At 46.3% G+C, this 72089-nt stretch overlaps 2 protein-coding genes across 2 annotated transcripts; one reads left to right on the top strand and one right to left on the bottom strand.

Moving 5' to 3' along the window:
* Positions 1-21237: 21237 nt before the first annotated feature.
* LOC123128077 (uncharacterized) lies at positions 21238-23116 on the top strand. Its single transcript, XM_044547990.1, has 3 exons — positions 21238-21494; positions 22237-22419; positions 22700-23116. The coding sequence occupies exons 1-3, from the start codon at positions 21432-21434 to the stop codon at positions 22925-22927; spliced, it is 474 nt and encodes a 157-aa protein (XP_044403925.1). The 5' UTR covers positions 21238-21431; the 3' UTR covers positions 22928-23116.
* Positions 23117-23565: 449 nt separating this feature from the next.
* Positions 23566-28597, bottom strand: LOC123128076 (ATPase family AAA domain-containing protein 3-B). Its single transcript, XM_044547989.1, has 7 exons — positions 28265-28597; positions 28094-28189; positions 27031-27451; positions 26058-26148; positions 24863-25199; positions 24629-24777; positions 23566-24333 (listed from the first exon to the last, which is right to left on the bottom strand). The coding sequence occupies exons 1-7, from the start codon at positions 28580-28582 to the stop codon at positions 23835-23837; spliced, it is 1911 nt and encodes a 636-aa protein (XP_044403924.1). The 5' UTR covers positions 28583-28597; the 3' UTR covers positions 23566-23834.
* Between the last annotated feature and the right edge of the window lie 43492 nt (positions 28598-72089).

The following is a 72089-nucleotide window of genomic DNA, read 5'->3' as shown; positions in this document are numbered from 1 at the left end:
GGCGTCCCCCTCATCGACGCAAGAGCGGCCTCACGCGCCTCGACCTACTGCTCAAGGGACGCGCTCCAGGCCTGGAGCTCCCACGCGCACTCCTCCGCGGCCTCGCGGTGGTGATCGGCCTCGTGAGCTTCTTCCAAAGCTCGCGAGCGGGCCTCATTGGCAATCTTGAGGGATGCCTCGGCCTTTGCATTCTCGAGGTCGCAATGATAACGACCAAGGTTGATGGCCACTCGCAGCTTGCACCGCTCCTCCACCAACCAAAGGCCTTCAGCCTCAAGACGTGAGTCGACACCAGCAAGCTCTTCACCAAGGCGGTTCATCGCGCCCATCGCCTCCTGGAAGAGCTTGTGGCGAACCACGCTGTGCCCACGCTCGAGCTCGAATGCTCGGCCCACCTTGTCCTCCACCTCGGGGGCTGTGGTGGAGCATCAAGTGGCGCACCACCTCCCGGTTGGGGGCTGGGGGCTGGCACGGCCCCAGGCGCCAGCTGACCCTCGTGAGGGGCCCGAACCGAACAAGGCCCGCTGCTTGAAGGAGACTCCAGGATCGAGGCTAGCCATCTACCAACCATGACGAAGGGAGGAGCCATTGGCACGCCTGCTGCGCTCTGAGCAAGGCCGCGAAGAAAGGACGGCGAATGCGCAAGCTCAGGGCGCCTTGATGACGGACCAACTCCCCTGGCTGACCCCACGTCGTGGGTAGCATCTGAGCCTGTAGCGCTGGAGCTTGGCGGGCGCGATGGGACGAGAGGGAGCTGCTTCTCTGGAGATTTCGCGGCCTTAGCAAAAGGGGACCTGAGGGGACAATCGTCAGGAAAGGAAGGCGGCACATAGAAGATCACCAAGATAAGGTACTTACGCGTCGATAGCGATGTACTTCCGTCGCTTCAACGGCCCGAAGATGTTGGTGCCGCCGGGGGATCCCTTCCTCTTGCGGAGCTCCTCGAAGTCCACACAAAGGCAACCGAAGCGCTGGACGTGACGGCCGGCGCGCGGCGGAGCCGAAGAAGAACCAAGAGGGATAGCCTCAGGGGAGCCCGGCTGTGGCGAACAGCCCGGCTCTTCCTCACTGCGACCTCCCGAGGCTCCTAGAGCCTTGGCCTCGGGAGCCGCATGCCACATCTCATCAGTGACCGGCGCCTTAGGAGGGGCGTCGCAAGCTCCCGAGGACGACGCCCCTGGATCACCGCTCGGCATGTGCTCCTCAACATCTGAGCAGCCGGCCACCGTTGCCGCTTGCTCCCCCGCACTGTCACCTGGGGCGAGCTCGGCACCGGCAACAAAGAATGGGACCACAATGATGGGATTCTCGTGGGGCCCCACCAAGCCAATTGGGTGCAGCCCCCACTCATCAAAGGAAGGCATATGTTCGCGGCAAAGGTGACCTTATTCTCGCAGCGGTACAACATGCAGCTTTTCCTGGGCATCTCGTCCGGCAGGGGGACACCAGATATGACCGTGAGCACCGTTTTCCGTGCAGCGAGAGGGAGCCCCTCCTCCTAAACCCTCATGTTGTCCTGTCTGCTGAGCAAGTCCCACATCAGGCGAGAATGGCGCTGAAGCGGAGCAACTCGACGCTTGACGAACTCCCTCACCACCATGGGCGCAGTCACGCCAAGGTCCTTCAACCACCTCAGCCTAGCCCAGACGGGGGTAAGGCAGGGGCTCGCGAGCTTCTAATGGCCCCAGCCGGAGTTTGGAATGGCAGGCCCCACCGGAGCTTGGAGCAGAGGGTTGAGCACGCCGGCATCAACAAACACCCATCGCGTGCGGAACTCGCTCGCGGATGAAGGGAGCTCGAAGTCGATCCCCATGCCTGCTGTCGCAGCCATGGCCTGGAAGCCCACACACCCTGAGCTCTACCGGGCACCTGTGAGATGCAGTGAGAAGAAGTGGCGGAGGAGTGCCACGGAGGGGGTGATTCCCACCATGGCCTCACACACGAAAGCAAAGACGGCAAGAAGGGTCACAGATTGAGGGTCGAGATGGAGCATGTGGATCTGATAGTGCTCGAGCACCGCATTGAGGAAGGCAGAGAAGGGAGGAAGCAGGCCAGCCCAGAGGGCGTCAATGAAGATCAGAACCTCGGTGACTGCCCGAGCCATGCTGGAGCGAGACGTAGGCTAGGTCGGCGTCTCTCCCCACTCGTTGAAGCTGGAGGTGAGCATGGGGCGCGCCTTGCCCATGGCCTCGTCGTTGAGCACCCGAGGCCGGCCGAGCGCCGGCTCGAAGGATGGAGGCGCAGTTGGCGAGGACAAGGGTTTCTTCCCCTTCCTGTCCTGTTTCGGCGCCATGGCGGTGAAGCGGGAGGAGCGCAAGTTGGATTGGGAAGGCGGAGCAGGACGTCGAAGGAGCAGGGAGATTGGAAGAGCCGGGCGCGGAGAGGGAAGAATAACTGTGCAAGAAGCAGGGCTGCATAGCCAGGCGGATTCAAGGGCAGCATGGGGAAGCGGAGATGCCCACGTCCAATCAACTACCACGCATCAACCGAGGCCACAGGCTTTTGGGACCCGCGGTGCTCCGAACTTGACCTCTGGCTTCGCCACGAAGCCAAGCCCGCATGCACCTTGGGCCCAGGGGCTACTATCAGCATTCTGGGAACGGGGGTCCCCAGACTTTCCTGCCTGCGGCCCATGGCGTGGCTAAGCCAGCAGGCCGTTCGGCCCATCTTCATCAACAAAGCATCCATGACCCTCGCGAGGGTCCAAGCCTCGCGAGGCCGACGATGCAAGACCTCCTCCCGAGCGGCCTAGTCAGGCAGGCTCGCGAGGGGCGGAGATATCAAGGCGAGGCAAACCTCACGAGGCTCTTGTGACGTGAGCCATGACGATCGACACCAGGCAGGCGCCAGCGCGCGCAGCGTCCTTGTTTCCTCTTTTGTGCAAAGGAGGCAAGCGCAGCCGCAGAGTACCGATGCATCAGGCAAAGGTTGTCGTTTCGGTGCAACAAGACCAAGACCATCGACTGCAAGACGGAGGTCATCGTGGAGCCCAAGACGGCGTCACCACTAGAGCCTTTCACAGGAGAAGACCGCTTTTGTCAGGGTAGCTTGTATTAGCTATCCCCCTTCGAATTAGCCCGCCATTGTTGGCTCCCTTCCCGCTCAATATTTGGGAAGAGGACCATGGCCTCTATAAATAGGGCTAGCCACCACAGTAGAGGGGAGAGACCTCATCAGACCAGGAGATCTCATGAGACCCGGAGGCTGATCAGACCCTGAGATACACACAAGTCTGAAAGCACAAGAACACCTCAACCTCAGGAGGCTGTTCTTCCCCTTGTATTGTTCATCATCAGACCAAGAGGCAATCCACCACCCCCACACTGGAGTAGGGTATTACACCACAACTGTGGCCCGAACCAGTATAAACCCCATGTCTTTCTATGTTGTGAGTTCGTCGAGTTCATCCGCAAGATCTTAGCGAGCCAGAGCGTAGATCGGTAGGAGGGAAAGACTTCGCGCGCACCCCAGTGTTCGAACCATAAGGGTTAGCCGAAGCCCCGCATCCGACACCTTGGATATCAAGTTTTAGGCAAAGAAAGCTATCAAGTCCCAGGCAATAGCGGATTTCCTCGCCGAGTGGATCGAACAGCAACTGCCGACTCAAATTTACTCGGACCACCGGACCATGTTCTTTGATGGATCCAAGATGTTGAATGGTTCTGGTCCTGGGGTGGTATTGGTATCCCCCCGAGGTGACAAGCTCCGTTATGTTCTCCAAATTCATTTCGATTCCTCCAACAACGAAGCTGAATATGAAGCACTTTTGTACGGGTTGCGTATGGCCATTTCACTCGGCGTCCGTCGCCTCATGGTCTACGGCGACTCAGATTTGGTGGTGAATCAAGTAATGAAGGAGTGGGACATTAGAAGCCCAGCTATGACTAGCTACTGCAATGCGGTGAGAAAGTTAGAAAAGAAGTTTGAGGGTTTAGAACTCCACTATATACCCCGACTGAAAAATCAAGAAGCTGATGATTTGGCGAAGATAGGTTCCAAGAGATAAGCCATTCTCAAAAATGTGTTTTTGGAGCATATTCATACACCTTCAGTCCAGGAAGATCCTTTCACTGAAGAGCCGCCGCAGCCAAAGAGCACCGCTGATCCGACTGAAGTCGAAGTCCCGGTCGTGGTCGACTTGATCATGGAGGTTTTGGTCATCACTCCCGATTGGACAGTGCCGTACATTGCGTACATCCTCAGGAAGGAACTCCCAGAGGACGAAGAAGAGGCCCGGCAGATCGTCCACCGATCCAAAGCTTTTACTGTGATAAGAGGGCAGCTGTTCAGAGAAAGTGTAACTGGAGTCAGCCAGAAATGCATAACACCAGAAGAAGGTCGAGTGATCCTCAATGACATCCACTCGGGGACTTGTGGTCACCATGCATCCTCTCGGACCATTGTGGCCAAAGCATACCGAGCAGGATTTTATTGGCCACGGGCAAATGAGATGGTATAAGAAATAGTCGACAAATGTGAAGGTTGCCAGTTTTACTCCAACATGTCTCACAAGCCTGCGTCAGCCCTGAAGACCATTCCACTCGTCTGGCCCTTCGCTGTTTGGGGTTTGGACATGGTTGTACCTCTGAGAACGGGTAGGAGCGGTTTCACTCATGTACTCGTGGCAGTCGACAAATTCACCAAATGGATTGAAGCCAAACCTATCAAAAGTCTTGAAGCCAGTACTGCAGTCAGTTTCATCATAGAGCTAACATTCAGATATGGTGTTCCGCATAGCATCATCACTGACAACGGCTCAAACTTCGATTTGGATGAGTTCAGAGCCTTCTGTGCTTCCCAAGGCACTTGAGTCGACTATGCTTCAGTCGCCCATCCCTAGTCGAATGGACAAGCTGAAAGAGCAAACGGGTTGATCCTCAAAGGACTGAAACCCCGACTGATGCGTGATCTCAAGCATGCGGCAGGCGCCTGGGTCAATGAACTTCCGTTAGTACTTTGGGGTCTGAGGACGACTCTGAATCGGTCGACTGGTCAAACTCCATTATTCTTGGTCTATGGAGCTGAAGTTGTGCTTCCGAGTGACTTGCTTCACAATGCACCCAGAGTCGAGCTTTTCTTAAAAGATGAGGCAGAACAGGCTCGGCAAGACGTAGTTGATCTTCTGGAAGAGGAAAGAGAGATGGCTCTAATCCGATCAACCATTTATCAGCAAGACCTGCGTCGATTCCACGCCAGAAACATGAGGGGTCGAGCATTTCAGGAAGGATACTTGGTTCTTCGAGTGGATCAGTAGAAATCATACAAGCTCGCCCCTACTTGGGAAGGTCCTTTCATCATCACCAAAGTGCTCCACAACGGAGCGTACCACCTATACAACGTCGAGCATAAGAAAGACGAGCCATGTGCTTGGAATGCGGAGTTGCTCCACCCCTTTTACACTTAAGCATTCAGACTGTTGAGATGTAATAAGAAATACCCCTTATTTGATTATCAATGACACGGTTTTACAGTCTCATAAATAATCGTTGTTATTTTTTATTTTTATGTTCTACATCCCCTAGTGGGTGCTGTAGATGCGAATCCGTTTCGCCTAAGTTTAACAAATCCTGCCGAGTGTTGAGCAAGCCTCTCACTCGGGGGCTTAGCTACGAATCCGTTTCGCCTAAGTTTGAAAAATCCTGCCGAGTGTTGAGCAAGCCTCTCACTCGAGGGCTTAGCTGCGAATCCGTTTTGCCTAATTAAGTTTGAAAAATCCTACCGAGTGGTGAGCAAGCCTCTCACTCGGAGGCTTAGCTGCAGTACAGTACTCGCCTAAGTATGAAAATCCTACCGAGTGGTGAGCAAGCCTCTCACTCGGAGGCTTAGATGTAGTCCAGTACTCGCCTAAGTTTGAAAAATCCTACCGAGGGGTGAGCAAGCCTCTCACTCGGAGGCTTAGCTACAGTCCGGTACTCGCCTAAGTTTGAAAAATCCTACCGAGTGATGAGAAAACCTCACACTCGGGGGCTTAGCTGCGGTCCAGTACTCGCCTAAGTTTAAAAAAATCCTACCGAGTGATGAGCAAACCTCACACTCGGGGGCTTAGCTGTAGTCCAGTACTCGCCTAAGTTTAAAAAAAATCCTACGGAGTGATGAGCAAACCTCACACTCGGGGGCTTAGCTGCGATCCAGTACTCGCCTAAGTTTTAAAAAAAGTCCTACCGAGTGATGAGCAAACCTCACACTCGGGGGCTTAGCTGCAGTCCAGTACTCGCCTAAGTTTAAAAAATCCTACCGAGTGATGAGCAAACCTCACACTCGGGGGCTTAGCTGCAGTCCAGTACTCGCCTAAGTTTAAAAAATCCTACCGAGTGATGAGCAAATCTCACACTCTGGGGCTTAGCTGCAGTCCAGTACTCGCCTAAGTTTAAAAAATCCTACCGAGTGATGAGCAAACCTCACACTCGGGGGCTTAGCTGCAGTCCAATACTCGCCTAAGTTCTAAAAACATCCCTATCCACAAGGACGATGGTGCAGGTCGACTGCAATCCTCTCCTCAGAGCTACGCCACAAGTACAACGTGTGCTCCATCCCTATCCACAAGGACAACGAGGTGCAGGTCGACTGTAATCTTATCCTCGGAGGTGCGCCACAAGTACAACATGCGCTCTATCCCTATCCACAAGGACGACGAGGTGCAGGTCGACTGCGATCCTCTCCTCGGAGCTGCGCCACAAGTACAACGTGCACTCCATCCCTATCCGCAAGGATGACGAGTTGCAGGTCGACTGTAATCCTCTCCTTGGAGCTGCGCCACAAGTACAACGTGCGCTCCATCCCTATCCGCAAGGACGACGAGATGCAGGTCGACTGCAACCTTTTCTTCGGAGCTGTGTCATAGATACAAAGATTATTCCGAGTGAAGAACATGTTCCACTCGAAGGCAAACGCAAGCATATTCGGAGATCAACCAAGTTCAGATAAATCCCAAAGTTCTGAACCACAGATCCAAAATACTCGAGCATCAAGCCCGAAGAAGTTTAACGATTACACAATCACTCGGCATTCCGAGGCAAATAAAGGTGAAGCATAATGTTTTTGATCACTTGTCAGGAGGAGGGCTGGCTAGATCGCAGAAACTGTTAAGGTCTATGCATTCTGCGATGCGAGTGGCGGCATCAAGGAAAGTGTCCATAAAGGACTGGAAAGTGTGCCTTTTTGTGTTAGCAACCTCGAGCTCCGCCAGCTTGTCCTCTTTGACATCCTTACAGTGCACTTGGACCAGGGATAGGGCGAGATCAGCGCCACAGCAAGCAGATGACTTCTTCCATTCTTGCACTCGTTCAGGTATTTGATTCAGTCGGGCCATCAAAGATTCGAGGTCTTGAGACAGTTCTGCTTGAGGCCAGAGTTCAGCATCAACCCGAGTCATCGCTGCCTTCAGGCGGGCAAGATAAGCAACTGCGTTGTCCATGCGAGATTCCAACCGCAGCACATTCCTTGTGATGTCATCTTTGACTAGGCAATTTATGGGATCGAGACCCGTCTCGACCCGCCCAGTTTCCGCTTCAAAGTCCCGGCAAAGCTCTGCACAGTCGGATGAATCGTGAGTCGACAATATAATAAGACTTGTTAATCGACCATAACAAGTCAGTCAAACTTCAGTACCTTCAAGTTTTAAGACCAGCTGAGCAGCAATCTGGCCCAGATAAGACTCCAACTCGCCCTTCTTGGCTTTGAGGCTCCCAATCTCATCAAACAACTTGTCCTTGTCCTTCTTCAGTCGCTCGACCTCCTGATTGGCGTCAGAGACAACAGTCTTTAGTTTGGAGTTCTCTTCTTCTAACTTGTCGACTGAAGCAAGCTTCTTGTCAGCAAGTGTTGTTTTCTCTCGTGCCTCCTTCTGTGCGGCAGCAAGATCTAGATCCTTCGTCTCCAAATCCTGCTTCATTTTCTCTAAAGAAATAACATTCTTCAGACGAGCTTGGAGTTGACGGTTTTCACTATGTACATCTGCTCGAGTGAAATCACTCGGTTCAAAAAAATGGAAAGGGAAAGTGCCAGTCATAAGATAGACAGTTGTCGATTGGTTACCTCCCATGGCAGCTACTTTCTCATGAGCAGTCTTGAGATTCTTATTGGCCAATTCCAGATCAAGGTTGAGGCTGATTTGTTGCTTGTTCAGTGTAGAAAGTTGAGACCCAAGATTACAAGATTTCTACAGTCAATATATAAGAAATATCAGTCGACAGAAACAAAAAAGCATCATAGTGAAAGTTACTGTAAGACTGCCGCCGAATCAAACATTCAACGGTAGTCTCGGGGACTACACCCAGTGGGTGCACTTAGCATGCTCCCACTGGTTGGATTCAACACTCGGCATGGTCTGCCCAGCTCGAGTCAAAAAAAGAGAAAGCAAAGACAGTTGTTCTCAGACCATAGTCGACTGTCCGCAGTCCACCACGGCCTCAGGGACTACACCCAGTGGGTGCACTTAGCATGCCCCCACTGGTTCAGATTGTCACTCGACATGACCCACCCAGATCGAGTGAAGAAAATTCAAAGTTCCAGACCACAGTCGACTGCCCGCAGTCAACTATGGTCTCGGGAACTACACCCAGTGGGTGCACTCAGCGTTCCCCCACTAGTTCAAAAATCCAAGTCGACTGAAGTGGAAGACCTATACGATTTTAGAGCAGACAAACCCTAGTGGGTGGATGAGAAGTAAGATCAGCCATAAAACCAACTAACCTGGACATTGGTCTGCAGAGCATCACCGGCGTTGAAGGCCACTTGACTGGCCTCGTGCACCACTTTCATCTGTCCCATCACAAGATTCAACTGAAGAAGAGCTTCCTTAGCGACACTCGGTGGGTCGTCTGAAGTTTGGTACGTAGTGAAAAGTGATGATGGCAGAACGGTCGAAGCACCCGCTGGGTCTGATGCATGGAGTTGTATTGGAGCAGCAGGGGTCTGAGTAGCTGACCCTGATGGATAGTCAGTCGACAGCAGGATAGCAAAAGTGACGTTGGTGCGAGCCGGATCTATGGATCTCTCCACCATCGTCCCAGACATCAGTGTCGACTGAGGAACCTGAACCTCAGGCGTTTTCCTGCTCGGTCCATGGTCCCTCCTCCTCCTTTCCCTCAGAGGCACTTCTTCTTCATCATCGTCCGAAAGCACAACAACATCTCATGGAGCTACAACAAACAAGAAAAATCAGAGAGACGACTGACGAACAGTCCAGTCGACCGACTAAATTTGAGTCGGATGGACTTACTGGCTTTGGAGGTAGTTGCGTCGTCGGTTTCCTCGTCATCTGGGACCTTGTCAATATCCAGATCAGTCGCGGCGGAGGCCGGGCTGGAAAAGTTCATCTTCTACTCGGTAAGGACATGAGAATCAGTCGAAGCAAAGAAACATGGGAAGAACATTTACCCAGAAGCAACAGGAACATCCATCTTGATCTTAGGCAAGGTCTTCCGGGCCTTCGAGGGATTGGTCTTGGGCTGCTTGATGACTTTCTCAGCCAGTTCTAGAGTCGAAGACCAAGCGCGCTTTTGAGATGGAATGATTGAGGCCACAGTCTTACCGCGCCTACCCACGGGATCTTGGCGTTGCTTGGATCGACGTTCTGAATGAGGCGGCGAGTCGACTACTTCCTCGTCATCTGACTCGTTGCTCTCATCTTCATCATCGTCGTCTGGTGACTCCCATTCACCGCTCTCCTCCGTGCTGTCCCCGCCCTCATGGTCCTGCTCCAGAGCTTGTTCACCATTGGGCATCGAGTACATCTCTGTGTAAATCTACAAGACAAGAAGTCGAGTGGAAATCAGTCGAATTAACAAATAGTCAGAAAACGCATGCAAATGCAATCGGTCATATCTGCCAAACCTTGTCTGGCTGGTTGCTGTCGCTGAAAGGGTCGACTCTCCTGGTGCCCCTGGGGTTGTCCTAGTTCCCGGTGATGCTCGTTTGCCATTGAGCCACTGTTTCGGCCGGCACCTCCTCTGGATGAACCCGAGCGGTGTCGCCAGCGCCGGAGTACATCCACATGGAATGGTCACGGGCCTGGAGTGGTTGGATGCGCCGACTGAGGAACACCTCCAACAAATCCATGCCAGTGATGCCTTGGTTGATCAGCTGGACCACCCTCTCGACCAGAATGCCTGTCTCCGCCTTCTCCACAGTGGTCACTTTCAACGAGGAAGGAGTCTGAACATGGTCAAAAGAAAAAGGAGGAAGTCCACTCGACTGGCCTGGAGTCGCAATATCCTTGCAGTAGAACCAGGTCGACTGCCAGCCTCTGACCGACTCAGGAAGGGTCATCGGAGGAAAGGAGCTCCTTTTCCTCTTCTGGATACCCAAACCCCCACACATTTGGATAACGTGGGTTTTCTCGTCCTTCGAGTTTGTTTTCTTCACTGTCTGGGATCGGATGGTGAAAATGTGCTTGAAAAGACCCCAGTGCGGTCGACACCCCAAGAAATTCTCGCACATGGACATGAACGCAGCAAGATACGTGATGGTGTTGGGAGTGAAATGATGGAGTTGGGCCCCAAAGAAATTCAATAAACCCCGAAAAAAAGGATTCGGGGGAAGCGAGAAACCACGGTCGACATGAGTAGCAAGCAAAACACACTCACCCGGCCGCGGCTGCGGCTCCGTCTCCCCCTCCGGCAAACAGGCAGCCTTGTGGACGATCAGCCCTGACTCGGCCAGCTCATCCAAATCCTCTTGCCGAATTGAAGATCGGATCCAATCACCCTGGATCCAACCTTGCGGCAGCCCCGACAGTGATGAAGATCCCCGATTCGTCTTCTTGCCCTTCGCCACCCTCGTCGCCTTCTTCGCATGTTCCAGTGCCTCCGTCTTTTCCTTTCCCATGGCGGCAGAGTGGCGGCGTCAAGAGTGGAGAAGTCGGATGCGACGGTGGAGCAAGAGGAAGAAGAAGGAGAATGGATGCGCACAGTGCAGGTGCCTCGGCCTCGCCGCTTTTAAAGGCCCACTTCCGAGTGGCTGACACGCGGGCCCGGGTGATCCTGTCAAATCCCTCAACAGTCGCACGCGAGATACGTGGTGAAAAAGGTGGCGTGGAAATTGAAACGTTCCTGTTTATCCACTCCGCTTACCACGGCGCGCTCCGTCCGGTGCGCTTCCCCAGAAATTTTGAATCCTGTGAAATCTGGGATCCGCCGCAACTAGTCACACCAAAGATTTCCGTCAAAGTCAACACTCGACAGGTGACATTATAAAACCAATCGGCAATTTCTGAATCGATCAAGGCGACTGAAACGAAGCCGAAATTCCAACGCTGACCTCTGTTCAGAAGTGAATAGTTGGGAAACACAAGAGTCAACACAAGATCAACTTCAACCTTCTTTTCACTCGGACCTCAAACCATTCGGGGGCTAATGATGAGGACATAGACCTGGGGTAGGGTAATAGGCCTGACCTATATGTCCTATCCAAGGTCACTGTCTTAGAAGCAAAGAAGTTCAAGAGACGACAGGGAGGGCCCAACAAAGGTGTCGAGTGTAATCCACTCGACCTACCAGTCACTCAGAGACTCCTCCTTATTTGGGTCACTCGACTACACGATCATTCGACCATACAAGAATCCATTCGACCTGTTTGAAGACCAAGAGCCATTGAGAACAGCAATGGGCAAGCATCCTCCCTGTAACCTTTAAGGCCATTAAGGCATTTAAGGCTACCGTTACCAGTAATGCCATCTCTTTATGTACCTTAAACCCTTTGTAACATGGGCTGGTTGGGGTCCTGGCGCACTCTATATAAGCCACCCCCTTCCACTGAAACAAGGGTTCGCACCCTCTGTAAATACACACACACACACACACATACATAATCCAGTCGACCGCCTCCGGGCACCGAGATGTAGGGCTATTACTTCCTCTGCGAAGGGCCTGAACTCGTAAACTTGTGTGTACAACTTCATCATAGCTAGGATCTTGCCTCCTCATACCTACCCCCCATTCTACTGTCAGTCTTAGATCCACGACATGACCCACACCTTTATAAAGAAGGAGTAGACGGTGTGTACCTGAGCATGAACAGGAACAGATCCTAGGCAAGTGTCACTCCGAGTCTTACGGATTACACCACGCTAGAGATAGAACTGCACATAAGGTATTACAATCCGGTTTCTATTGGCCCACTCTCTTTAAAGATGCTCATAAGTTTGTCTTGTCTTGTGATGAATGCTAGAGAATTGGTAATATTAGTAGACGTCAGGAAATGCCTATGAATTATTCACTTGTTATTGAACCATTTGATGTTTGGGGCTTTGATTATATGGGACCCTTCCCTTCCTCTAATGGGTATACACATATTTTAGTTGTCGTTGATTACATTACTAAGTGGATAGAAGCTATTACAACTAGTAGTGCTGATCATAACACTTCTATTAAGATGCTTAAAGAAGTTATTTTTCCGAGGTTTGGAGTCCCTAGATATTTAATGACTGATGGTGGTTCACATTTTATTCATGATGCTTTCCGTAAAATGCTTGCTAAGTATGATGTTAACCGTAGAATTGCATCTCCATATCATCCTCGGTCTAGTGGTCAAGTAGAATTAAGCAATAGAGAGCTTAAATTAATTTTGCAAAAGACTGTTAATATATCTAGAAAGAATTGGTCTAAGAAATTTGATGATGCATTATGGGCTTATAGAACTTCTTATAAGAATCCCATGGTTATGTCTCCGTATAAATTGGTTTATGGAAAATCATGTCACTTGCCTCTTGAATTAGAACATAAGGCATATTGGGCCATTAAAGAGCTCAATTATGATTTCAAACTTGCCGGTGAGAAGAGGTTATTTGACATTAGCTCACTAGATGAATGGAGAACCCAAGCCTATGAGAATGCCAAGTTGTTTAAAGAAAAAGTTAAAAGATGGCATGACAAAAGGATACAAAAGCGTGAGTTTAATGTAGGTGATCATGTTTTGCTATACAACTCTTGTTTAAGATTTTTTGCAGGAAAGCTTCTCCCTAAATGGGAAGGCCCTTACATCATCGAGGAGGTCTATCATTCCAGTGCCATAAAAATCAGCAACGCCGAAGGCACAAACCCGTAAGTGGTAAATGGTGAAAGAATCAAATATTATATCTCAGGTACTCCCATAAATGTTCAGACCAATATAATTAATACCGTAACACCGGAGGAGTACATAAGGGATACTTTCCAGAATGTTCCAGACTCCGAAAAGGAATAGGTATGTGGTACGATAAGTAAACCGACTCCAAAACGTTTCCAATGATAAATTTTCTCCATTTTGGAATATTTAAAAAATTAGGAAAATTAAAGTAGTCCGAAAGAGACACGAGGCCACCACAAGGGTGGAGGGTGCGCCCTACCCCCTGGGCGTGCCCCCCATCCTTGTGGCCACCTTGTGTGCCTTCCGGACTCCGTTTTCTTGCACGATACTTCTTATGGTTGGTAAAAATTCATTATATAATCTCCTGAAGGTTTTGACCACTGTACCACGATAAAATCCTCTGTTTTCGTTTTGAGTTGTTTTTGCGGCAAATTTGGAGCAAGATGTCTTTGCAAGAGTCGGTCGGGGAGAGTCGGGTATCTCACCCGGCACCAGGCCCAAGAGCATACGGTGATGCTAACCACTTTGGGCCAGCGACGGAACAAGAGATGGAGGCTGACTTGAAAAGAGTGGATGCCATGGAGGAGGATCAAGAAGTTACCTCTCGTCTCCAAACCAGATTCATGCTAGAGGAACTTCAGAGCTCAGCAATACCAAATTCGGTTATTCCTCCCAATGCTAGATTTCTCTCTTATGAAAATATGAAAAAGAGTGTTGATTTTTCTCCCGCGGCAAGGAAACATCCATGGGTGGATGGAGCTCTAGCCGTCACGGGTAAACTTCGCAAGGAAGTAATGGATCTTAAGCAGCAAATTAATAAGCTCGAGGAAGAGAATCGTATCCTAAGGGGCATCATTGCCAAGAATATCACATCAACACCTCCGAAGAAAGAGATCTAAATACATGGGTATGGGCACTCCCCTTGGCAACTGTCAAGCTTGGGGGAGTGCCCCGGTATCGTATCACCATCACATCTTTATCTTTATCATTTTTCTTAGTCTGGTCCTTTTTGTTACATCTTGATATAGTAGAATAAAGTTTTATTATGATCTAGCTTTGAGTTTTGCTTTATGTTCCCTCTATGTAATCGAGTCCGTGAGATATATAATGAAGAGTAGTTTTGAGTTAAGGGCTTTGCTTTCTTACTATGATCTTGAGGGAGTTAAATAAAAGGAAAGAATAAAAAGAAATAAACAGGTTCATATATTGATCTTATGGGGAGTAATGACTTCACATATAAAGAGTATGATGAATAAAAGTTGTTGAGAGTTGACAAGCATAGTTTTGGCCATTGTTGCAATTAATAGGAAGTAATAAAGAAAGAGAGGCTTCACATATAAATATACTATCTTGGACATCTTTTGTAATTGTGAGCACTCATTAAAATATGACATGCTAAAAAGTTGATGTTGGACAAGGAAGACAACATAATAGGTTATGTTTTCTTATATCCAAATAGAAGTTATATTGTCATGGATCATCCAACATGTTGAGCTTGCCTTTCCCTCTCATGCTAGACAAATTCTTTGCACCAAGTAGAGATACTACTTGTCCTTCCAAACATCCCTAAACCCAGTTTTGCCATGAGAATCCACCATACCTACCTATGGATTGAGTAAGATCCTTCAAGTAAGTTGTCATCGGTGCAAGCAATAAAAATTGCTCTCTAAATATGTATGATCTATTAGTGTGAAGAAAATAAGCTTTAGACGAACTTGTGATATGGAAGAAATAAAAGCGACGGACTGCATAATAAAGGTCCCTATCACAAGCGGCAATATAAAGTGACGTTCTTTTGCATTAAGATTTTGTGCATCCAACCATAAAAGCGCATGACAACCTCTGCTTCCCTCTGCGAAGGGCCTATCTTTTACTTTTATCTCCTATCCTTATACAAGAGTCATGGTGATCATCACCTTTCCTTTTTGCACTTTTTCCTTTGGCAAGCACTATATGTTGGAGAGATCCGGATATATATATCCACTCGGACGTAGGTTTTTCATAAAGTATTATTGTTGACATTACCCTTGAGGTAAAAGGTTGGGAGGCAAAACTATAAGCCCCTATCTTTCTCTGTGTCTGATTGAAACTTTGAACCCATAAGTATCGCGTGAGTGTTAGCAATTGTGAAAGACTAAATGATAGTTGAGTATGTGGACTTACTGAAAAGATCTTTAATTGACTCTTTCCGGTGTTATGATAAATTGCAATTGCTTCAATGAATGAGATCATAGTTTGTTATTTTTCAGTAAAATTTTTGATTCATACTTTACCTTGTGAACGAATTGTTATTTTAGCATAAGAAATTATATGGCATTATATGTTGATGTTCTAAAGATAATCATGATGCCCCCATGTCCGTATTTTATTTTATCGACACCTCTATCTCTAAACGTGTGGACATATTTATCGGTATCGGCTTTCGCTTGAGGACAAGTGAGGTCTAAGCTTGGGGGAGTTGATACGTCCATTTTGCATCATGCTTTTATATTGATATTTTTTTCATTATGGGCTGTTATTACACATTATATCACAATACTTATGCCTATTCTCTCTTATTTTATAAGGTTTACATGAAGAGGGAGAATGCCGGCAGCTGGAATACTGGACTAGAAAAGGAGCAAATATTAGAGACCTATTCTGCACAACTCCAGAAGTCCTAAAACTTCATGGAGCATGTTTTTGGAATATATAAAAAATATTGGGCGAAGAAAGTACCAGAGGGGGCCACCAGCCAGCCACAAGGGTGGAGGGCGCACCCTCGACCTTGTGGGCCCCCTGGCAGGCCTCCGGTGCCCATCTTTGGCTATATGGTGTGTTTTGACCTGGAAAAAATCCGGAGGAAGCTTTCGGGACGAAGCGCCTCTGTCTCGAGGCGGAACCTAGGCAGAACCAATCTAGGGCTCCGGCGGAGCTGTTCTGCCGGGAAAACATCCCTCCGGGAGGGGGAAATCATCGCCATCGTCATCACCATCGGTCCTCTCATCGAGAGGGGGTCAATCTCCATCAACATCTTCACCAACACCATCTCCTCAAACCCTAGTTCATCTCTTGTATTCGATCTTAGTTCCAAAACCTCAGATTGGTACCTATGGGTTGCTAGTAGTGTTTATTACTCCTTGTAGTTGATGCTAGTTGGTTTATCTGGTGGAAGATTATATTTTCAGATCCTTAATGATAATTAATACTCCTTTGATCTTGATCATTAATATGTTTTGTGAGTAGTTATGTTTGTTCCTGAGGACATGTGAGAAGTCTTGTTATAAGTAATGATGTGAATTTGGTATTCATTCGATATTTTGATGAGATGTATGTTGTCTCTCCTCTAGTGGTGTTATGTGAACGTCAACTACATGACACTTCACCATTATTTGGGCCTAGGGGAAGGCATTGGAAAGTAATAAGTGGATGATGGGTTGCTAGAGTGACAGAAGTTTAAACCCTAGTTTATGCATTGCTTCATAAGGGGCTGATTTGCATCCATATGTTTCATGCTATGGTTAGGTTTACCTTAATATTTCTTTCGTAGTTGCGGATGCTTGCGAAAGGGGTTAATCATAAGTAGGAGGCTTGTCCAAGGAAGGGCAACACCCAAACACCGGTCCACCCACATATCAAATTATCAAAGTAACAAATGTAAATCATATGAGCATGATGAAAACTAGCTTGACAACAATTCCCATGTGTCCTCGGGGCGCTTTGCTTTATATAAGAGTTTGTCCAGGCTTGTCCTTTGCTGCCACCTTGCTGCACCTTAGTTACTTTATTTACTTGTTACCCGTTACGATTATCTTATCACAAAACTACCTGTTACCGATAATTTCAGTGCTTGCAGAGAATACCTTGCTGAAAACCACTTGTCATTTCCTTCTGCTCCTCGTTGGGTTTGACACTCTTACTTATCAAAAGGACTATGATAGATCCCCTATACTTGTGGGTCATCAATGCCCTCCAATGCCCATCGTGCTACGGGCGAGCATACCCAGGAACCTGGATCCAAAAAGAAGGGGATGCTGATGGAGACTGTGCGGCAGCGACGTAGCAGGGGAGGCCATGGCACGTGGAGATGAGGATTGGGGCATCATGGGGTGTGTGAAGAGGTGTCTGGGGATGCCACAATGCCAAGGTGTTGGCGGGAACCAGTGGATGGCGGCGTTAATGGTCATGTCAGGCGGGATCTGAGCGATCCGAGTAAGGAGGGAGATGAGAGGCAGCGGGGGTCTCTACGTGCGTGCGTTTCCTTCAGAATGGTTTTTTCACTGGTTTGTTGCGTTGTCTGCGTTGTTTGCAATCCAGTTTAGTTTGGTCAGGGGAAAACCGGGGGAGGGGGCCTACGATGTGTAGTGGGACGATGGGCAGATGAAGGGGAGGGCGGAACATGGTCCAACGGTAGGAAAAGGAACCTTACCTATTTTTTAGATAATAGAGATACATGTGTGTATGTTTCAGTTTTAGCGCTAAAAGTTAGCAAAGTGGTCTAGTAATTTTTAGCAAAGAGGAATTAACGGGCATGGAGGGATGACGGACCTAGGAGTTAGCCGAGGATAATCATGACATGGTGCGGGAAGGGCGTGAAGCGGTTGGTCAAATTGAATCTCCACATGAGCCATCTCCCTAGTGGTACCTCCAGGTTGTTGTGGCTGCTACCCCTCTGCTCAAGCACAGCTGTTGTGCATCGTGTTGGAGGTGAACCCGTGGACAACGGCCACAAACTCCTCTATGGACGTTGTTACCTTGAGCCTCTTTGTCGTGCCCACACCTCCGTTGACCCGCCTAGGGCGCCCATGCTGGGAGCCCAGATGAAAAATCCCCGTTGTTCATCCGCGCTCATCTGCCTCTAGTGAACACGGTGTGCCAGAGATGTGGAGCCCTCGATGTGAGATGGGGAGATTTTGTGAGGACATCACGGTGTCCCATCGGTGCCCTCTAACGCCCATCATGCTACGGACGAGCATACCCAGGCACCCGGATCCAAAAAGAAGGGGATGTCGATGGAGACTGTGCGGCGGCGACATAGCAGGGGAGGCCATGGCACATGGAGATGAGGATTGGGGCATCATGAGGCGTGTGAAGAGGTGGCTGGGAAGGCCACAATGCCAAGGCGTTGGTGGAACCAGTGGATGGCGGCGTTAATGGTCATGTCAGGCGGGATCTGAGTGATCCGAGTAAGGAGGTAGACGAGAGGCCGCATGGGTCGCTATGTGCGTGTGTTTCCTTTGGAATGGGTTTTTTCGCTGGTTCTTTCGTTGTGTTGTGTGCGTTGTTTGCAATCCGGTTTCGTTTGGTCGGGGGAGGAGGCTTACGATGTGTAGTAGGACGATGGGCGAACGTAGGGGAGGGCGGAACATGGTCCAACGGCAGGAAAAGGAACCTTATCTATTTTTTAGATAGTAGAGATATAGATTAGTACAAAGTTAAAACACTTATTTTGGGACGGAGGCAGTACTAGTTAGGATAGTCCCATTACGAGTATTTGGGTTTTTTTCCTTTTGATGTAACGAGTATTTGGAGATCTGGCCTGCCACACTCTGTTCCGTGGAGGGCTCCCCTATCCACGTACCTCTCGGGCAACTCGGGAGGGCTCCACCGTCGTCGCCGCCTAATCCTTCCAGCGCCCTTCTCTCCCTCCGCCGCTTTCCATGGTCGGCGTCAGGCAAAGCCCGTGCGTGCGACGGCGGCGGTGGAGGGTCTCTCTTCCCGTTCCCGGATCCACGGCGGCTCGGGCGTCCTAATCCGCGGGGTGTGGCCCTCCTGACGGTGTGGCGGATCCCGGAGGCGGCGGACTCGTGGCGGTGCCCAGATCCATGGGTGTGGGACTTCCAGCAGCGTGCGGGCTCCCGGCGACAGCGGGATCGGTCGACAGTGGGCTTGGGCGATGGCGTCGACCGCGCGGTGCCGGATCTCGTCGCTCGCGGTGGATCTCGCCACTCCGGCCTTCGCGGAGGAACCTGGACCAGGGGCGGCGGCCCCGTTAAGCATGGCGACGGCGTCCTCGGCTGGCGACGTTCGCAGGGGTGGATGGACGGCGTCTTACCGCGTGGGCGTGAGTCACCGGTGGATCTTCTCCGCGCTGCAGGCTCTCTCCCGCTGCACTTGGTGGCTTATGATCGCAGTCATCGGCCTCGGTGCGTTCGCGGGGCTGGTAGAGATGACATCAGACCGGAGGAAACTCTGGATGACTCGTTCATCCCGACGGTGACGACGACCAGGGTCACCGTTCTCCTACTTGCAGGCGCCGTCGAGGTCCCTGCCCTCCACCCCGACCTCATGCCCGAGTGAAAACCCTAAATCTCCTTAGATTTGACGGCGGCGGCACTGCGTGTGTCGTGTCCTTCTTGGAGGCATCGCCTGGGGCGATTGGGTGCTCGGTTTGAGGAACTGCAGGCGGAGGGGATGGGACCAGTGGCAGCAGGTGGTGTTTCGTGTCGGGGGAGCGGCGTGGCATCTGGCACACCGACAACGCGGGTCTCAGCGGCATGGAGCAGCGGGGTCTCGCCGGTGGGCGTGTGATGATGGACGAGCGCAGGATGGTGGCGTTGTCTGGCGTCGTGGTGGCGTCGACGGCAGCTAGACCGGGCAAGGTAGATGCAGCAGCACGGCACTGAAGATGGATTGGTGGCAGGTGGCTGCGGCGGCCTCATACCCGGTAGGCGTCCTGGTTGAGGACTGCGCCGGACTGATGGATGTCCCATACCCGGCAGACGTCCTGGTTGGGACCTCAGGTCTTAGATGTTAGGTTTGTCTGCGAGGTCTGTTTGGTATTAGGCCCACACTATCAGCATCCCTATATCAACTGGATAAGAGTAGCAACAGATATTGCCTAGACGGTGGCTTTAGTTTTACTGTTATATGATTTTATAAGGTCTTGTGTGAATAATTAATAAAGTGGTTGCATGCATCGTCTAGATGCAGCGGGTCCTCCTCCATTTAAAAAAGGGAAGTGTTTAGGAACGGCGCACCGGCCGAACCGTTCCGCCGGTCCCACGCAGGCCACTCGATCGAAGCGACGCGCAGCGCATCGTACGCTCGCGCTCCTCCCGATCCTCTTCTTCCTCCTCCCGATCCCCTTCTTCCTCTTCCCTTCCCCCTCCTCCCCCCCCTCCAACCCCCCCCCCCCCCCCCCGTCCCCCGGTCGCAGCGCCACGCGCTCCCCTCCCCGCTCGGAGCTCGCGGCGACCATCCCATCTCGCCGGCGACCGAGGGAGCTCGCAGCGCCCAGATCCTCCCGCGTATACAAGTGTTGCAACCGTCACCTAGGAAAGCTTCAACACCCGTTGAAAAAAGCTTCAACCATAGACATAGAAAGCTTCAACGGCACGCACAAAAAGGGAAAGCTGCAACCGTTGTTGGATTTTGCTACTACCGGCAAAGCTTTTTGCTACATCCATCAGGCAGAGCTGCGACCTCGCGAGGACGACAATGATTTTTTTGCTGCAACCGTAGCAGGATTATGCTACTACCGTTGGAAGTTTTTGCTACATCCATGTAAGGCGGAGCTGCGACCTCGCGAAGGTGGCGACGTCGTTTTTGCTGCACCCGTAGTTTGATTTTGCTACTACCGGTGAATTCTTTTGCTACATCCATTCAAATGGTGTTGATTGACTCACGGCCGCCGTCGACGTATTTTTCCTGCAGCGAGCATCAATGGCGAGGACGGCGGAGCTACAACCTTCATCGTCAAGAGCTGCAATCGTAGGTGGAGCTGGTGCATTGGTCGAGGCGAGAACGAGGCCGGGAGGGTGGGGGACCGTTGACGAGGACGGCCGGCGAGGGCGGGGTCCGGTGGGCGACGAGGATGACCGGCGAGGGTGGGGACTGACGATGGGGACGACCACCGGAGGGGACAGGAGGCGCGGCGTCGTGCTCCCCGAGCGGGAGATGCGGATCCAGGCCGCCTGCGCGAGGAAGAAGAAGCTGGGGCCGATCTATTTTTTTTTTTTTTTGCCTGGATCCAACGGCCGCCTGGCTCACATCCAATGGCCTGGGCTGGACCGGCCGAAAGTTTCGGCCGGTGCGCCGGCGCCTATAAGCGCCCTTTAAAAAAAATATATACTATATCTAATTAATTACTCCTAACGATGTACTATAAAAGTTTATATATATATATAGAGAGAGTATTAATTAGTGAAGTCTGATTGTTTGCTCAAAATAAATAGATAGAGAGGAACGAGATACCCCACTTTCCCAATATCACCAATCCGTCACATTTGTGTGTAGTTTTAGCGATTTAGGCCAGATGGGGAAAAAAGGAGGGAGCTAAAGCCACTCCGACAAGTCAATCACTCGATCGATCAGCGCTCCCCTGCACAAGAAAAACAGTTTTCCGAAGCTTCGAGCCAGGACGGTTGGCGGCAGCCGCGGGGACGATGGTCGGAATCTTCTCCAGGTTCTCTTCCGGCGCCGGCCACCGCCGCGCCAAGAGTGCCGTAGTGAGCTCCCCCTTCTCCTCCTTTCTTGTCTCCTATCTATCGTGCCCATCCCTACTCTATTCCTACTTGCTCCCTAGTTTACTTGCCCAGAGGAGAGATCTGCCTGTAGATACGGTATGTAAAGGCTACGTTGTTTTAGCTCCTGGAAGTTTCAGATTTGAGCTATTTCGATTGATCCCGTATTCGTCTCATGATGAGTGGATGGTGCGGTCTCCAGCACACGGTAGCTCCTCCGCTTTCCTCATCCTGTTCTTCAAATTAGGATTCCTTTAGGGAGGATTTCTGCTTTAGCTGATTTTGTTTGGTACGGTTCAAGATAGAGTTGAACCTACTACGTATATGCTTGCTGCGCTTGTTTACATGGATTAATCAGAACCGATCTCAGGTTTGGATTTCACAATCTCAGCATGAATCCATGATGTGGGCAGTATAGGAGAATAGTAGGAATTCGAGAACATCGTAGCATAACATTCTTTGCGGATTCGTCAGAAAAAAAAAGGAGTATTCTGTGCTATATTGGGGAAAGTTTGATCTTTTTATGTTAATATCCTAAATGTAATCCAACCTTTTTAGGTTAGTATCCTAAATTTTGTATTACTCGGTTATTGTTCTTGATTGATTTGGTAAATCCAAGAGCAGTTGTTACCTCTTGGCTGTCTTGCCCAACTGCTCTAGTGAGTTAACAGTTTTGGGAAATGAAATTGGTAGTACTAATTTGACGAATTTCGCTCTGATGGTGCAGGAGGTTGTGGAGACATTGGCGCCCAACATGGAGACCGGGGAGTCTGAGCCGGCAGCCGATCCTGGAGATAGCCCACACGGCATTGAGGTCGGCATCGAGTTCAAGCCGGTGGAGCACCCTGTGGAGCCTGTCAACCTTGACCAACCAGTGAAATGCCCGCTTCCTGAGCCATCTATACTGCATGTAAGCCATGATGTGTCTCGTTTTTGAATGATTGCATGTTTGTATTGTGTTACGCATGTAGTCCACTGCAAGCAGCAAGAACCACGGGAGAATATGATATCACTACCACAAAGACAAACATGGTAGCGAACTTGTGTAGCAGAAATACAGCTGTGACGACATGCCGGCTTTTATATATACTTGAAAGTTTGATCTTTCCTCTCTCTATATATTCCCAGCACCAGATAGTACAAGCATATTGGCTCCTTACTGGCTTTACTCATTGATTGATTGTTGCTAGGATGGGAGGATATGGCAAGAGAGGATGTCTACAGCGGGCGGGAGGCCGAGGACAGACCTTCCGGTCGTGAAGGAAGGATCACAGCTCGAGCCCGACAGCAGCACCACAAGGTCGCGGTCTGCGCTCCGGAGGCGCGCCATACTGCCCTCCGTGAGCGCCCCTGAGCATAACATCCTGGCGCTGCTTGACGAGTGCGACGTGCCTGAGACCCAGCGCCCTGCTGAATGAGCCTGGATGCCGTCTCGACTATATCTGTACATTGTTGTATCTTCCATCACCACCGTCGCTACGAGCTGTGGATACAGCCGTGTTGAATCTCCGGTTGCAACTAGCAACAGGCTTTTGTGTGGATTGTTTCTATATATTTATGTACACACTTTATATACCAGTGAAAAGAAATCTGCACTTGCATCATCACATTTACTTGTTTAAGACGAAATTGGGTTGGTTGGATTCATTTTGAGCAGCACTGCTGCTATGATCCTTCCTTATAATTTACTACTGCCTCTGTAAATTAATATAAGAGCGTTTAGATCACTATTATATTATACTAGTTTACAGAGGGAGTAATCTAATATATGAGCATTTAGATCACTATTATATTAGTTCACAGAGGGAGTATTTTAGTTCTCCGCTGCATAAAATACGATGTGTTACTAAAATGCCTTATGATGTTTAAGGAGGGGAGATGGTGCGGGTCGGCTGTGTGCATCGCCATGATGCAAAAGCCGGGATCTTCCCTTCACAAAAGAAAAAGGAGGAAAAAAGATTTTGCTGATACAAATATGCCCCTATGTTTAATTTCGTAAGGGGCGGCTCTAAATATTGGTCGAGTTTCTCGACAGGTGCAAAGAGCCCAATCAAAGTTACAGCGACTGTCGATGACTATATTATTAGTAAAATCAAATCATGCCACCAAAGGCTAGTGTATGCGGACAAATAGAACAGAAAAATGCCGAGCTTGTTGAAGTGAAGTGCATCATGTTCACGTTGTAGATACATGTAAGCCTCCAAAATTCCGCCCAGGTGTCAGCATATAGCAAAGCAAAAAGAATCAGCGAAGACGAGGCAGGTGAATCACCGGCCCCCCGTCCAGGCACTCTCTCCCGAACTGAACATTTGTAGCAATCTACTCCTAGGCATGACCAGCTATCTTTCTCCTCTGCTGGTGCTCGGCGACCTTGTAATCTACAACCTCGCGGAACAGGCCCGGGGTCAGCTCGCACTCCGTGCTCCCGTACACAGCGGCCTGCACGCTCGCCATCAGCTTCGCAATCTCTCTTCCAGAGAAGCCGTCGGTCTTGGCGGCAGCCTCCCGGATCAACTCGTCGGTGATCCCCTTCACCGCTATCTTCTGAGGCTGGCGGCGGAAGAAGCTGAACAAGCCCTTTCGCTTTTCGCCAGCCTTCACTATGTACTTGTCAAGGTATAGCTTGACAAGCTTGGACCTCTCTTCTTCCCCAGGCAGGGGGAATTCAAGAACCTCATCGATACGGTCAGCAACAGCGGAGTCAAGGTCACCAGGCCGGTTGGTTGCTAGTGCAAGCACAATGTCCTTGGACTGGTCACCTGTCCGGAAAAGGAGAGCATTCAGAGCACTCCTTTGAGCTTCGCTCATGTATGTCTTGTTCCGTCTGCAGAATTAAAGAAATGTCAAATGCTGCAGTTGGGTGAAGGCAAAACATATTACCAACAAGAAGTACAGGACTTGAGAGCAGCTATATCTCAGTGGTATCGGACATAGGAAGAAGCGACATGACAATTATAGAGGATAGAAATAGCCACAACATTGCTACCCCTTCTACTGCTGATGTTTAGCAATTACACGACAATTTCAAATACTTTCTGAAATATCAAATGCTGCAAAATCACATGATATCATGGAATCTAGTTAACAAACAGTAGTCTGAAGATTTGACTATCACTTACTCGCACAGGAAAGCGTCAGCTTCATCAATGAAGAGGAGTAAACCTCTATTAGATTTCTTTGCCCAGTCAAATAACTGATGAATCTTGGTGACTGCTTGCGATCCTAATGGTGCAACATCTCCACCAGTCATCAGTGCATAATCTAGTCCCTGTAAATGGTTATAATGTTAGTGAACTTATAATATTTCAAATTATTGCATTAGTGCTCACAGGGAATTGGCTTGTGTAACTTACAGATTCGCGAGCAAGTTCTCTTGCTGCCATTGTTTTCCCTGTGCCAGGAGGCCCATAGAAAAGCATGTTCCTAAAGGGGGCTTGGTGAAGCTTCGTGTTTGCGGTGGCATTAGCTAGTTGGTTCACTCTCTTCTGAAGAGATGGATTCAGAATGACATCACCAAAACCTTTCCCATCCTTCCCCAGATTGCTCCCATTTTTCAGTTTGCTAGTCACAGTACTCATAGCACGTGAAGGGACACCTGACCAAGGATACTTCCCTCGTGATGACTCTCTGATCAGTGATGGCTGACCCAGAATACGGTCAACATAACCCCAGACTACTCTTGCACCTTCCCTGGAGGCAAATGCGTTAATTGTATAAGAGCATCACATGCACAAATGAAAAATATAAATATAACTACAAAATGTAATTTGTGTTGTTGGGGCTAAAGAAAGCAAGATTGGATTCAGCAATAAAGGATAAGAAGGTCAAGAACTATGTTCATTTTGACACAAAACAGTCTTCACCAGAAGGGCCAAGGCACATGAAATGAAGAACAGTGGATTGACGGTAGAAGAGCAATCAGTATTCAGTAATACTGCTTTATAATTTTTACAAGAATCCAACAAAATATAATAGCTTCCAGTATTATTGTGGCACAAAATGGTCTCATAGATTCACAATGTGAGTCATTTTGTCTTCAATGTACGCAACTAGGTTGCCTCACATAAATATCTCGTGATGAATCTAGTAATATCAATTTGATGTCATGAATGACAGTAATTCCTTCTTTACAGATGGTCAAACCTAGAAATGACTGAATTGGTAAAAATTCTAGAAGTACTTACATTGTGAATTACAGAGTACATTTTAGAAGTTGCAACTTGCAATCAAGTGAATGCACAACAGCAGTTTCAAGCAATTAATTCCTTAGTTTACAACGTCAAGATACACTTGGAGCATACCTTTCAATTTATGGTAGTGGATGCACAACAGCAGTTTCAAGCAATTAATTCCTTAGTTTACAAGGTCGAGATACACTTGGAGCATACCTTTCAATTTATGGTAGTGGATGCACAACAGCAGTTTCAAGCAATTAATTCCTTAGTTTACAAGGTCAAGATACACTTGGAGCATACCTTTCAATTTATGGTCATTTACCAATCGCTATGTCTGAAGTTCAAACATAGAGAGTACAATTATGAATTTTACCTTGTTGTGTAAATCCCAGCTGCAAGTGCAGTTGCGCCTCCAACTGCTACTACTAGCTTATTCTGATCAGTTAATATCGTCCGGAGACCACCTAAAATGTCAAAATAAAAATGTTAGACCGGAATTTCCTATAGCACTGCAGCACTATTAGACACTCAGGTCCAGTCCGTGCAGACCCAAGTGCTCAGACAACAAAAGACTAGATAAATGGTTTGTCATTCGGCACTAGGGTAAGTGAAAGGCAGCCTGCCACCACTATGATTGTTTTGTCAACTAGTCTGCTACCAGTCGTGATTTGGTGATGCTCACAACGGATCAACATTATTGCCAAACATATGTTGCGGCACTATGTCAATTGACACTTGATATAATGTATTTCTTCCGGGATTGCTATCTCTTTGGCTCCCACGTGTCCAAATTACTGGCTCCATATCTGGTGTTTACCATCTCATATTATCCAAATATGTAGGTAGTTTAAAAATTATACGCACTTCTAACTCCACTTCTCCTATAATGCCACTTCTCAGGAATATCTTAATCACCTTGGATAAGTTGAAGCTGCACTCCAACATCACTTATAAGTGCAAACAGTGCATACATGGGAAATGAGCAGCGTGCATGTGATTCATTAGAGAGAAAGAGAACATGTGAGCTTAGAGATTAATTCATGCGCACTTGAGGGAATAAGAGAAGGGAACATGTGATCTCTTTTCGTCTAAAAACATGTGATCTCTGGAATTAACTCCTTACTAATTGCACTGAAACATAAATATTTCTAGACAGAGTAAGTGCTAAAGATTCACCTGGGGTAATTTGCCCTAGGTTTAAACTTAAGGCCATAATTTTGGAATGGTTTACCCATTCAACATATGCGATCCAAACATGTAGAAATAGCTTATAGTAGAAAACATCCAAGAAATTCACATGTTTATATTCAATAAGCATGTGGAAATAGCAACTTGCTAAGGTATACCTCCTATATGCTCAAAAGTTGTATTTATTGCTTGGACCCACTTCTCCCGCTCAGCATTTGCCCGCTCAATAAGCAATCGCCGTTTCACATCTTCAGACAGTTGCAGTTCAAGTGCTTTCGCCTCCGCATCTGCCATTTTTTGCAGTCTCATAGTCTCCTGCTCTATTCGTGCCTTTTCCTTCTCTGTCCGTCTCCGTATTTCATTGATTTCCTCTTCACTCTGGCGTCTCAGCTGTTCTAGCTTAATTGCAGATTCTTCTTGCATCTTCACGAGCTCCTGGTTTCTTGCCCTCTGTGCCTCATGCTCATGCTGCGCTCTCTTCCTTCGTAGCTCATCCTCATATCGAGCTACTTGTGCCTTTATTTCAGCTTGACTTTGCGCAAGCTTTTTCTTCTCTTCATACTCTACACGTGTCCTCTCCTGCAAATGTGACAAAAGGCAACTCCACATAAACACACAAATATACAAGAAATAAATTTAGCAGTGAAGATATATGTTTAGTAAAATACATATAAATGGGCATGATCTGAAACATTTACACCATGTAATAAAATAGGATGCAGTAGAACTTGATTTCAGTCAAGCAGTTGGTATCCACAGGATTATAAGTAGCAAACATATATATGCATCGCAATTAAGTACCAAAAACTCCATGCGAACTACCGGGAAGCAAGAGAATAGTACATAAATAGCAGTTTTATTTTCGTGTGTGTGTGTGCCACTGAAAGATCGGCAATTATTGTGTGTGGCATCCCCTAACTCATTGAAGAGTACACCATTGGACCTGAATTTAATTCTCCTTTTCTTCCATTCTTGGATAACACCTAGTAAATTGCATATGCCCCTTGCTTGGTCTAGACTATCGCTATCCAACCAACAAGTAAAATGGAACAGAAAGTACTAGCAGTAATGTACACAACACCTCGTGATATTGAAATGCCTGAAATCGTTCGGAAGATATTTGCCAACTCTTGCAACAGTGCGAGTCTAATGCCAATTCGTTCAAAGGATCATGACCAACGAAGTAAGAACAAACAACGAGATGACAGAAAGTAATCTCACGAGCTCGATCTGCGCAGCCTCCTTCAGGTAGTCGGCCTTCCTTGCAGCGAACTCCGCTTGCCGCGTCTCCTCCCGCTTGTTAGCATGGGCGAACGACTGCACAACCATGTGTCAACGTCAGAACGAAAGCACAGACATAACTGAGCCTCCCCCCGGCCCTCGAACACCTACCTTTTTGACATCAGCATCATCTCTCTTTTCGAATTCGCGCAGCAGCTCGACCGCGCGCTCCAGCGCGTCGGGGTCGAACCCCGCGGCGGTGGTCCGCGGGTTGTCGTTCCGGGGCTTGGGCGGCGCCTCCTCCGCGGCGGGCGCGGCGGGCGGCGGCCCGCCTGGGGCGGGTGCGGGGGCAGGGGCGGGGGCGGGGGAGGAGAAGCCGGGGAAGCGGAACCCCGAGCCGCCCTCCGCGTTCACCCTCTGGGAGGACGCGGCGAGGGCCGCCCCGGCGGAGAGGACGGCGGCCCCGACCTTCGCGGCGGCGGCGGCCATGGTTTTGGTGGGGGGGGGGGGGGGGGGGGGGTTGCGGGTGTAGGGTTTAACGGGGCCCGCCGGTTCGATCGAGAACGTGGTGGGAGATGCGGGCGTATTTGTGCGTGCTTGGACGGCGTCTCTCCAGCTCGGCTTGCGGCCCAAGAAGATGGACTGCTCTTCTCGTTTTCCTTTTCCTTTTTCTTCGTGAAGGTGCTTCTCGATTTTCTTGATGCGGAAGACGGGCTTCGCCTCGGATATTTCTCTCTCTTTTTTTTGAACTTCTCTCTTTATATTTTAACTGCGCAACCGTTGCTGAATTGTAGGGAACATTTTACACACAGGACCCTACAGGAACAGGAAATAACAAAGGGATCCCAAAAACTAACAAAGAAGACCCTAGACAGAAAATGAAAACGCGTTCGAGTCAAAAGCTACTTCCCTTGGTCCACGAGACTTCTATAGCTGCTCGCCGCAGATACCATCTTGAAGCAGCACTGCCTCCCATACGACATCATTGCCAAGAGGAATGATCTTGGCCGCCCTTCGGCCCAAGGATGCACCAGGTTGTTAGAGGACGACGGCCTGCCATCTTGGTGGTCATGGCTCCTCCAAACCTACCGTCGGTGCTGCCCTGGTTTCATAGTTTTAAATACTGAACCTGTGGCTAAATCAATGATGTTGTCGGCTTGGATTTTCACTAGTCGGACCAATGGTTCATCATTTCATTGGCTGGTTTTTTAGGCCATAAAGATATGTAAAATTAGGTCAAATACATCAAGTATCTTTACTTTGACAACAATTACTCCTTTAAATGATGTTGAATTACCCGCCTCCTGGGGGCATCCGCGCTCGCCTCACGTCGCCGTCTGCCTAGCGCACTCCCCGTCGTCCGATCGGGCTCTCTAGTGGAGAACCTGGAAATTTTGTGTACAGACCTAGAAGTGATAATGCAAAACTATGTTACCTCTTCATGTCACTTATATAAACTAGACAAAGTGTAGCATGTTCTTTTATAAAATTGATGTTTTGTTATACAAGCTCAATTTGTTGTTGTTCAACCATGAAATATGTTGGTTCCTCTAGTCCTCACTGTTTTTGGTATTATGTTTTTTTTACTAAAAATGAATATATTCTTATTTAATGGAACAAATATTATATGGCCCGAATAGTTCAACTTTATGGGCTAAAGTGTGGTGCAACCCATACTGCTTGTTCTTGTGGAGTTAATGTGATCCCGACATCATGATGAGCTCGTTGATGATGTGGCTATGATTTAGGAAAACACCAGTGTTCAGCCGGTTGATCGCTTGATCGTGTCAGTCGGGTGCGTAACCGCTGGATCAAAAGGTTATCATACGATGTGTGATCGATGCGCTCTCTGAAAACAACTCGCAAGAACCATATGCAACCTTATCTGTGTCACCCATCGCTCAACCCCATTTTACAATTTCCATTGATGTGTGTTATGTCTCCCACCTTCGGCGAGCAGCAAGTTCTGCATCACACTCATGCATGTGCTGCTACAAAGGAACGCCTTCGGTGCTTGTCATACATACAACAGTGAGTAAACGGAGATTTTGGGGGGTTCACAAAATTATCATAGTGTAATTTAGAAAATGTGTTGGGTGTGTGTTTTGTTCATGTATGTGTCTTTTTTATTTTTGGCATGTGAAAGAAAGATCAAAGCATGCAAGCATCTACCCTATAAGGGAACAACTGAGGATGATGGTGCACCCATGATAATGAAACCATTTTCATGTTTTTTATGAGCACCTTTGCTAAATGTAGCTTATAACTTAATTGGTTAGCTAATGATTAATTCAATAACATATGTGTCATGATATATAAACTTGGTTTCAATGAATTGTTGTCTAGAAGCAATTACATGTGATTGTGATTCGTAACTATCAAAAAATTGTATAATTTTTTTTGCGGAAACACTTGTATTACTCAAATGATAATGTCTTTACAATCATCAAGGGAGATACCCAAGACTTTCATCTAGCCCAGATCCCAGCCAAGTCGTAGTTCGCCCCTCAACTCAAGCAAACCTAGCCAAACTATCACTAGCTTTATTCTGGACTCTCGCAACATGAGTAACACAAGTTTGTCTAAGACGCATCAATAGTCTTATTTCATTCACCAAAGCAGCATAAATTGAACGATCAACTTCACTAGAGGATACCACAGACACTGCCAAGCTTGAATCGGATTCGATAGCAATGGCCAGATCGGATCATTGAATGGCCAACGATAAACCTTCCATGGTTGCCCCTAGTTCCGCTTCCACAACATCTCTGCAGGAAAATAACGATCTGCATGCCGAAAAGATGACCCCCACTAGAGTTTCGCAGAATCATACCAGCACCCGCATTGTCACAATCAACAATGGACCCATCCGTGTTCAAATTTACCCAACCCATGTCGGGTGGCTTCCACTTACACACGGGCCCTGCACTCTGAAAATCGACCACTGCACTAGTCTGATTAAAAGACAGATATCCCTTGCCTTTACCCGGATCCATTCCTTGGTTCAGTTTGATCCCTGCTAATTCCTCCAGATATCTTCTTAGAAAACTCACAGAAACATCCATGGCCGGCGCCAGTTTATGATGTACGATTTCATTCTGCACGTACCAACTTCTCCAGAAGATGAGCATCACCTTACACCGATCAAGCTCACATAAGGAGTCCAGCGCATGAAGAAGCCACTCTCTCCCATTGGGCACAAAGGATTCGATTGCCGGCAGCTTCCAGACCTTCGCCATTTCCTTATACAGATCACGCCCCCGTTGACATCTCAGAAAAGGATGGAAGTTATCCTCAATCTCGATACCGCAAACCGGACAGTCGTTAACAAGCTCAAGCCCTCTCTTATTCTTGTTCTTCCAAGTAGGAAGAGCGTCCGTCGCTAATCGCCAGGCGAAGTTACGGATCGATGGAGGTACTGCACTGCTCCAAACAAGTTTCCAACAACTCCTTCCTCCTGATACCGAGGTACTAGAAGAGGTTGTGTCTGCCCCAAACATTTCCTGAAACGAAAAGTGATACGCCGATTTGACAGAGAAGACTCCATGTCTCCCAGGGGCCCATGCAATCACATCCTCGTCTAACCTTGATGAAGCTCGAATCTTCAAAATCTCAATCACGTCTGCAGGCAAAAAATACTATTGTAGTAGCTCCACTTTCCAGGATCCATTTGCATTAAGCAAATCTGAAACGAAGCGGATACGACATCTGCCCTGCAACGAGACCGTCTTGAAGGAGGACGGCCTCGGTATCCAGTTGTCCCTCCACACTCTGATATTCTTACCATTTCCCACCCTCCAAATTAAACCTCTCTTCAAGAGGTCAAGGCCATGACTAATTGCTTTCCACGACGATGATGCATTTCCTGTGAAGACCGTATCCTCTAACTTGCCATACGGGTAGTACTTTGCCTTAAGAACCTGGGCACATAGACTATCCGGGTTGGACAGCACTCGCCAAGCCTGCCGAGCTAGCAACGCTTGATTGAATAACCGGAAGTCTCGAAAGCCGACACCTCCCCTATCTTTTGGCTGAAGAAGATAGTCCCACTTTTTCCAATGCACCTTCCGCTTTCCTTCTGTAGATCCTCAATAAAAATTCCTCACCATTCTTGTCAGATCATCACACACCGAAAAAGGGAGTTTGAAGACACCCATAATATATGTTGGCAAGGCTTGGGCCACCGATTTAATCAACACCTCCCTCCCTGGCTGAGCCAACAGGCCATCCCCCCATTGCATCAGGCGTTTACTGAGGCTTGCTTGTAGGTTTTGAAATCTGCCCTTGGACATGCGGCCATCCGGGGTCGGAAGGCCAAGATACCTTTCATCAAACGTCGTACTTGTGACCTGCAAGGCATCTCGGACCCGCGTCTGATTTGTAGCAGGGCAAGCACTACCAAAAAATATTGAGCACTTATCATAGTTTAGCTTTTGCCCAGTGGCCGCACCATACTTCTGTAATGCTGCCCACACACACTCTGCTTGGTTCGTCGAGGCCTCAAAAAACAGCAACGTGTTGACCCACAAGTGTAGTGGATCTATCTAGACTTTTCGACAAGTAAGAGTGTCGAACCCAACGAGGAGCAGAAGGAAATGATAAGCGGTTTTCAGCAAGGTATTTTCTGCAAGCACTGAAATTATCGGTAACAGATAGTTTTGTGATAAGGTAATTGGTAACGGGTAACAAATAGTAAAAGTAAATAAGGTGCAGCAATATGGCCCAATCCTTTTTGTAGCAAAGGACAAGCCTGGACAAACTCTTATATAAAGTAAAGCGCTCCCGAGGACACATGGGAATTATCGTCAAGCTAGTTTTCATCACGTTCATATGATTCGCGTTCGGTAATTTGATAATTTGATATGTGGGTGGACCGGTGCTTGGGTACTGCCCTTACTTGGACAAGCATCCCACTTATGATTAACCCCTATTGCAAGCATCCGCAACTACAACAGAAGTATTAAGGTAAACCTAACCATAGCATGAAACATATGGATCCAAATCAGCCCCTTACGAAGCAACGCATAAACTAGGGTTTAAGCTTCTGTCACTCTAGCAACCCATCATCTACTTATTACTTCCTAATGCCTCCCTCTAGGCCCAAACAATGGTGAAGTGTCATGTAGTCGACGTTCACATGACACCACTAGAGGGATGACAACATACATCTCATCAAAATATCGAACGAATACCAAATTCACATGACTACTTATAGCAAGACTTCTCCCATGTCCTGAGGAACAAACATAACTACTCACAAAGCATATTCATGTTCATAATCAGAGGGGTATTAATATGCATAATGGATCTGAACATATGATCTTCCACCAAGTAAACCAACTAGCATCAACTACAAGGAGTAATCAACACTACTAGCAACCCACAGGTACCAATCTGAGGTTTGGATACAAAGATTAGATACAAGAGATGATTTAGGGTTTGAGATCAGATGGTGCTGGTGAAGATGTTGATGGAGATTGACCCCCTCCCGATGAGAGGATCGTTGGTGATGATGATGGTGATGATTTCCCCCTCCCGAAGGGAAGTTTCCCCGGTAGAACAGCTCCGCCGGAGCCCTAGATTGGTTCTGCCAAGGTTTCGCCTTGTGGCGGCGGAGTTTCGTCTCGTTAGCTTGCTTATGATTTTTTTCCTGGACGAAAGACTCCATATAGCCAAAGATGGGCATCATAGGGCCACCAGGGGGCCCACGAGGCAGGGGGTGTGCCCCCCACCCTCGTGGACGGTGGGTGGCCCCCCTCTGGTACTTTCTTTGCCCAATATTTTTTATATATTCTGAAAATAATTCCCATGGAGTTTCAAGACTTTTGGAGATGTGCAGAATAGGTCTCTAATATTTGCTCCTTTTCCAGCCTAGAATTCCAGCTGTCGGCATTCCCCTCTTCATGTAAACCTTGTAAAGTAAGAGAGAATAGGCATAAGTATTGTGACATAATGTGTAATAACATCCCATAATGCAATAAATATCGATATAAAATCATGATGCAAAATGGACGTATCAACTCCCCCAAGCTTAGACCTCGCTTGTCCTCAAGCGAAAGCCGAAATCGAAAAATATGTCCACATGTTTAGAGATAGAGGTGTCGATAAAATAAAATACGGACAAGAGGACATCATGATCATTCTTAGAATAGCAACATATATATATATATTGTCATATGATCTCTTATGCTAAAGTAACAATTCATTCACATACTCAAGTATGAATCAGAAACTTCATTGAAAACTAACAAACTATAATCTCAGTCATTGAAGCAATTGCAATTTATCATAACATAGGAAAGAGTCAATATAAGAGCTTCTCAGCAAGTCCACATACTCAACCATCATTTAGTCTTTCACAATTGCTAACACTCACGCGATATTTATTGTTATGAAGTTTTAATCGGACACAGAGAAAGATAGGGGCTTATAGTTTTGCCTCCCAACTTTTTACCTCAAGGGTAATGTCAACAATAATAGTTCATGAAAACCCACGTCCAATTAGCCATATATATTAGGATCTTTCCAACACATTGTGCTTGCCAAAGGATAAAATGTAAAAAGGAAAGGTGAAGATCACCGTGACTCTTGCATGAAGTATAAGACAATAATAAAAGATAGGCCCTTCGCAGAGGGAAGCAAAGGTTGTCATGTGCTTTTATGGTTGGATGCACAAAATCTTAATGCGAAAGAACGCCACTTTATATTGCCACTTGTGATATGGACCTTTATTATGCAGTCCGTCGCTTTTATTTCTTCCACATCACAAGATCGTATAAAGCTTATTTTCTCCACACTAATAAATCATATATATTTAGAGAGAAATTTTTATTGCTTACAACGATGACAACTTACTTGAACGATCTTACTCAATCCATAGGTAGATATGGTGGACTCTCATGGCAACACTAGGTTTTGGCTAGCATGAGAGGGAAAGGCAAGCTCAACATGTTGGATGATCCATGACAATATAATTTATCTTAGATGTGAGAAAACATAACCCATTACGTTGTCTTCCTTGTCCAACGTCAACTCTTTAGCATATCATACTTTAATGAGTGCTCACAATCATAAAAGATGTCCAAGATAGTATATTTATATGTGAAAGCCTCTCTTTCTTTATTACTTCCTATTAATTGCAGCAATGACCAAAACTATGTTTGTCAACTCTCAACAACTTTTATTCATCATACCCTTTATATGTGAAGTCATTACTATCCATAAGATCCATATGATCTCTTTATTTCTTTTTATTTCTTTTCCTTTTATTCTATTCCCTCAAGATCATAGCAAAATAATCAAGCCCTTGACTCAACACTAATCTTTATTATATATAGCTCACGGACTCGATTACATAGAAGGATCATAAAGCAAAACTAAAGAACTAGACCATACTAAAACTTTATTCTACTAGATCAAGATATTACCAAAAGGATCGAACTAAGAAAAATGGTAAAGATAAAAGTGATGGTGATACGATACCGAGGAACTCCCCCAAGCTTGGCAGTTGCCAAGGGGAGTGCCCATACCCATGTGTTTATGTTTCCTTCCTCAGAGGTGGTGATGATGGAGTTGTTGGTGATGTAGGCTTGTCGTCCATCTTCCCAGGCATAGGCTCACCATCATAGAAGGATAATCGAGTCTTCGGGATCCTCAAATCTGCAGCCAAACTCATCCTCTTGAATCTATATTCATACTCACAGTTTTGGTTTTGCAGGTCATAGATCTGGGCTTGGAGGCGCTCAATTTTCTCGTGAAGCTTGAAGATGGCCTCCCCAATGTCCTTGTCATCCAGCTTGTGGTTGTTGGTGAACTTCGTGATCATTATATGATTGGAGTCGAGTCCACGTTCCACCATCTCCTGGCACTTGAAAACTTGTTGCTCCATTGCCTCGAGCCTTGTCTCCATGCTTTCTGGTCCTCCTTGGTCCCTCAACATCACAAATGTGCAGCAACCCCTCACGCATCTCAATGGTTTGAGGGTGTTGCAGCACCTCCGCGAGGTAGGGGTTGATGACCTTCTCAAAGAACTTGTCTTTGGGGGCACTTGAAGACGCCATGGCGATCTAGATCTGTCAGAAAAACAGCTCGAAACAAAGACAGAAGATATTTGCGTGATACGGTGGTCAAAACCTTCGGGAGATCATATAATGAATTTTTACCGACCAAAAGAAGTATCGTGCAAGAAAACGGAGTCCGGAGGGCACACGAGGTGCCCACGAGGCAGGGGGCATGCCCAGGGGGGCAGGGCGCGCCCTCCACCCTCGTGGAAGCCTCGTGTCCTTTCCAGTCTGATTCTTATTTTCCTATTTTCTTAGATATTCCAAAATGGAGAAAAATTGCCATTAGAACTGTTTTGGAGTCGGTTTACTTACCGTACCACGTACCTATTCCTTTTCGGAGTCTGAAACGTTCTGGAAAGTGTCCCTTATGTATTCCTCCAGGGTTACGGTTTCAATAACATTAGTTTTAACATTTATGGGATTACCTGAGATATAATGTTTGATTCTTTGACTGTTTACCACCCTCGGATTTGTGCCTTCGAAGTTGTTGATTTTTATGGCACCGGAACGATAGACCTCCTCGATGATGTAAGGACCTTCCCATTTAGAGAGGAGTTTTCCTGCAAAAAAATCTTAAACGAGAGTTGTATAACAATACATAATCACCTACATTAAACTCACGCTTTTGTATCCTTTTATCATGCCATCTTTTTACTTTTTCTTTGAATAGTTTGGCATTCTCATAGGCCTGGGTTCTCCATTCATCAAGTGAGCTAATGTCAAAAAGCCTCTTCTCACCGGCAAGTTTGAAGTCATAGTTGAGCTCTTTAATATCCCAATATGCCTTATGTTCTAATTCGAGAGGTAAGTGACATGCTTTACCATAAACCATTTTATACGGAGACATACCCATAGGATTTTATATGCAGTTCTATAGGCCCATAATGCATCATCAAGTTTCTTGGACCAATTCTTTCTAGATCTATTAACAGTCTTTTGCAAAATTAATTTAAGCTCTCTATTGCTCAGTTCTACTTGACCACTAGACTGTGGATGATATGGAGATGCAATTCTATGATTAACATCATACTTAGCAAGCATTTTACGGAAAGCACCATGAATAAAATGTGAACCACCATCAGTCATTAAGTATCTAGGGACTCCAAACCTCGGAAAAATAACTTCTTTAAGCATCTTAATAGAGGTGTTATGATCAGCACTACTAGTTGGAATAGCTTCTACCCACTTAGTAACGTAATCAACAGCAACTAAAATATGTGTATACCCATTAGAGGAAGGAAACGGTCCCATATAATCAAAGCCCCAAACATCAAATGGTTCAATAACAAGTGAATAATTCATAGGCATTTCTTGACGTCTACTAATATTACCAATTCTTTGACATTCATCACAAGACAAAACAAACTTACGGGCATCCTTGAAGAGAGTAGCCCAATAAAAACCGGATTGCAATACCTTATGTGCAGTTCTGTCTCCAGCATGGTGTCCTCCATAAGCCTCGGAGTGACACTTGCGTAGGATCTGTTCCTGTTCATGCTCAGGTACACAACGTCTAATAACACCATCTACTCCTTCTTTATAAAGATGTGGGTCATCCCAGAAGTAATGTCTTAAATCATAGAAGAACTTTTTCTTTTGCTGGTATGTGAAACTAGGTGGTATAAATTTAGCAACAATATAATTAGCATAATCAGCATACCATGGAGCAGTACGAGAAGCATTTATGACAGCTAATTGTTCATCAGGAAAGCTATCATCAATAGGTAGTGGGTCATCAAGAACATTCTCTAACCTAGACAAGTTGTCTGCAACGGGGTTCTCAGCTCCCTTTCTATCAATAATATGCAAATCAAATTCTTGAAGCAAGAGAACCCATCTAATAAGTCTAGGTTTAGCATCTTTCTTTTCCATAAGATATTTAATAGCAGCATGATCAGTGTGAACAGTTACTTTAGAATCAACAATATAAGGTCTGAACTTATCACAAGCAAATACAACTGCTAAAGATTCTTTTTCAGTAGTAGCATAACTTCTTTGGGCATTGTCTAGAGTTTTACTAGCATATTGAATAACATTTAATTTCTTATCAACTCTTTGTCCTAGAATAGCCCCTACAGCATAATCACTAGCATCACACATAATTTCAAATGGTAAATTCCAATCAGGAGGCTGAACAATAGGTGTAGAAATCAAAGCTTTCTTAAGTATTTCAAATGCTTCTGCACAATCATCATCAAAGACAAAAGGGACATCTTTTTGTAAGAGATTAGTCAGAGGCCGAGAAATTTTAGAAAAGTCCTTAATGAACCTCCTATGAAAACGGCATGACCAAGGAAACTTCTTATACCTTTAATGTCCTTGGGACACGACATCTTTTCAATAGCATCAACTTTAGCTTTATAAACTTCAATACCTCTTTCAGAAATTTTATGCCCCAAGACAATACCTTCATTAACCATAAAGTGGCACTTCTCCCAATTCAAGACAAGAGTAGTTTCTTCACATCTCTGCAAAACTCGATCAAGGTTTTTTAAGCAATCATCAAAAGAAGTCCCATAAACAGAGAAATCATCCATGAATACCTCAACAATCTCTTCACAAAAGTCAGAGAATATAGCAGTCATACATCTTTGAAAGGTAGCAGGTGCATTACATAAACCAAAAGGCATACGTCTATAAGCAAAGGTACCGAAAGGGCAAGTAAAAGTTGTCTTTTCTTGATCCTCTTTTGACACAGGTATTTGGGAGAAACCAGAATAACCATCTAGAAAGCAAAAATGTGTATGTTTGGATAATCTTTCTAGCATTTGATCAATAAAAGGTAAAGGGTAATGATCCTTTTTAGTAGCTTTATTTAATTTGCGGAAATCAATTACCATTCTATAACCTGTAACAATTCTTTGTGGGATCAATTCATCTTTATCATTAGGAACAACAGTAATACCTCCCTTCTTAGGGACACAATGGACAGGACTTACCCACTGACTATCAGCAACGGGATAAATTATACCTGCCTCCAGAAGCTTTAGTATTTCTTTTCTTACCACTTCTTTCATCTTAGGATTTAACCGTCGTTGGTGATCAACAACTGGTTTAGCGTCTTTCTCCAATTTTATTTTGTGCTGGCATAGAGTGGGACTAATGCCCTTAAGATCATCAAGAGTATATCCAATAGCAGCACGGTGCTTCTTCAGAGTTTTCAATAATTTCTTTTCTTCATGCTCTGAAAGGTTAGCACTAATAATAACAGGATATATCTCCTTCTCATCAAGATAAGCATATTTAAGAGTACCAGGTAAAGGTTTAAGCTCAAACACGGGATCACCCTTGGGTGGAGGAGGATCCCCTAGAATTTCAACAGGCAAGTTGTGTTTCAAAATAGGTCCCTGTTTAAAGAATACTTCATCTATTTCCCTTCTTTCATTCATAAACATATCATTTTCATGGTCTAGCAAATATTGTTCTAAAGGATCACTAGGAGGCACGGCAATAGAAGCAAGACCAATAATTTCATCTTTACTATGCAATTCTTTATCATGGGGTTGTCTATGAAACTTAGCAAAATTAAACTCATGAGACATATCCCCTAAACCAACAGAAACAATATCCTTATTGCAGTCTATCTTAGCATTAACAGTATTCAAGAAGGGTCTACCAAATATAATGGGACAAAAGTCATCTTGTGGGGAACCAAGAACAAGAAAATCAGCAGGATATTTAACTTTCCCACACAAGACTTCAACATCTCTAACAATCCCAACTGGTGAAATAGTATCTCTATTGGCAAGCTTAATTGTAACATCAATCTCTTCTATCTCAGCAGGTGCAATATCATGCATAATTTCTTTGTATAAGGAATGAGGTATTGCACTTGCACTAGCACCCATATCACATAAGCCATGATAGCAATGATCTCCTATTTTAACAGAAATAACAGGCATGCCTACAACAGGTCTATGTTTATTTTTAGTATCAGGTCTAGCAATTCTAGCAGATTCATTGCAGAAGTAAATAACATGCCCATCAATATTATCGGCCAAGAGATCTTTAACCATAGCAACACTAGGTTCAACTTTAATTTGCTCAGGGGGTTTAGGTGTCTTAATATTACTTTTGTTAACCACAGTTGAAGCTTTAGCATGATCCTTTATTCTAACAGGGAAAGGTGGTTTCTCAATATAAGCAGTAGGAACAACAGGATCATTATAAGTGATAGTCTTTTCTTCAACTTTAATAGGTGCAACTACTTTTACTTCAATGGGAGGATTATATTTAAACCACTTCTCCTTAGGGAGATCAACATGAGTAGCAAAGGATTCACAGAAAGAAGCTACTATCTCAGAGTCAAGTCCATATTTAGTGCTAAATTCACGGAAAGCATCGGTATCCATAAAAGATTTAACACAATCAAACTTAGGTGTTATACCTGACTCCTTACCTTCGTCGAGGTCCCAATCTTCAGAGTTGCGTTTAATTCTTTCCAATAAATCCCATTTGAATTCAATAGTCTTCATCATAAAAGATCCAGTACAAGAAGTATCGAGCATGGAGCGATTACTGAGAGAAAGCCGAGCATAATTTTTTTGAATAATCATTTCTTTTGAGAGCTCATGATTGGGGCATGAATATAACATTGACTTAAGCCTCCCCAAGCTTGAGCGATGCTTTCTCCTTCGCGAGGCCAAAAATTATATATATAATTACGATCACGATGAACAAGATGCATAGGATAAACCTTCTGATGAAATTCCAATTTCAATCGTTGGTAGTTCCATGATCCAATATCATCACATAGCCTAAACCATGTCAATGCATCTCCCTTCAAAGATAAAGGGAAGACCTTCTTCTTGATAACATCCTCGGGCATACCTGCAAGCTTAAATAATCCACAAACTTCATCCACATAGATTAGGTGCAAATCGGGATGTAATGTTCCATCACCTGTGAAAGGATTAGCTAGCAGTTTCTCTATCATACCCGAAGGAATTTCAAAGTAAACATTTTCAGTAGGTTCAGTAGGTTGAGGAGCAACTCTTTGCTCTACTGGTCGGGGTGAAGATACCCCGAACAAGCCCCTCAAAGGACACTATATAAATTTTTCCTTACCAAATTCCACCTACCAAAGGCGCTTCACTCCCCGGCAACGGCGCCAGAAAAGAGTCTTGATGACCCACAAGTGTAGGGGATCTATCGTAGCCTTTTCGATAAGTAAGAGTGTCGAACCCAACGAGGAGCAGAAGGAAATGATAAGCGGTTTTCAGCAAGGTATTCTCTGCAAGCACTGAAATTATCGGTAACAGATAGTTTTGTGATAAGGTAATTGTAACGGGTAACAAGTAATAAAAGTAAATAAGGTGCAGCAATATGGCCCAATCCTTTTTGTAGCAAAGGACAAGCCTGGACAAACTCTTATATAAAGGAAAGCGCTCCCGAGGACACATGGGAATTATCGTCAAGCTAGTTTTCATCACGTTCATATGATTCGCGTTCGGTACTTTGATAATTTGATATGTGGGTGGACCGGTGCTTGGGTACTGTCCTTACTTGGACAAGCATCCCACTTATGATTAACCCCTATTGCAAGCATCCGCAACTACAACAGAAGTATTAAGGTAAACCTAACCATAGCATGAAACATATGGATCCAAATCAGCCCCTTACGAAGCAACGCATAAACTAGGGTTTAAGCTTCTGTCACTCTAGCAACCCATCATCTACTTATTACTTCCCAATGCCTCCCTCTAGGCCCAAACAATGGTGAAGTGTCATGTAGTCGACGTTCACATGACACCACTAGAGGGATGACAACATACATCTCATCAAAATATCGAACGAATACCAAATTCACATGACTACTTATAGCAAGACTTCTCCCATGTCCTCAGGAACAAACGTAACTACTCACAAAGCATATTCATGTTCATAATCAGAGGGGTATTAATATGCATAATGGATCTGAACATATGATCTTCCACCAAGTAAACCAACTAGCATCAACTACAAGGAGTAATCAACACTACTAGCAACCCACAGGTACCAATCTGAGGTTTGGATACAAAGATTGGATACAAGAGATGAACTAGGGTTTGAGATGAGAAGGTGCTGGTGAAGATGTTGATGGAGATTGACCCCCTCCTGATGAGAGGGTCGTTGGTGATGACGATGGTGATGATTTCCCCCTCCCAAAGGGAAGTTTCCCCTGCAAAACAGCTCCGCCGGAGCCCTAGATTTGTTCCGCCAAGGTTCCGCCTCGTGGCGGCGGGGTTTCGTCCCGTGAGCTTGCTTATGATTTTTTCCTGGACAAAAGACCCCATATAGCCAAAGATGGGCATCAGAGGGCCACCAGGGGGCCCACGAGGCAGGGGGCGCGCCCAGGGGGTAGGGCGCGCCCCCACCCTCGTGGACGGTGGGTGGCCCCCCTCTGGTACTTTCTTCGCCCAATATTTTTATATATTCTAAAAATAATTCCCGTGGAGTTTCGGGACTTTTGGAGATGTGTAGAATAGGTCTCTAATATCTGCTCCTTTTCCAGCCCAGAATTCCCGCCGCCGGCATTCCCCCTCTTCATGTAAACCTTGTAAAATAAGAGAGAATAGGCATAAGTATTGTGACATAATGTGTAATAACAGCCCATAATGCAATAGATATCGATATAAAATCATGATGCAAAATGGACGTATCACAACGTATCATCAGCAAAGAAAAGATGGGATATGCCCGGAGCTCTTCTACAAACTTTCACCGATGTGATCTCTCCCTTCGCGACCTTGTTTTTCAGAATAGTAGATAGTCCATCCGCCACAAACAGAAATAAAAATGGTGAAAGTGGGTCGCCTTGCTAAAGGCCACAAGACGGTGCAAATGAATCCAAGAGGGTTCCATTGAACTTGACTGAATACATCACCGATGTGACACACATCATTACCCAATCAACCCATCGATGAGAGAAACCCAACTTTTGCATCACCTGCCTCAAGTAGACCCAATCCACTCGATCATATGCTTTTGACAAATCTAGTTTATAAGCACAGAAGCTTTTTGTGGGATCCTTTTCTTGCTTGATATAGTGAATACACTCAAAGGCTATCAAGGCATTATCTGTAATCATCCTTCCTGGGATGAAAGCACTTTGCTTCGGAGAAATGAGGTCATCCAACAAAGGCCTCAAATGGTTAACCAAACATTTGGAAATAACCTTATAAACAACATTACATAAGCTGATGGGCCTGTAATCAGATGACTTCAAAGGATTAGTGATTTTAGGAATAAGAACAATAGAAGTTGAATTTACCCCTTCTAGCATAATGTATGTTTGAAAAAAATCCTTAACCAAAGCAATAACATCATCCTTGAGTGTACTCCAATTTCTCTGAAAGAAACGAGCCGGGAAACCATCCGGTCCCGGAGCCTTCAGAGGGCCAATTTGAGAAAGAGCATATGAAATCTCCTTATCAGAAAAAGGAGCGACCAGCCTGGCATTATCTTCCGCTGTCACTTTTACCTCCACATGGTCCAGTAATGGCGATGGGTTTATAGATGGATCGGCCTTAAAGATATTTTGAAAGTACTCATTTGCCATCTCCCCATCACCACACTATCTGTATGCACCACCCCAATGCTATTAGTGAGCTCCCAAATTTTATTCTTCCTCGCTCTCCAAACTGCCTTGCTTTGGAAGTATTTGGCGTTTCTATCACCGTCCTTCAACCATGTTATTCTTGAACGTTGTAGCCATATCATTTCCTCCTAGTATAAGAGTTCGTTCACTTTTCCGTTATTACCCTGATTTCCGCTCTGTCAGTGTTCATGTGCATCAATTCTTCTAATTGAGTCCGGGACTTTGCCAGCTCTCTCCTAATATTTCTGAATTTTTTACTCCATACCCCCAACGAGCTCATGGTCTTGGAGAGAGTATCTCGCAACTGTGCCAGATTCTGGACTCCGCCTACAGCCTCCCATGCTTCCCTTATTACCTCCGGCAACATAGGATCCCGTTCCCAAAAAAGCTCGTATCTTCTGCTGCTCTTCCTCGTCGGACCCGGATCAGCTAAACCCTTCACCAGTATGGCTATATGATCCGAGCAAGGAGAAGGAATATGAACAACCAGCGAGTACGCAAACAGATTCCTCCATGCATTGGATGCCACCGCTCTGTCCAGACGGACTTTGACATTACTTGCACCACTCCTCTTATTATCATATGTGAATGGAACTCCAATAAAGCCTAGATCAACCAATCCACAGACCTCCAAAACGTCCCTAAAGGCTACCATTTGTGCTTCGGGTCTCAGCGTGACAGACATATGTGCTCGAACTTCCACATAGCCTCATTAAAATCACGGACAACTAACCATGGCAGATCACTAACACTTTTCAAGTTCTGTAACGTCGACCACATTAACAGTCTGTTTTCCACTCTAGGTTCTCCATACACGCAAGTGACTCTCCACTGCGCAACATCCGGATGGACTCGCACCAGTGCGTTGATATATCTATCCTTCTTATCCAAAATCTGAACGTCATAAGATTCATGCCAATATAGAGCCAAACCACCGCTCATACCGTTACTATCCACGCCACAAAAACCCTTCAAATCCAACCTTCCTTGAATTCTTTTCAACTTGTCCGCCTTCTGCCTTGTCTCACATAAGAAAAACAAAGTGGGGGAATGCGACTGACAAAGAGTCGCTAGCTCATGAACTGTCCAGGTATTCCCCCTCCCCAGCAGTTCCAACTTAGGAGATTCATTGGGCTCGACGGTCCTCCGAGCCGAAGGCCGCCTCATTTGACACTAGATCATCAACACCTTCCTCACCTTCTCCTTGCTTCCTTCTCTTAACAACAGGATGTTTCCCCGGGGTGGAGTTTGCAGGGGCCGATTCCAATGGCTCCACTGTTTCTCCCCCACTCTCGATCATAAGGACTATATTAGTCACCTTCCCGGCCAGATTGGGCACCGGTTGGCCCCTTGCCGTAATGGTGTCGTCTTCATTTACTAGCCTCTTATGGACACCCCTGCCATCCTCTCCCAAGACCAAGTGATTGCTGACTAAAATATCCATGTCAGCTAACCCAAGGTTTTCCTCACCAGCCCTGCGCCCCCCATAGCTCATGTTCTTCCACCTCTGTCCCCTCTATCTCCATCACCACTTATACCCCCACGGGGAGGGCCATTAAAGATTCCACTCCCTCTCCCTACGCCTGTTCTTCCACCACCATCTCCCCTCCCACCTCTGGATCCACTTCCCATCGGTTCATTCGCCCAATGTAGCCAATCACCCCACTCACAGGAGGCCAAGTCATGAGTGTCGTCCCCACATTCCTCAAGCACATGGCCCATACAGCCGCAATAGAAGCAAAAATCCGTCAGTTTTTCATAGCTGGCCGGGTACTTCTTCCTCTCTTTGAGCGTGATTGGGACGAATCTAACTAGCGGCTGATTGACATTAACAAACACTCTGACTCATAGATGACTCGAAGGATTTATCCTCCCCTCATTAACAATAACTGTGAACGGTGGATTACCTACTTTCTTCGCCACCTTCTCCTCTAACTCCTTCTTCCTCGTTAAACCATCCGGCAGCCCTTTAACTCCCGCCCATAATGGATACATGTCTAGGGCATACTCAGCCATGTTTGTGAATCCATCATACTCCACCAGGATCACCGGATCTCTTCAAAATTGCCATGCCCCCCCTTCCATCACACGCTTCTAGTCACTCAGACAATGAACCTGAGCCAAAAATAGGTTTGGCCCCTTTATGTTGAAAGTTACGCCTTGTGCACATGCCCAGGCGTTGCTCATAGAGTCCAGGAGAGCTGCATGGCTAAAGGCCTCATGGTATGAACCCTAAAAATAGCCAGCCACCAAACCTCCCTGATTAGATCCTCAACCTCCCCTGATAAATCCAGGTCTTCTTCCTATTCTCCATGCAGATTCATACCATCAAAGGCATCTTCTAGGGTTGGCCCTGAGCCGCGGTGAACCCAGTCCTCCCCATCATCATCCTCCAGATCGCCTTCCTGCAGGCACTCCGGCGTCCCCACCGAAGTTTCACCACCTAAGGTTGTCACCGTAGGAGATATGCCCTAGAGGCAGTAATAACAGTTATTTTGTATCTCCAAAGTTTGTAATGAATGTTTAACTTCCATGCTATAACTGCAATGATTCTCGAGTCTGCAATATCCACGAGGCTCGGAGGGAAACTCATGTGCACGTGTGGTATACTAAACAGTAAAATGTATTCCTAGTCTTGCCTCTAAGACCGACTCATGTATTGCATGATGATCATGTTTTCCTGATCATGAGCATGTCTATGCTGGCAATTCTGAGGGTGCGATGTTGGTAGAACACTTGTGTTGAATCGACCCAAATTGATGTTATGCTATGAGATTCTTTTCATCACAAGTTTATGGTTAATAACATAGAGATAGTTAATGTTTGCATAATTCCTTAGACAATGAGAGTATAGAGTTCCTTCGTACTTGCTTCGTAAACTTTGGGGTTTGTTAAACGTCATCCGTAACTGGGTGGCTATTATGACGGCTTACAGGTTCATGGAAAAGTATGGCAAGTAACGATATAGCTTAAGATTGGGATTTGCTCCTTCGACGATGGAGAGATATTCTCGGGCCCTCTCGGTGTTATGGTATCCATAATCGTCTGGACAGACACCTTGTGATCTGATCACTGGGATGCCGGAACACGGAAACGAGAAAAGAGAACAATACCGGTAACGAGGTAACTAGCATAGTGGACAAGTTGTTGATCCACGGGAATGCCGACATGTCTTACCTCGGGTATTTGTAACATATCGTGAAGCAACAGGAATAGCACACGGCAACTGGAGGTTCACTCGAATATTCATTCGTGTGGGTATAGGGGTCAATATGGGTGTCCACGGCTCCGATGTTAATCATTGATCGGAAGGGGTTACGGGTCATGTCTATACTTCACCGAACCTATAGGGTCACACGCTTAAGGGTCATATATCTGTTGAATACTAGACAAGGAGTCTGAGAGAAAATCACCGAAAAAGTTTCGGACACCGGAAAAGTTTTGGACAGCGGAAAAGGTTCCGCAGAGAGAGGTCATCGGATGAGTTTCGATGAAACTGAAAAGTTGTTTTAGGGGATACTGTTAAGTCAAATTGGTTTCGGCACATGCCTGATAATTCTTGGAGGGTGCCAGAATCATTCTGGAAGCTTTCTGGAATTTTACGGGATAATAACCGGATAAGCTCTGGAGCTGCCGGAACCACTTCAGATGCTTTTCACAGATGAAAATCACTAAACCGGAATTGTTTCAGAACGCTTTGAAAATAATTTTGGTGGGTACTAGAAATGTTCTAAGCCCACATAAATATTTTCAATTCGAACGGATGCTAAAAAATGTCGTCATGAATAGTGAAATGCACTGATTGGTTGCTTTTTGGGAAAATATCTAAAGGGGATCTTTCCAAAAGATCTAGGGATGACATGGATGGATTGGGAGGCCCTCATGGGGCCCCCCAAGGGGTGTGGCTGGCCACACTTGGGGCTCCACCTTGGAGCCCCTCTTGTTCCTTGGTTTTCACTCTTATGCCCTTGAGGAAGGACTTCATTTATGTGCATTTTGGGTTTTTGTGTTAAACTACCCTACCCCTTGGGATTTCATATAAATAGAGGTGGTGGGGCAGCCCTCCACACTCATCCCTTGCTCTCATACACATGCCATGACTTGTCTGGCTTCTCTCCCCCTCCCAGCGAAATAGTTTCGTAGAGCCGAAAGGCTGTTTGGGTTCCGGCAGGAACTAGTTCTGGACGGCGCAGCCCTGCCGGATAGCTGACACCGTATGTGTCGGTGTCAAAACCGGCAGATCTCGGGTAGGGCGTCCCGAACTATGCATCTAGGCGGATGGTAACAGGAGGCAGGGGACATGATGTTTTACCCAGGTTCGGGCCCTCTTGATGGAGGTAAAACCCTACGTCCTGCTTGATTAATATTGATGATATGGGTAGTACAAGAGTAGATCTACCACGAGATCAGAGAGGCTAAACCCTAGAAGCTAGCCGATGGTATGATTGTTGTTTGTCCTACAGACTAAAACCCTTAGGTTTATATAGACACCGGAGAGGGCTAGGGTTACACAAAGTCGGTTACAATGGTAGGAGATCTACATATCCGTATCGCCAAGCTTGCCTTCCACGCCAAGGAAAGTCCCTTCCGGACATGGGACGAAGTCTTCAATCTTGTATCTTCATAGTCCAGGAGTCTGGCCGAAGGTATAGTCCGGCTATCCGGACACCCCCTAATCCAGGACTCCCTCAGTAGCCCCTGAACCAGGCTTCAATTTCGATGAGTCCGGCGCACAGATTGTCTTCGACATTACAAGGCGGGTTCCTCCTCCAAGTACTTCATAGAAGATTTTGAACACAAAGGTAGTTTCCGGCTCTGCGAAATAAGTTTCCACATATTGCCATAGAGAGAATAATATTTACACAAATCTAATCTGCTGACGTATTCCATAGTGTGACATCACACCACGGCCAAGTCTTTATTCAAATCGTTTTACTGTCCCACCTCAGCGCGTTTAGCGAGGCGGTTTCCTTGGCATGTCTTGTCAAAGCAGATATCGTGTCCCCTTATTCCGGGATTCTCATCAATACGGGCATGGGTAACCCAACCGCGCCATTGATTACGGCGCTTGGGAGATAAGCGAGTTTTACCAGGCTGGTGGGGACGCATAGTCGCGTCCACCCATATAAGGGGATAAGGATCCACCTTTTCATCCACGCCTTCTTCCTCCTTTGCCTATCCATTTCCACGCACTCGAGCTCCAGCGCCCAAGTCCGCACACCCCACCTCAACCTTCTCCAGCCATGTCCGGAGCGGGAGGCAAGTGGATGGTCTCCTCCGTCACGGAGGGACACATCAAAAAGCTGAGGAAGGCCGGATACTTGTCTAACGACATCGCGCATCGGCTTCCCGAAGAGGGGCATCTCATCCCCACCCCCAGGCCCCATGAGAGGGTGGTGTTCTTCCCTCATTTCCTCCGCGGACTGAGCTTCCCTCTCCACCCCTTTGTCCGGGGGCTCATGTTTTACTATGGCCTGGATTTCCACGATCTGGCCCCGAACTTTGTCCTCAATATTTCGGCCTTTATCGTCGTGTGCGAGGCTTTCTTCTGCGTCCGCCCCCATTTCGGCCTATGGCTCAAGACTTTCAATGTCAAGCCGAAGGTGGTGCGCGGCACCCAGGCGGAGTGCGGAGGCGCCATGGTGGGCAAGATGCCCAAGGTCCTATGGCTCGAGGGCTCCTTCGTGGAATCCCTAAAGGGGTGGCAATCGGGGTGGTTTTACATCACCGAGCCGCGCGACTCTGAATGGGTCACAGCCCCCGAGTTCCGATCCGGACCCCCTACGTGGCTCACCTCCTGGAAAGAGACGGGCCTGTCATGGGGTAAAGAAGGAGAGCTGACCGGACTCCAAACATGCGTCCAAACCCTGGTGGACAAGAAGCTCAAACTTGTCAACATAGTCCAGGTTATGCTCATCCGCCGGATCCTCCCGTGTCAACAATGGGCTTTCAACCTGTGGGAGTTCGACCCGGCACAGCATCGAACTCTGAGCAGGCTCTTCGACACAACGTATGAAGATGCCTGGAAGGTGCTTTTCAAGGGCGCCGAGGCCCCCGCATCCACTTCCGAGGATCGCGGATTCAGCACGCAGCGTCACGCTCGTGCGGTGGGCTGTTTTTACCTTTTACAGGGTACTAGTTTTTCATAGTTTGACTCCATGCAGGATCTAAGCTCCCTTACCTTTGACAGGATTGGCAGGAGACGTCCGGACAAATCAACTGTCCGGCTCCTTTGCCCGAAGGCCCAGCGGACGCTCGCTTGGCGAAGCTGCTGGTTCCGGCACCCTATGTGGTGCCGGAGAAGAAGGCCAAGAAGAAGGCCACGGGGACTCAAAAGAGTGCCCGGCGCCAGGGGGTGTCGGGTTCATCATCCGATGAATCCAAGGCACAGTCCTCCCATGAAGACGAGGAGGAGGAAGAGGAGACCTCTCCCCCTCCCGCTGGGGGAGGGAAGGAAAGGAAGGCTGCCCCAACTGGGGAGGCCGAAGGGTCCAAGAAGGGGAAAACCCTTCCTCTGGACTACTCCACCAATGCCGACGATAGCGAAGAGGAGTGGCCGGCCAGGGCCAAGCCCCTGGCAAGATCGTAAGTATCCGGATACCAGAGTGATTCATAGTATTCCCCCATTGCACAACTTTTCCTTACATCGAACATGTCTATGCAGTCCGCCCAAGGCCGGGCTCGACAAGTCATCGAGCGGCTCCCTGGATTCGTCGGATGTGAATTCGCTTCCGGCAGCTACCTCCCCCCACCCTACGGATGACGCCGAGGTGGCGTCCCAACAGGTTCCAAGCCAGGAGGAGGTGGTCTTGGAGGCGCCGCGAGGCGACCTCCCGGACTCCAGGCGTGAAGGGGATAGAACCCCCAAGGGCTCTAAGTCCGGCTTTGAGACGGACACCGCGCCGGAACCTTCAACGGTTCCGGACTCCGGTAGGCAGCCTCCTTCCAAGAGGAGCAAGCCTACCGAGCCGGTGACCTCCGTCCAACCAGAGGCACCGTACATTTTGCTGGAGGTGCTTAACGGCGCCTCCATCGACGAGGAGCACCGCACTATTATGAGTGCGGCGATCCAGAAGGTTCAGTCCGCCAAGAGCGGACTGACTGAAGCCTGTGCCAGCCTTCTAACAGGCTTTGAGGTAAGTAAGGGATATGTAAAAATATTACCACATAGACAGTAGCCACTGATGCTCTGTTCGGCGTTCGGAAAGAAAAGCCGAATAGAGGATCTAATAACATTCGCATGAGTCTAACATAATCAAGTCAATAAGCGTATGCAGGCTTCGCTGCTGGCCTCCGCCGCACTGACTGCGGAGGTGGATACGCTGAAGCAAAACCTCGCGCGGTCTGAGAATGAGCTCGGCCATGCCAAGAGGCAACTCGAGGAGAAGGAAGGTAAGTAATACCTTGCGCAAGTATATAGAGAAGATGTGGTTGCAAAAAATGACAGGATCAACGTGCTATTATAGGGGCCACGACCGAGGTGGCAACCCTTAAGCAAGCGCTGTCCGAGGCCGAAAACAGAGCGGCCGCGGAGCGCATAGAGAGAGAGAAGCAGGAGGCGCGGGTGGAGGAGGTGCAGAAAGAGCTCTAGGCCCTCGTGAAAAAACATGAGAGTTTGGAGCTTGACTCAAAGACGCAAGCGTCTGAGCTTGCGGCAACCCTCAAAAGCGCGAAGTATGCCAAGGCCGAAGCCCAGAAAGCCCTCCAATAAATTGGAGCAATGAAGAAGATAGCGGCGGGTAGGGCATTCATTATGCAAAGTAGGCACGTGAAAGTGAATTACTTGTTACTTACCCGAGTCCGAAGTTCTCCAGGAGCATTCGCAGATTTGCCCCGTAGTGCGTCTGATGCCACCGCGTACTATCGAGCCGAAGAGGGGAGCTTGAGGGAGAAGGTGTTCTGGTCTCAGTATGCTGAGGCCGGACACCTAGTGCCTTTGAGTGACTAGCTGAAGCAAATGGTCGAGCTCCACATGGTTGCCGAACAGGCCGTAAAGGGCCTCATAGTTCGGCTGTGGCCTGGAGAGGCTCTGCCTGGGAGCTACTTCGGGCTGGTGAGGCGGCTGGTGGATGCCTGTCCGTGGCTTGAAGTAATCAAGCGCTCCATCAGCATCGAAGGTGCCCGTAGGGCGCTTGCCTGTGCTAAAGTGCACTGGGGCAAGATGGATGCGAAGAAGCTGGTGAAGGACGGGCCACCGCCGGGCAAGGAGCATCGCGTCCCGGAAGCGTATTATGAGGGCGTCCTGAAGGGTGCCCGCCTTATAGCGGATGAATGCTCCAAAGATGTAATTTTTGAGTAAACTCGCATTTGTGATCCTGTACGCTGAAAACTTGTTCATATGCGCTAAGCAACACGTTTGAATTTAAAATATTACCTTCTGTGCGGCCGTTTATCAAATTTGAGAGATGGCGAGTCGTCGGCTTCTGCCCCCATGCCACGAGTGCTGGGGTGTTCGGGATAAACATGAGCGCTCTTTTCCCATACTTGGGTCCTTCGAGGGAGGCGCTCAACACAACGAACAAGGCAATCGGACTATAATGCTTGAACACTCTCACTTAGCCATAGAATTCTATAATTTTAAATTTCGGCGAAGCCCCTAGTGTTCGGAAGACTGAGTTCGGGGCGCTATCCATGCCTAGGCCGGACAAAGCCGACTCCTCGCTCTAAGCGGCATAAGTCTTTAGGGACTCAAAAACCTCTCGAACAGCTACCAGCTCTCGCCTCATCATGATGGTCAGTTTTAGCTTTCTCTACTGAGGTGCTTAGCCCAGCTCAACGAGGGCACAATCGCAGTAGTTCTCCTAGTGCTACCTTAGCCGATATAACGGAATGCAAGGTACCAAAACATAGGAGCCGGGCAAACCCAACTATTGACCCAAGACATGATTCGGAGCCGATGCATATAATGCTATAAGTTCGGGGTGCCGCACTTGTGAAAGTGTTCAGACTTCTCACACGTATTGGCCGTACCAAAGTATACGGGTGCAGCATGTCATTAATGAACATATATTCGTAAAAAAGAGTAATGCAATAATAGACGGAAGCTATGCATTGTTTATTTAAAAAAGCTACGATCAAAGCAGAACGATACAAATAGTGCAATAAGCAAAAAAGGGACTATTTAACGTGTCCTTTCCAGGGGCGAGCTGCGGAATGGTATGTGAAACAGGTATACTGCTTGTTATAGAGACCATCTTAGAGTTCCATAGTGTGGCGTAGCCTTCTGCTTCCCTGGTTGTAACGTTTGTGCGACAATTGTACTGCCGGACAAGCCTTCCGAAGAATGGAGTCCTGAAAGTAAGAGAAAATTAAGAAATCGGCAGCCCCTAGTGCAGTTTAAGCTGCGTTTCGGGCATGCCGTGATGGTGCCCCTCCCCTTGTGCCCATGGTATTTCCAGAGCATAGTTATGTACGCGCAACACTGGTTTCGCAAGTTTGCGAGGGCTGGGGTTGGGGCCGCATTGCTACACTTGCTCGGGACGTGCCAGGCGGTCTTGTTGTAGGTTACTCTGGGCGCGCTTGACGGTGTCCATACGTTTAATGGCCGGACTGGAGAATTGCCTTGAGAGGCTGCTTTGTACTTACGCTGTGATAGCCGCCGTATGATCCTCCGTTCGGAGAGAGCGTTCGGTGTTTCCATTGACCATGATGACTCCTCGAGGGCTTGGCATCTTGAGCTTGAGGTATGCATAGTGCGGCACCGCATTGAACTAGGCAAATGCGGTTCTCCCGAGCAGTGCGTGATAGCCACTGCGGAACGGGACTATGTCGAAGATTAACTCCTCGCTTTGAAAATTATCCGGAGATCCGAAGACCACTTCAAGTGTAACTGAGCCTGTACAGTTGGCCTCTACACCTGGTATGACGCCTTTAAAGGTCGTTCTAGTGGGTTTAATCCTCGAGGGATCGATGCCCATTTTCCGCACTGTATCCTGGTAAAGCAGGTTCAGGCTGCTGCCGCCGTCCATAAGGACTCTAGTGAGGTGAAATCCGTCAATAATTGGGTCTAGAATCAATGCGGCGAATCCGCCATGACGGATGCTAGTGGGGTGGTCCCTTCGATCAAAAGTGATTGGGTAGGAAGACCATGGGTTGAACTTTGGGGCGACTGGCTCCATCGCGTATACGTCCCTTAGCATACGCTTCCGCTCCCTCTTGGGGACGTGGGTTGCGTATATCATGTTCACCGTCCGCACTTGTGGGGCAAAACCTTTCTGTCCACTGTTGTTTGGCGGCCGGGGCTCCTCCTCGTCATCGCTATGCAGCCCCTTGTCTCTGCTTTCGGCATTTAACTTGCCTACCTGCTTGAACACCCAACAATCCCTGTTGGTGTGATTGGCTGGTTTTTCAGGGGTGCCATGTATCTGGCATGAGCGGTCGAGTATTCGGTCCAAACTGGACGGGCCTAGAGTATTTCTTTTGAATGCCTTTTTCTGCTGACCGGGTTTAGAGCCTTTGAATCCGGCATTAACTTACGTATCCTCAGCATTGTCGCCGTTAATGCGGCGCTTTTGCTTGTTGCGACGCGACCTGCCACTGCTGTCCTTGGTATCCGAATTACCAGGGCTCTTGGTCATGTTATTGCTGCGAGCTAGCCAGCTGTCTTCTCCCGTGCAAAAGCGGGTCATAAGTGTCGTGAGGGCTGCCATGGATTTCGGCTTTTCCTGTCCTAGGTGCCGTGCAAGCCACTCGTCGCGGATGTTATGCTTGAAGGCTGCTAGGGCCTCTACGTCCGGACAGTCGACGATTTGATTTTTCTTGGTTAGGAACCGTGTCCAGAATTGTCTGGCCGATTCCTCTGGCTGCTGAATTATGTGGCTTAGGTCATCGGCGTCTGGTGGTCGCACATAAGTTCCCTGGAAATTGTCGAGGAATGCGGCTTCCAGGTCCTCCCAACAACCAATTGATTCTGCTGGCAAGCTGTTAAGCCAATGCCGAGCTAGTCCTTTGAGCTTGAGTGGGAGGTATTTGATGGCGTGTAGGTCATCACCGCGGGCCATGTGGATATGAAGGAGATAGTCCTTGATCCATACCGCAGGATCTGTTGTGCCATCGTATGATTCGATGTTCACGGGTTTGAAACCCTCGGGGATTTGATGATCCATTACTTCATCTGTGAAGCATAGTGGGTGTGCGACGCCTCTGTATTGGGCTATATCACGACGCAGCTCAAACGAGCTTTGTCTACTGTGTTCGGCCTGGCCGGATTTACTGTATCCGGCGTGACGAGTACTGTCTCATGCCGTGGGGCACCCACGTGATCCGTAGATCGATCTTGTTTGCCTTGCCTTGTCCTCCAATATATCTCGCAGGTCTGGCGCATTTTCCCATGCCTTGGTATTTTTTGAGCAGCGCCGGGGTGCGGCTTCAGTGGAGGGCCGAGAGGCCTCTCTGTCGCGGCCACGGGGTGGCCGGTCGGTCGCATCATGCGCTGGTGATGTAGGTTTATGTGCTTCCTTCTCTAATTGGGGTAGCAACGTGTGCTTTGGGTAGCTCTTGGAGGGGCATTCGAGTTCATACTCTTCGGCCGCAAGGACTTCAGTCCATCTGTCGGCTAGCAAATCTTGATCAGCTCTAAGCTGTTGCTGTTTTTTCTTGAGGCTGCTCGCCGTGGCCATAAGCCTGTGTTTGAAACGCTCTTGTTCGACGGGATCCTCCGGCACGACAAATTCATCGTCGTCGAGGCTTGCCTCATCTTTGGAGGGAGGCATATAATTATCGTCCTCGACCTCTCTGTCTGCCGCTCTCTCATGAGGGCTGGCTTCTCTATCCTCCTTTGCTGAATCTTGCTGGAGGTGGTTGTCTTCGGCACTGTCCGGGGTGTTATTATCTCCCGTGCCGGAATCACCATTTTTGTTTTGGCGGGATTTAGAGTGGCGCTGCTGACGCCGGCGCTTAGGCTGCTTCTTGGAGGGGTCATCCTCCGCTGTTCCATCGCCATTGCCTTCTTTTGGGGTGTCCACCATGTATATATCATATGACGAGGTGGCTTTCCAGTGCCCTATAGGCGCTGGTTCTTGATCGTCTCCTGCATCGGCGTCCATACCGTTGATGTTTTCGGAGTCGAAGTCGAGCATGTCGGTTAAATCATCTACAGTGGCTACGAAGTGGGTGGTGGGTGGGCTTTGAATTTCATCATCCGCATCCCAACCTTGCTGACCATAGTCTGGCCAGGGCTCTCCTGATAAAGAGAGAGACTTTAATGAATTCAAAATATCGCCGAAGGGCGAGTGCTGAAAGATGTCCGCGGCGGTGAACTCCATGATCGGCGCCCAATCGGGTTTGATCGGTCGGGGCGCGGAGGGCTCGGAGTCTAGAGAGGAGGCCGGCTCCTTGGAGTCACGGGCTTTGCAGAGAATAGGGCTGGTGTTTGGCTCAATCGCCATGGAGATTGCAGCCCCCGAGGCGGTGTCTAACCACCCATCCTCGATTGGTGTGATCGGCTCCGAGCTAGGGGTCGGAGCGGACACATGTGCGGCCTCCAGGGCATTGTTCGGCCGCAGAGCTAGATCATGCCCATCGTGACAGTGCGGCGCGCTCGGCTGTGGCTCGAATCCGTCGAAGATCAAGTCTCTGCGGATGTCGGTCGTGTAGTTCAAACTTCCAAATTTGACTTGATGGCTAGGGGCGTAGCTTTCGATCTGCTCCCGATGACCAAGCAAATTGGCCCACAGTGCAAAGTCGCCGAATACGAAGATCTGTCCGGGGAGAAAAGTCTCACCCTGGATCTCATCGCTGTTGATGATCGGAGAAGCCATCGGGCCTAAAAGTGACGACACAGAGGAACTCTTAATGAAAGCACCAATGTCGGTGTCAAAACCGGCGGATCTCGGGTAGGGGGTCCCGAACTGTGCGTCTAGGCGGATGGTAACAGGAGGTAGGGGACATGATGTTTTACCCAGGTTCGGGCCCTCTTGATGGAGGTAAAACCCTACGTCCTGCTTGATTAATATTGATGATATGGGTAGTACAAGAGTAGATCTACCACGAGATCAGAGAGGCTAAACCCTAGAAGCTAGCCTATGGTATGATTGTTGTTCGTCCTATGGACTAAAACCCTCCGGTTTATATAGACACCGGAGAGGGCTAGGGTTACATAGAGTCGGTTACAATGGTAGGAGATCTACATATCCGTATCGCCAAGCTTGCCTTCCACGCCAAGGAAAGTCCCTTCCGGACATGGGACGAAGTCTTCAATCTTGTATCTTCATAGTCCAGGAGTCCGGCCGAAGGTATAGTCCGGCTATCCGGACACTCCCTAATCCAGGACTCCCTCAGTATGTGTGCAACCCCGTAGAGAGATTGTAGTTTAGATCTTTTGCCTGAGGGGATGTTCAAGTATCCTCCTGAAGGGCTGTCCGCGACATCGTCCGGGAGACTATCCGACCGCCTCCCGAAGGGCTGTCTGGAGAGGGAGTACATCCTTGCGGTTGGGAGGTTGTAAATCCTAGCTGCGGGGATCTGCACCGACGATCTCCACTGATTCTTCTTCCGCTACGCTTCGAGTCGGTACGGATCAGATCAAACCTTGTATGCAGTCTCCATAGTGGTCCTGGGCGTGCTCGCTATGCCGAAATTTTTGTTTTCTATCGCGTTGCCCTACAGGGGTATCAGAGCCGTGCTATGCGTAGATGCAGGTTTCGATCTAGAATACATGGAGATGTATGGGTATTGCATAAAATAATTAGGTAGTAGATGAGATCTATTGCTGAAAATTATTTATGCGGGTGACAGATGAAATCTGTTACCCGACATTCTTGTTGCTTCCCTAAAATTTGCGTTTGCTCAATCTCGAGACAGCATGGTGGAATTTTACAAAGTTTTGGCAATCCGTGATCCTGATTGATCATGGAAGTGCTATCAGTTCTTTGGGTTCTGCCGTAGTCAAAAGAAAGATGAAATTTGCAGATGAAAGGGCATTGCAGATATGATCTGCATGGGGGTCATGTGTATGACAAAGTTTAGTATGGGGCTCGAGATTTAATTATCTCGTGTTTCATACACCCTGAGATGTTAATCTAGCAACTTGAATAATCATACTTGATGATAAAACGTTGGTAGCTGTGGTTTAAGTCAAAACCTTAGAAGCCACGTAAAATAAAATTTTGCATAAACCGATTAGAGGCGTCTAACTTGGTTTTGCAGGATGTGCATGTGATGTGGTATAGCAACGCTCATATTCAATTTGATTGTGTATGAGATGACTATATGATGTAATTAACATGACCTGCGTGTCATGATTCGGCATGATGGCTGGAGCCATATGATTGCACTTTAATGACCTGCGTGTCAACCTTAAGTAATGCATTTATTTTATTCGCTATGGAGATAGTGATATTATCTGGTGCATCGACAAGGTGGTGGCAATCTTCGCGAAGGTGAACACCGACGCGAATGCCGAAGACGAAGAAATACTTAACTTCTCCATCAGAAGAGGCTATACCATATCATGCTATTATGAATTGCCTGAGATGTTTATCCCTCTTGATACACCCTTCTTGATTGCGCGGTAGTCGCTTTTATTAGGGTGATCTCTCAAACTTAAAATATCAAAGTAGTTAGTGTTCACCGTACCCAAGTGTAGCACCGTCTGAAATTTGTATCTTTTCGGGGTGCGCCATGTACACATGAGCACGAACGAATCAAGAGGAATGAGGCGGGTGAGGTCAGACCTCGCAGCAAGATCACTTGGTTGTCTTTGACGTTCAGGCAGGAGAGTCTGAGCTCGAAACACGCCCATCGGAAGATGAACAAGAATCACATAGAGATGTGATCGGCAAGTTGGCCTACCGATTGAAATTTGTGCCATCAGTGATGAACCCGTCAATGGCATTGAATAGAAATATGGATCTTGAATCACCCTAAATCAATTATGAGAGATATTGATTTGAGTGGGAGCGCACTTTAGAATAAAAATGTTTATTCACTAGTGCAAATTTCATTATAAACAAAGTCTAAGTGAAACTTGTATTTTCCGTTGTAGATCAAATGGTCGCAACACCGCATTCAACTTAGGCCCGATGTTAGAGAAAGAGAAGTTAGCTACAACTGGAAACAACTATGCAGACTGGGTCCGTAACCTGAGGATTATCCTCCGGAGCGCTAAGAAATTGTACGTGCTTGAAACTGCTCTTCCAGCTAAACCGGCGGTAGAGGCCCCGGAAGATGAACAAAATGTCTGGGCCACTAAGGATGATGATCACAACTTAGTGCAGTGCCTCATGCTAGCTTGCATGAGTCCAGGGCTTCAAAAACGTTTTGAATTCCATAAACCCCGTGATATGATCCAGGAATTGGATGCTCTATACAAGGAAACCGCAAAGTCTGAACGATTTGATATCATGAAGGCTTTGATGGAATGCAAGATGGCTGAGGGTAGTTCAGTTGGTGAACACGTGGTCAAAATGATTGGCTATTCTGAAAGGCTTAAAGCCCTAGAATTTCCACTTGCACCTGGCCATATGATGGACATGTTGCTTTGTTCACTCCCCCCGTCTTACGACGGTTTTGTCATGAACTACAACATGACAGGAATGGAGAAGACACCGGAAGAGGTGCTGGCCATGCTGAAAACTACATAAGGAGGACTGCGGAAAAATCGCAAGCAAGTGTTGCTTGTGAATAAAACCACCAGTTTCAAAAAGAAAGGCAAGCCAAAGAAGGGCAAGGGCGCCGGTAAGACCGGCTCCCAAAGCAACTCTAAGGGCGGAGCCAAGAATGAAACTGAGTGCTTCTACCGCAAGGGCACATGACACTGGAAGAGAAACTGCTAGAAGTATCTGGAAGATAAGAAGACTGGGAAAACTGGAAAAGGTATAATTGTTATACAAGTTAATGTCATTGACGTTTTGCTTGCTAGCGAAAATTCTAAGTCTTGGGTATTTGATACCGGATCGGTTGCTCACATTTGCAACTCGATACAGGGGCTTCAAAAGGTGCGCAAGCTGGCAAAGAATGAAGTTGTGATGCGTGTCGGGAACAGCGCTGGGATCGCCGCTCAAGCCGTCGGCATTATGCCTCTACGTCTCCCATCATGATTTATCTTAGAACTAAGTAACTGTTATTTTGTTCCACTGTTGTGTAGAAACATTATCTCCGGATCATGTTTAGTACACGATGGGTATTCGTACAAGTCTGAGAACAATGGTTGTTCACTTTATTGTAAGGATATGTTTTATGGATTTGCACCCATTGTTGGGGGCCTTTTCATACTAAATCTTGAATGTGGAAATGATGTCTTTAACGTGAATGCTAAACGCCTTAAGAAGGCTGATACCACCACCACTTTCATGTGGCCTGTCAGCTTGGCCACATCAGAAAGAAACACATGCAAAAACTCCATAAAGATGGAGTTTTACCGTCCTTTGATTTTGAGTCATTTGACACATGTGAAGCTTGCCTGATGGGGAAAATGACCAAGACGCCGTTCACGGGTCATCCTGAACGGGCGGCTGAATTATTGGAAATAATACATAGTCATGTATGTGGTCCAATGAACACAGGCGCACGGGGTGGGTATTTCTACTTCGTGACTTTTACTGATGATTTGACTAGGTATGGCTATATCTACTTAATGAAGCATAAGTCGGAAACCTTTGAAAAGTTCAAAGAATTCCAGAATGAGGTAGAAAATCATCGTAACAAAAAGATTAAGTTTCCGCAGTCTGATCACGGAGGCGAATATCTTAGTCATTAGTTTAGCCAACATCTGAGTGACCGTGGAATCGTTTCGCAGCTTACGCCTCCCGGAACTCCACAAAGAAATGGAGTATCGGAACGACGTAAGCGAACCATGTTGGACATGGTAAGGTCGATGATGTCTCTTACAAATCTTCCGATATATTTTTGGGGTCACGCACTGGAAACTACTGCTCACACACTTAACAGAGCACCATCTAAATTAGTTGAGATGACACCATACGAGTTATGGAACGGGAAGAAACCCGGTTTGTTGCATCTCAAGATTTGGGGTTGTGAGGTATACGTAAAATGTTTACAACCTACCAAACTAGATCCCAGATCAGACAAATGTTACTTTGTAGGTTATCCCAAGGAAACAATTGGGTATTCCTTCTACCACCCGTTCGATAACAAAGTGTTTGTTGCCAGAAATGGACAATTTCTTGAGAAAGAGTTTCTCGCCAAACAATTAAGTGGGAGGATAGTACAACTTGATGAGATTAGTGAATCTTCGGCAACAGTTGATATGGCTAAGGAACTAGAAGAAATTCCGCTAATTATCCCTGCAACTGAGCCTGAAGTTGTCGCATATGATGCGGAGACTTCGGACAATGTTGTAACAGAACCGGGCAGATCAGGTAGGGCTATCCAGCCACCTGAGTGGTTTCATCATGAAAACTTCATTCTTGAAGACGATGAACCTGTGCACTACAAGGAAGCAATGGTGGGACCCAGATCAAAGGAATGGCACAAGGCCATGAAATCCGAAATGGAATCCATGTACGAAAACCAAGTTTGGAACTTGGAAGAACTTCCTGAAGGCGTAAAGCCGATTGGTTGTAAATGGATTTTCAAAAGGAAGACAGACGCGAATGGTAACATTACTATCCACAAAGCTAGACTTGTCGCGAAAGGGTTCACACAAGTTCCAGGAGTGGACTACGACGAGACTTTCTCGCCCGTAGCTATGCTTAGGTCTGTTCGGATATTACTAGCAATTGCTGCTTATTTTGATTATGAAATATGGCAGATGGATGTCAAAACGGCTTTCCTAAATGGAAACCTCAAAGAGGATGTATACATGATACAGCTAGAAGGTTTTGTCATTCATAAGGATGCTGGAAAGGTATGCAAACTTCAGAAAGCCATTTATGGTCTGAAGCAAGCGTCAAGGAGCTGGAACATTCATTTTGATGAAGTGGTCAAAGAATTTGGCTTCATCAGGAATGACGAAGAATCTTGTGTTTACAAGAAGTTTAGTGGGAGCGCAAAAGCATTTCTAATCTTGTATGTGGATGACATATTATTGATTGGAAATTACGTGAATTTTCTTAGCGAAATAAAAGACTCATTGAAGAAAAGTTTTCCAATGAAATACTTAGGCGAAGCGGCATATGTATTGATAACCCACAAGTATAGGGGATCGCAACAGCTTTCGAGGGTAGAGTATTCAACCCAAATTTATTGATTCGACGCAAGGGGAGCCAAAGAATATTCTCAAGTATTAGCAGCTAAGTTGTCAATTCAACCACACCTGGAAACTTAGTATCTGCAGCAAAGTGTTTAGTATCAAAGTAATATGATAGTGGTGGTAGCGGCAACAAAAGTAAAGACAGCAAAAGTAATGTTTTTGGTATTTTGTAGTGATTGTAACAGTAGCAGCGGGAAAGTAAATAAGCGAGAAGCAGTATATGGAAAACTCGTAGGCACCAGATCAATGATGGATAATTATGCCGGATGCGATTCATCATGTAACAGTCATAATATAGGGTGACACAGAACTAGCTCCAATTCATCAATGTAATGTAGGCATGTATTCCGTATATAGTCATACGTGCTTATGGAAAAGAACTTGCATGACATCTTTTGTCCTACCCTCCCGTGGCAGCGGGGTCGTATTGGAAACTAAGGGATATTAAGACCTCCTTTTAATAGAGAACCAGAACAAAGCATTAGCACATAGTGAATACATGAACTCCTCAAACTATGGTCATCACCGAGAGTGGTCCCGATTATTGTCACTTCGGGGTTGCCAGATCATAACACATAGTTGGTGACTATAGACTTGCAAGATAGGATCAAGAACTCACATATATTCATGAAAACATAATAGGTTCAGATCTGAAATCATGGCACTCGGGCCCTAGTGACAAGCATTAAGCATAGCAACGTCATAGCAACATCAATCTCAGAACATAATGGATACTAGGGACCAAACCCTAACAAAACTAACTCAATTACATGATAAATCTCATCCAACCCATCACCATCCAGCAAGCTACGATGGAATTACTCACGCACGGCGGTGAGCATCATGAAATTGGTGATGGAGGATGGTTGATGATGATGATGGCGATGAATCCCCCTCTCCGGAGCCCCGAACGGACTCCAGATCAGCCCTCCTGAGAGGTTTTAGGGCTTGGCGGTGGCTCCGTATCGTAAAACGTGATGATTTCTTCTCCTTGATTTTTTTCCTCTCCGAAAGCAAATATATAGAGTTGGAGTTGGCGTCGGAGGGCATCCAGGGGGCCCACGAGGTAGGGGGCGCGCCCCCCACCCTCGTGAGAAGGGTGTGGGCCCCCTGGTCTTCATCTTTGGCGAGGATTTTTTTTTCTAAGATGTTCCGTGGAGTTTCAGGTCATTCCGAGAATATTTGTTTTCTGCACATAAAACAACACCATGGCAATTCTGCTGAAAACAGCGTCAGACCGGGTTAGTTCCATTCAAATCATACAAGTTAGAGTCCAAAACAAGGGCAAAAGTGTTTGGAAAAGTAGATACAATGGAGACGTATCAACTCCCCCAAGCTTAAACCCTTGCTTGTCCTCAAGCAATTCAGTTGACAAACTGAAAGAAAGAAGGAAAAACTTTTACAAACTCTGTTTGCTCTTGTTGTTGTAACTATGTCAAGCCAGCATTCAAGTTTTCAGCATAGGTCATAACTAACCACATTTGCAGTAATTCTCAGGTCTCATAATTACTCATATCAATAGCATAATCAACTAGCAAGTCATAATAATAAATCTCGGATGACAACACTTTCTCAAAACAATCATAATATGATATAACAAGATGGTATCTCGCTAGCCCTTTCTGAGACCGCAAAACATAAATGCAGAGCACCTTTAAAGATCAAGGACTGACTAGACATTGTAATTCATGGTAAAAGAGATCCAATCATAGTCATACCCAATATAAATTAACAGTGATGAATGCAAATGACGGCTGTGCTCTCCAGCTAGTGCTTTTTAATAAGAGGGTGATGACTCAACATAAAAGTAAATGGATAGGCCCTTCGCAGAGGGAAGCAGGGATTTGTAGAGGTGCCAGAGCTCAGTTTTGAAATAGAGATAAATTATATTTTGAGCGGTATACTTTCATTGTCAACGTAACAACTAAGAGATGGCGATATCTTCCATGCTAAACACATTATAGGCGGTTCCCAAACAGAATGGTAAAGTTTATACTCCCCCTCCACCAACAAGCATCAATCCATGGCTTGCTCGAAACAACGAGTGCCTCCAACATACATCAGGTCCCAGGGGGAGTTTTGTTTGCAATTAATTTTGATTTAGTTTGCATAAAGCATGGGACTGGGCATCCCGGTGACCAGCCATTTTCTCGTGAGTGAGGAGCGGAGTCCACTCCTCTTGAGAATAACCCGCATAACACGGAAGATAAGGACAGCCTTGGTTGATACATGAGCTATTCGAGCATACAAAACAGAATGTTTATTTGAAGGTTTAGAGTTTGGCACATACAAATTTACTTGGAACGGCAGGTAGATACCACATATAGGAAGGTATAGTGGACTCATCTGGAATAACTTTGGGGTTTAAGGGATTGGATGCACAAGCAGTATTCCCGCTTAGTACAAGTGAAAGCTAGCAAAAGACTGGGAAGCGACCAACTAGAGAGCGACAACAACCATGTACATGCATTAAAATTAATAAACATTGGATGCAAGCATGAGTAGGATATAACCCACCATGAACATAAATATCGTGAAGGCTATGTTGATTTTGTTTCAACTACATGCGTGAACATGTGCCAAGTCAAGTCACTTAAATCATTCAAAGGAGGATACCACCCCATCATACCACATCATAATCATCTCAATAGCATGTTGGCACACAAGGTAAACCATTATAACTCATAGCTAATCAAGCATGGCACAAGCAACTATGATCTCTAATTGTCATTGCCAACATGTTTATTCATAATAAGCTGAATCAAGAACGAGGGACTCATCATATTTACAAAAACAAAAGAGGTCGAGTTCATACCAGATTTTCTCATCTCGGTCAGTCCATCATATATCATCATAATTGCCTTTCGCTTGCACGACCGAATGGTGTGAATAATAATAAGAGTGCATGTGCATTAGACTAGGCTGGAATTCCCCCAAGCTTAGGCTTTTGGCCTAAGTTGGTCTATGGCCACGGCTGGCCTGGCTGATATCCATAATAATAGTTGTTGGGGTCGTACTGTGATGAGGAAGAAGAAGACTCCGATTGCCATTGGCTGGCAATCATCTCCGGATCCCACTGATAGTTAGACTACCGTGAAGGATCAAATTGTGGTTCCGGTTCCGGCTCCTCGGCTGGTGCAGGGTTCCGGTAGGCGTGAATAGCCATCAACGGAACAAGGTACGTGCCTACAGTCAAATCAAACAAAGAAGGAGCAGGCATGATAATAGTCTCAGGATGATGTTTGTTAAAGAACAATTGATATTTAAGCTCTCCTGCCCTATTCTTAACAATAAAATCATGTGCCACCATACTTTTATGATCTAGATAAACATGGGGCAGCACCTTTTCTTCTTCCTCAACATGCCTAATAGGTATGTTAAAATGTACGGCTAGGCGTGTAGCATAGATGCCTCCAAAGATGGGGCCTTTGGTATGGTTCATACTTAACCGTCTAGCAATAATACCGCCCATACTAAAAGTGTTATCACTGTATAAACCGTGGAGCAGAATAATTATATCAGGGATACTAAGGTTTCCACAGTTTCCGCGTCCAATTAAACAATGACTAGCAAATAATGCAAAGTAACGTAAAACAGGAAAATGTATGCTAGTGATTCATGCATCAGAAACCTTCCTAGTTTCTCCTATAGTGATAGTATCAATAAACCCAACCACATCATCATGATGTGGTTCTTCTGTCTTGCCCTCAAAAGGGACTAAACAAATCCGACAGAAATCATAAAGTGACATCTCCTTATGCTCATCATATAAATGAAACTCCACCGCAGGTGGTGAGTTCCTAGAATGAAAATGAAAGTTTTGCACAAAAGTATTTGTGAGTAAGAGATACTGATCGCATTGGTCGTGGAGGAAAGCGGTGAGGCCTGCATTGTGAGCCAATTCATGTAAATCTTCAGAGATACCGGCTGCTCTCAAGAAATCATCAGAAGGCCATTCACACGCCCGAATCGCCGCGGTGCGCGGCAAATTATACTTAGGCTTCGGTGCCTTTTCCTTTGAGCTTTGGCTCGATGAGCCCCTAAAAAATCTCCTCATTATTTTTCTGAAATAATCTGAAATTTTTAGTAACTTCAAACAAAAGTGAAAACCAACTTCAATAAAACTGATAGCAACTAGTCCTACAAGTGCCTAGAGCCTAAATCAAGCATTAGAACTACTTGGAACCATATAAATTTGACATGCAAGCTCAAGAACATGGTCACCTATGTAGCACAAATTTGCAAAGAATAAAGAACCAGAACAAAAACTAATTGGACCAATGGAGGAGTCACATACCAAGGAACAATCTCCCCAAGCAGTTTTGCGAGAGGTGCTTTGAGCAAGGAGATCGAAAATCACAGCAAAGTGGCTCGAACTCGTGCTTGAGTTGGTTTTTCGGGTTTGTGTGAGACAGAGGAAGAAGATGGGTGCTGGGATAAATGGAGGAGGGCCACCATGGGCCCACGAGGCAGGAGGGCGCGCCCTAGAGGGGGGGGGGGTGCCCACCACCCTCGTGGCCAGGTGGCAGCTCCTCCCGCGGTAATTTTTGCACAGTAAATCCTCAAATATTCCCGAAAAAATCATATTAAATTGGCATGTCATTCTGAGGACTTTTATTTTCGGGATATTTTTATATTGCACGGATAAGTCAGGAAACAGACAGAAAAATACTATTTTTACTTTATTTCTACTAATTAACAGAAAGTATAGAGAGGGTACAGAAGTTCGTGCTTCTAGTTTCATCCATCTCATGCTCATCAAAAAGAATCCACTAACAAGGTTGATCAAGTCTTGTTAACAAATTCATTCCGATAATCATGAAACCAGAGAAATTTTGAATAACACTAAGTTACCTCAACGGGGATATGCACATCCCCTATAATAAGTATATCATATTTCTTTTTGACAGTAGGAAGAGGAAATTCAAAACCTCCAATTATAATCAATGGAATTTTTCCAATGGAGTTGATACTATGAACTTGAGGTTGTTTCCTCGGAAAGTGTACCGTATGCTCATTACCATTAACATGAAAAGTGACATTACCTTTGTTGCAATCAATAACAGCCCCTGCAATATTAAGAAAAGGTCTTCCAAGAATAATAGACATACTATCATCCTCGGGAATATCAAGTATATCAAAGTCCGTTAAAATAGTAACGTTCGCAACCACAACAGGCACATCCTCACAGATACCGACAAGTATAGCAGTTGATTTATCAGCCATTTGCAAAGATATTTCAGTAGGTGTCAGCTTATTCAAGTCAAGTCTACGATATAAAGAGAGAGGCATAACACTAGCACCGGCTCCAAGATCACATAAAGCAGTTTTAATATAATTTCCTTTAATGGAGCAAGGCATAGTAGGTACTCCGGGGTCTCCAAGTTTCTTTGGTATTCCACCCTTAAAAGTATAAGTAGCAAGCATGGTGGAAATTTCAGCTTCCGGTATCTTTCTTTTATTAGTAATGATATCCTTCATATATTTAGCATAAGGATTTGTTTTGAGCACATTAGTTAATCGCATACGCAAAAAGATAGGCCTAATCATTTCAGCAAAGCGCTCAAAATCCTCATCATCCTTTTTCTTGGATGATTTCAGAGGAAAAGGCATGGGTTTCTGAACCCAAGGTTCCCTTTCTTTACCATGTTTCCTAGCAACAAAGTCTCTTTTATCATAATGTTGATTATTTGATTGTGGGTTATCAAGATCAACAGTAGGTTCCATTTCTACATCATTGTCATTACTAGGTTGAGCACCATCATGAACATCATCATTAATATTTTCATTAGGTTCATGTTCATTACCAGATTGTGTTTCAGCATCAGACATAGATATATCATTTGGATTATCAGGTGGTTCAGCAATAGGTTCACTAGAAGTTTGCACAGTTCTATAATTTTTCTTCTTCTTCTTTTTAGAAGAACTAGGAACATCAATATTATTTCTTTGAGAATCTTGCTCGATTCTCTTAGGGTGGCCTTCAGGATACAAAGGTTCCTAAGTCATTCTACCAGTTCTAGTGGCCACTCTAACAGCATAATCATTTTTCTTACTATTCATTTCATCAAGCACTTCTTTTTGAGCCTTAAGTACTTGTTCTACTTGCGTGGTAACCATAGAAGCATGTTTGCTAACAAGCTTAAGTTCACCTTTAATATTAGCCATATAATCACCCAAGTATTTAAGCATATCGGAATCATATTTCAATTGTCTACCAAAATAAGCATTGAAATTTTCTTGTTTGACAATAAAATTATCAAACTCATCAAAGCATTGCCTAGCAGACTTATAGTGAGGGATATCACCTTCATCAAATCTATAGAGAGAATTTACCTTTACTACCTGTGTCGGGATATCGGGATCAGGAGGTTCCTCAATAAATAAAGAATTGAGATCATATGTTTCTTCAACAGGCGGTATATTAAGACCATGTATTTCTTCAATAGGGGGTAAATTCTTAACATCTTCAGCTTTAATACCTTTTTCTTTCATAGATTTCTTTGCCTCTTGTATATCTTCGGGACTGAGAAATAGAACACCTCTCTTCTTCGGAGTTGGTTTAGGAATAGGCTCAATAATTGGAGCAGGAGCTGGCTCAGGAGGTGCCCAATTATTTTCATTTGTCAACATATTATTCAATAGGATTTTGGCTTCATCCGGTGTTCTTTCCCTGAAAAGAGAACCAGCACAACTATCCAGGTAATCTCTGGAAGCATCGGTTAGTCCATTATAAAAGATATCAAGTATTTCGGGTTTCTTAAGAGGATGATCAGGCAAAGCATTAAGTAACTTGAGAAGCCTCCCCCAAGCTTGTGGGAGACTCTCTTCTTTAATTTGCACAAAGTTGTATATTTCCCTCAAAGCAACTTGTTTCTTATGAGCTGGGAAATATTTAGCAGAGAAGTAATAAATCATATCCTGGGGACTACGCACACAACCAGGATCAAGAGAATTAAACCATATCTTAGCATCACCCTTTAATGAGAACGGAAATATTTTGAGTATATAAAAGTAACGCGATCTCTCATCATTAGTGAACAGGGCAGCTATATCATTTAACTTAGTAAGATGTGCCACAACAGTTTCAGATTCATAGCCATAAAACGGATCAGATTCAACCAAAGTAATTATATCAGGATCAACAGAGAATTCATAACCCTTATCAGGAACACATATAGGTGAAGTAGCAAAAGCAGGGTCGGGTTTCATTTTATTGTTCCATTTAACTAATAACCTCTTGAGCTCATATCTATCTTTTCAAGCTAAAATAGCGGCAGAAGATTCCATATCAAAAAGATAGCCCTCAGGAATAACAAGCATATTTTCATCATCACTTTCATCATCATATTCAGATTCAATAATTTCTTTTTCTCTAGCCCTAGCAATTTGTTCATCAAGAAATTCACTAAGGGGCACAGTAGTATCAGGCATAGAAGAAGTTTCATCATAAGTAGCATGCGTAGCAGAAGTGGCATCATCAATAACATGCAACATATCAGAACGAATAGCAGAAGCAGGTGTAGGTGTCGCAAACTTACTCATAACAGAAGGTGAATCAAGTGCAGAGCTAGATGGCAGTTCCTTACCTCCCCTCGTAGTTGGGGGATAAATTTTTGTCTTAGCGTCTTTCAAGTTCTTCATAGTGTCCAGCAGATATAAATCCCAAGTGACTCAAAGAATAGAGCTATGCTCCCCGGCAACGGCGCCAGAAATTAGTCTTGATAACCCACAAGTATAGGGGATCGCAACAGCTTTCGAGGGTAGAGTATTCAACCCAAATTTATTGATTCGACACAAGGGGAGCCAAAGAATATTCTCAAGTATTAGCAGCTGAGTTGTCAATTCAACCACACCTGGAAACTTAGTATCTGCAACAAAGTGTTTAGTAGCAAAGTAATATGATAGTGGTGGTAGCGGCAACAAAAGTAAAGACAGCAAAAGTAATGTTTTTGGTATTTTGTAGTGATTGTAACAGTAGCAGCGGGAAAGTAAATAAGCGTGAACCAGTATATGGAAAACTTGTAGGCACCGGATCAGTGATGGATAATTATGCCAGATGCGGTTCATCATGTAACAGTCATAACATAGGGTGACACAGAACTAGCTCCAATTCATCAATGTAATGTAGGCATGTATTCCGTATATAGTCATACGTGCTTATGGAAAAGAACTTGCATGACATCTTTTGTCCTACCCTCCTGTGGCAGCGGGGTCCTATTGGAAACTAAGGGATATTAAAGCCTCCTTTTAATAGAGAACCGGAACAAAGCATTAGCACATAGTGAATACATGAACTCCTCAAACTATGGTCATCACCGGGAGTGGTCCCGATTATTTTCACTTCGGGGTTGCCGGATCATAACACATAGTAGGTGACTATAGACTTGCAAGATAGGATGAAGAACTCACATATATTCATGAAAACATAATAGGTTCAGATCTGAAATCATGGCACTCGGGCCCTAGTGACAAGCATTAAGCATAGCAAAGTCATAACAACATCAATCTCAGAACATAATGGATACTAGGGATCAAACCCTACCAAAACTAACTCGATTACATGATAAATCTCATCCAACCCATCACCGTCCAGCAAGCCTACGATGGAATTACTCACGCACGGCAGTGAGCATCATGAAATTGGTGATGGAGGATGGTTGATGATGACGACGGCGACGAATCGCCCTCTCCGGAGCCCCGAACGGACTCCAGATCAGCCCTCTCGAGAGGTTTTAGGGCTTGGGAGCGGCTCCGTATCGTAAAACGTGATGATTTCTTCTCCTTGATTTTTTTCTCTCTGAAAGAAAATATATAGAGTTGGAGTTGGCGTCGGAGGGCATCCAAGGGGCCCACAAGGTGGGGGGCGTGCCCCCACCCTCGTGAGAAGGGTGTGGGCCCCCTGGTCTTCATCTTTGGCGAGGATTTTTTATTATTTTTTCTAAGATGTTCCGTGGAGTTTCAGGTCATTCTGAGAATATTTGTTTTCTGCACATAAAACAACACCATGGCAATTCTGTTGAAAACAACGTCAGTCCGGATTAGTTCCATTCAAATCATATAAGTTAGAGTCCAAAACAAGGGCAAAAGTGTTTGGAAAAGTAGATACGACGGAGACGTATCATGTATTAGGCGTCAGTATCTATAGAGATAGATCAAAACGCCTGATAGCGCTTAGCCAAAGCACGTACATTGACAAGGTGTTGAAAAGGTTTAACATGGAGAACTCCAGGAAGGGCCTTCTCCCCATGTCACCTGGCACCGTGCTTTGCAAGAATCAGTGTCCTCGGACTCTCGATGAGCGAGTGCAAATGAATGATGTTCCATGTGCCTCGGCAGTTGGTTCTATTATGTATGCCATGCTATGTACAAGACCAGACGTTTCCTATGCGCTAAGAGTTAGCAGCCGGTACCAAAGTGATCCAGGATTGGAACACTAGGCTGCAGTCAAGGGTATTCTTAAGTACCTCAGAAAGACCAAGGATTTACTCCTTGTGTACGGAGGTGATGAAGAGCTCATTGTAAGTGGTTACACTGATGCAGGCTTCATGACTGACCCAGATGACTTCAAATCTCAATCAGGCTATGTTTTCATATTGAACAGTGGCGCAGTTGATTGGAAAAGTTCCAAACAAAAGACTGTGGCAGATTCTACGACGGAGGCGGAATATGTTGCTGCTTCAGAAGCCTCCAAGGAGGCGGTATGGATCAAGCAATTTCTTGAAGACCTTGGTGTGGTTCCTAGTGCCCAGGACCTGGTGGAGATCTATTGTGATAATAGTGGCATCGTGGCTCAGGCAAGGGAGACAAGTTCGCACCATAAGACAAGACATATTGAACGCAAATATAAACTCATTCGACATCATGTCGAAGCGGGTTTAGTGAAAGTACGCAAAGTTCACATGGATTTGAATGTGTCAGACCCGATGACAAAGCCTCTACCACGAGCAAAGCATGAGCAGCACCGGATAGCCATTGGTGTTAGGGAAGCCATGTAACTGGATTATGACTCTAGTGCAAGTGGGAGTGTGTAGGAGATATGCCCTAGAGGCAGTAATAACAGTTATTTTGTATCTCCAAAGTTTGTAATGAATCTTTAGCTTCCATTCTATAACTGCAATGATTCTCGAGTCTGCAATATCCACGAGGCTCGGAGGGAAACTCATGTGCACGTGTGGTATACTAAACGGTAAAATGTATCCC

This window comes from Triticum aestivum, chromosome 6A (genome assembly GCF_018294505.1).
Source record: "Triticum aestivum cultivar Chinese Spring chromosome 6A, IWGSC CS RefSeq v2.1, whole genome shotgun sequence".
NCBI lineage: Eukaryota > Viridiplantae > Streptophyta > Magnoliopsida > Poales > Poaceae > Triticum > Triticum aestivum.
The sequence above is the reverse complement of the archived record's forward strand: the minus strand, read 5'-3'. Positions and strand labels throughout refer to the sequence as shown.

Excerpts from the sequence above, each read along its gene's own strand:
- LOC123128077 (XM_044547990.1), top strand. The coding sequence starts at position 21,432 with ATGGTCGGAATCTTCTCCAGGTTCTCTTCCGGCGCCGGCCACCGCCGC. Across the intron at positions 21,495-22,236 it reads GCCGCGCCAAGAGTGCCGTA|GAGGTTGTGGAGACATTGGC; the intron begins GTGAGCTCCCCC and ends CTGATGGTGCAG. Across the intron at positions 22,420-22,699 it reads CTGAGCCATCTATACTGCAT|GATGGGAGGATATGGCAAGA; the intron begins GTAAGCCATGAT and ends GATTGTTGCTAG.
- LOC123128076 (XM_044547989.1), bottom strand. The coding sequence starts at position 28,582 with ATGGCCGCCGCCGCCGCGAAGGTCGGGGCCGCCGTCCTCTCCGCCGGG. Across the intron at positions 25,200-26,057 it reads GCTGGGATTTACACAACAAG|GGAAGGTGCAAGAGTAGTCT; the intron begins GTAAAATTCATA and ends ATTTGCCTCCAG. Across the intron at positions 24,778-24,862 it reads GAGAACTTGCTCGCGAATCT|GGACTAGATTATGCACTGAT; the intron begins GTAAGTTACACA and ends AACCATTTACAG.